Source organism: Crocodylus siamensis, chromosome 7 (genome assembly GCF_052110815.1).
Source record: "Crocodylus siamensis isolate JL-2025a chromosome 7, ASM5211081v1, whole genome shotgun sequence".
Taxonomy (NCBI): Eukaryota; Metazoa; Chordata; order Crocodylia; family Crocodylidae; genus Crocodylus; species Crocodylus siamensis.
Genome location: NC_143401.1, coordinates 94136744 through 94208832, shown reverse-complemented (window position 1 = coordinate 94208832; position 72089 = coordinate 94136744).

Below are 72089 nucleotides of genomic sequence, written 5' to 3'. Positions count from 1 at the left end.
AAATTATAGTGAACCACCTTCATCAAAAAGCATCCATGAAAGAGTCAATCCTAGCTCTCAGAACAGAGCAACACCAGCTGAGGATGATAGTTAGAGCCTAGCGGACTCCAAATCACATAATGAAAGGTGATTTTAATGCAGGAGACAAATGCCAGTGCTGTGGAAAGGAAAGAAGCAGACGATAGCCCTCCAGCAACTTGCTCCGAAGAGGAAGGATTAGAGAGAAAACACAGGATAGTGGGAACAAGATATTGAGTGCCTGCTTGCCCCTAGAACTGGAGATCTGTATCAACAAGGATTTAAATGCTGTAATAAAGAACAAGGGGGAAATAGTCTATTGAGAAGAAATCTAATTATAAAATGAAATAGTTCTGCTTATAAAGAAAATCAGCTAAAGAAATGCTGACTGTGGGTTGTTGCAGTAAATGGAGTAATGTGATGGAGTAATCTTGTTAGGTTAATCAAAGATGGGCCTGATTCTGCTGGCACTGAAGGCTGCATCCTGCACATCTCGGGCATGTCTACACATGGAGTCATTATTGATGCCAAAATAAACATGGGCTGGCAGTGTGGGGACGCGGTCAGGAAGGCCAACCGTACCTTGTCCTGCATCCACAGATGCATCTCGAGCAGGTCCAGGGAGATGATCCTCCCATTCTATGCGGCACCGGTCAGGCCGCAGCTGGAGGACTGCGTCCAGTTCTGGGCGCCGCACTTCAGGAGGGATGTGGACAGCATGGAGAGGGTCCAGAGGAGGCCACTTGCATGGTCGGGGGCAGCAGGGCAGGCCCTATGAGGAGAGGCGACGGGACCTGAACCTGTTCAGCCTCCACAAGAGAAGGCTGAGGGGGATTTAGTGGCCTGTTACAAGCTAGTCAGGGGGGACCAGCAGGCATTGGGGGAGTCACTGTTCCCCCGAGCACCGCCAGGAGTGACCAGGAATAACGGTCACAAGCTGGCAGAGGGTAGGTTTAGGTTAGATACCAGGAGGTGCGACTTCACGGTCAGGGCGGCTAGGGTCTGGAACCAACTTCCAAGCTAAGTGGTGCAGGCTTCTAACCTGGGGGTGTTTAAGAGGAGGCTGGATGAACACCTTGCTGGGGTCATTTGATCCCAGCACTCTTTCCTGCCATGACAGGAGGTTGGACTTGATGAACCTATCAACTATGAAACTATGAAATGTGTGCATTTACTGCTCAGTAACTGAAATAACTGCCCATACTGCACAGTAGATATGGTGACTTACACCGACCTGCGTGTAAATTTGCTACTTGCATGATGCAGGTATGGAATTTGCATCCAAATAGCTACTGCACAATAACACACGTGTAGATGTCTTAGTCTCAAGTCAGTCCACACACACAGTGTTACTGTGCACTAACTTTTTGTCCCAAGTCAGTCACCATACACATTAATGCGCTTTAATGCCTGCATGTGTAAATGTCAGCCTATCCCCACTTACTGTGCAGTAAATTTAAGCTTGTGTAAATGCACATGTAGACACACCCACTGAGATCAATGCCAATATTCCACTTTGCTTTCACATAGATGTCCCGGTTGTGCCCTTATAAGCAATGCAATGAGGAGCAACTTCACAGGCTGGACAGACAGAAGTTGGAGAATCAGCCTCAACCTCTCCAAGACAAGGAAAATAGTGTGGAAATGACGTGTTAGCCTACCTCGTTGGACAACTAAGGCAAAATATACGAGTGAAGAGAGAGCAAACATCTTTGGTTTAATAATACTGTTCTGTCAGTATATTTATATACACATATTGGCCAGATTTTCAAGCAGGAATAATTAAACATAGCTCTAACGAGGTTATGGGAACTATGCTAATTCACAGCAAATGAGGAGATATATACATATATATATATATATAAAATGACATACATATATACTCCAAATTCAGCACCTGCTCATTTACTAGTTCCAAATTTAGATGTTTTGATCAAGGATGTGCTACAAAAGCAAGAGTTTACATACATCTATTTCATATTGGACAAAGCTTGCCCCCTACTGGTAGAGAGACGCATCCCTAAATTACCTTAATTAGGCAGAAATTCAGGTCTCCTTATGTTTTTAGAAGGAATGGTTTTGTCCCCCAAACCTCCATTTAAGTTATCACAATACGAAACCAGATGACAGCCAGCAGACCTGTTTGTTCTTCAAAGGAAGATACGACTAGCTTGCTCAACATGACTTTCTTCTAAGACGGTCTTTTCACCCCTGGTTTTCAACTGGATTTACGTTGCTTCTGGTCACCCAGAGAGGTGGTGGAAGGTCCACCCTTGGGGGTTTTCAAAATGCAGCTAGACAAAGCTTTGGCTGGGACGATTTAGTTGGGACTGACCTGCTTTGAGCAAGGGGTTGGACTTGATGACCTCCCTGAGGTCCCTTCCAACCCTCACTTTCTTTGAATCTATGTTCTTCCTTGATCACCATTGGTTACTCTGCGTTCAGTTAGAGCAGCTCATAGCTGCTCTATCTGACAGCTGTCTGCAAGGGTCCTTAAGGAGCCCATGTAACAGATGGGGATTTCTGGGGTGTGGCATACCACCCCACCTCCTGTTTCAGGGCACAAGGTATATCAAAAAGAGATGGTATCAAGGGGAATCCTCTATCAGCCTGTTAGGTCTGCTGTAGGGCTCCTTTGCCCTGACCAGACAGCTTCAAGAAGACGACATGACACAGACTGCCTGCCTGCCAAAATCCTCCCCACTCTGCATGGACTCCCAGGGTACCTCTACAGTGTGTGCCCCCTGTTCTGAGAAGCCACTTCCACTCAACTGCTCTCAAGCCCTCTGTCTCGGGTGTGTTTCACAACCATCCAGACTGGCTTTACCCCTGCATTCCTGGGTTGGGCACGTGTGAACAAGGCAGGTGGAAGGGGCTACATGCAAGTGCGTCCTCCCCACCAACACTAACAGTGTGGTGTAAACACAATGTAAAGGCCCACTGATCTTCCAACAAGCTGATATGCAAGCCACCGGCTAATGTTTCCTTTTTGCCTCCCCGTAGGTGAAAGGTTTTCTCATACCCTCCACCTAAAAGTGGCTGCTTTTCAGTGCTGTGGGTACACTGAATGAAGCACCTTGATTTTGCACAGAATGGGTGTAAACATGGCCCTGCTGAAATCCGAGGAAGCTCTGTGCTCAGTTTTTGCAAAGCCTGGATTCCAGGCACTGTTATGCATTAAACAAAAAGCCACATATAAAACTATGCACGTGCAATTTGCTCCATCTCCCCAGTAAGGGAAGGCTGGGAGGAAACAAATCACATGTGACCAGTGTCAGTGGTGTCACTTAATCATAAAATTATAGAAAAATGAGGGTTGGAAGGGACTTCAGGAGGTCATATCCAGTCCAACCCCCCTGCTCAAAGCAGGACCAGCCCCAACTAGATCACTGCAGCCATCACTTTGTTGAGCCAGGCCTTAAAAAGAAAAGGGTGGAGATTTCGCCACCTCTCTAGGTAACCCATTTAGTGTTTCACCACCCAATTCTTATATTGATTCTTATAATGCCCAGATTTTTTTTATACCCACCTGGCTCCGAGGGCAGCATAAGAATCTGCACAGAGCAGAGCCTTTGGAGAGGAAAGACACAAGCAACAGTGACACCTGCTCCGGTTTGCGTTATTTTTGCATACATAATGCACTACAAAAATGGCCTTGCGTACAGCAGGATTGCTGCCTAGATAACCACCAACACCAACACAGCTTCCCACTGAAATCAATGTCCCCATTTGAAGTAAGGGGCTTAAGTAGAGGTTTGGTACCTAAATGCCCCTATTCTACTCTGGGGAACAAAACCAAGGAGCAAATCCTGCTCTGGGTACACTGAATTAAGCACTTCAGATTTTGTACAGAATGGGTATAACCCTGGCCCTGTTCTACTCTGGAGAATGAAACCCAGGAGCAGATCCTGCACCTCAGGGAGCCAATTATGCATTCAGGACAAGCTTTTTCAGGCACTGCCTCTGGCCCAGGGCCCTAGCTAGACACATCTACAAGTAATACTTTTACCAGGGGCAAGGAGTGGCATTTCCTTTATGTCACTTGACTTGGGGAACAAAAGCTAACTCACTTAACACCAAAAGGTGGATTTTCCATTTTATTTTGTTTATTTTTAAAAATAATTTGTGGTGTCTAGCATTTACGGAAAAGGAAGGAGGCAGGATAGATTTGCACCTTTTTGACTAATTCAGTCAAAGATGCAGAAGCTTTCAACAGCAGCAGCTTGCTTCAGCCAATGATGAGATTGAAGCGCTCTCTCTTTTCCTTAAAAGCCTTTATAATGATACCCAGAGCCTCCTCACCACCTGCCAGCTAAGGACCTCTAGCCACAACCCTCTCCGGGAGATAAGGAGTCTGTGGGTGGGGAAACACGGCACAGACAGCTTCAGCGAGTCAGCCAAGGCTGCAGTGGTTCTCACCTCCCGCACTGCCCTGATCTCGCAGCATCAGTATCTCTACACCCCCCATTTCAGGAAAAGAAATAAATAGCCTAATTCCATGCTTAAACAAGAACAGGGATGTGGAGCAACATCGCCCAGCATTTCCATGCAGGTGCTGGGCTTTCTCTTCAAGCACAATGCCAGACAGACCTTTCATTAGCTCCTGCTTAAAGAAAAAGCTAACTATAATTTGATTGCCAATACAGCTGTGATTAAATTTGGCCTTTTGCTTTCCCGCACGTTGCCCCCCCCTTCCATCTCCCACCTGCCTCTCTCCGGAGTATCGATTCGGTATTGTTAACCTTTCCTTATTACTTGTTTATGTTCCCCCATTACTTTAAAACATCAATAAGGAGCTTTTTAAAAAGGACAGAAGCAACAAACAGAAAGACACTGAGGAAAGGTCAGGGATGTGGAAGGAGGCAGCGCCCGCTCTCCGGCAGGAAGAGTCTGACAGCGCGGAAAGGTTAGGGCTCGTGCCACTGACGGGACAGCAATCGTTTGCTTAGCCTCGCAAAACGAACATCGCCAGCTCCCGAATATGCCTGTGGCCAGAGCCAAAGGCAAAGGCAAAGGCCGTGCTTGCTGCTTAGGCATGTGCAATAAGTCGCAGCACCGCTCTATGCCAAGAGGTGGCTGCACTGCTGCAAAGCCCACGCGCAGTACGCTCTTCGCTGCAGAGGCCTTGAGTGACCTATAGGCATGATTCTTCAGGATGAGGAAGGTTTGGGATGCCTACGAGGGCATGTGGAAGGGCCAGGCATGCACTGAAGCACTGCTTTTGGAAGAGGAGAGCTGAGCAGCAACCGGCACTGAAGCAATACTTCTGGAGGAGAAGAATTATACTTGCTGAGACTTTCTGGGAGAATTTCATAGATTTTGGGAGATTTTATAGATTTCATAGACATTAGGGCAAGGAACCTTGAGAGATGATCAATGGGTCCAGCCTCCTACCCAAAGGGCAGGGAGTCAGCTGGGGTCAGAGGACCCCAGCAAAAATAATCATCCAAATGCTTCTTGAACATGCCTAGAGTAGGTGCTTGGCTCTGGGAACATTAGTTGGGAACTATGAGGCCCCCCCTTGCCCATTTGATGGCTCAACTTTGCATGCTAGCAGCTCAGGGAAATCTGGAAGGAATCTTTTTGGGAAGCTCTGAAAACGTGAACTGCAAGCGGTTATAAGACCCGCACTTCCAGCCTACTGCTAATCGTGATGGAGAGAAGGGAGATTTTCAGGTAATGGGGAAGTTGAAAGAGAAGACATGTTATTAATTTATTTATTTTTGCCTTCCTATAGCATTAAAATTTCCTGCGAGGGCAGTGAACGAGTACCCTTTGGGCTGCAGGGCTCGCTTCTGAGGGCTGGAAAACTGACTCGAAGCTGCCCTATGATTTTTGAAAACTAAATCTCGATAGATCTAGTTAAGTTTTGAAAACTAAATCTTGACAAAGGTCCAGTGCTTGACAGAGACGCTGGCTTGATCACCCAGGGGCATGGCATCCCCTCCGTAGTCACAGCCCGTCTGGAGCTGTCCTTGGTCCTACCAGCTAGAGCCGATCAGCGAAGTACAACACCACGGTCATTTGTCGTTTGATGAATACTTAGAAAATCAGTGGCATTTCCCCCCATCCACTTCCCTGCCCATGTACCTTCTGCAAAGCCTCCTACAATTCACTCTTTCTCCTCTTGCCTTATCCTTGTCACCTCATTTCTGAGCTCCTACACCTTTGACCTTCCCTCTGCCAAAGCAAACGAACATGCAGTTAACTCTACTGTTACTCCCGAGTCCTTATGTCTGCTGATTATGGACGCACACCTCACTGGGGTTATTTGACCCCCGCAGTCTTTCTTGCCGAGAGCAGGGGGACTGGACCCAATGATCTCCCGAGGTCCCGTCCAGCCCTAATCTGTGCCATTCACCGTAGCTCTCCGTATTGACTGGCAGCATCTTCATAGCAGTCTCCCTCTTCCTCTACACACCATCTGATTTCAATCGCATGCACAAACTCTCCCTTTTGCTTCTTGATTTTATTCTATATCTGTCCTTAAGCTGCCCTTTTCACTGTGGAGTGCCTTCCAGTAGGACATTAAGTGCAACACAACTGACAGATGTCACATCCAGCTCATTTTCTCACATGCTGTCTTCACAGAGAAAATCGGGTGTGGGTGTATCATGACCTACAGCACCTAAACCCAACCATTTGCCTCACTGTAGTCATTTCCCCCCGCCCCCATTTAAAATATAAAAGCCCTCTCTGTCGTTGGAAACTGAACTGAAACTACCAAAATGCTTGCATTTCTCCCCATCAATTGAATTCCAGGCTCCTTTCCCAAACAGAGTGGTGCCGACACAGTAATATGTTTAACTAAAGGTCAAAGATACTTTTTCTTATGAAGCAGTTAAACCCTGCAGGCGTGGACTTTGTCTTTCAATGTTTGGGTAATGCCCAGCCCTTTGGGACCTACTCTCCTATATGCAGTTATTCATCATTGTAACCTTCTCACCATGCTAAGTGGGAAGAGCTGGTTTTGAGAGGGAAAAATGACAATCTGTGAATGTTTAGAGCAATGCTTTCTGTCTGGCTGGGCTCCAAGATGGGCAATTAACATCTCTGCATGAGAAAATACATAATGTTACTCAACGCGATTGCATCCTCTTATTGGCAGGTGCACAACAACAAGAATCCAATATCCTGACCCCATCTGTGCCTTTCTCCGGAGTCCAGGATGTTGGTATGTGCTTTGTTGTTTTTTTTTTTTAACCTGTCGATTAATATGATGAAGGTGAAGGATGGCAGCGATCTTGTTAGTTAAGTGACTTTGAGGCCTGGAAGCAAATGCAGGATTGTAGCTGTGTACTTTCAACTACCCAGCTGTCTCTTAAAATTAAAGATGTATTATTCATATAGTTTTGCAGGGTCGAACAGAGATTGCAGCGTCTCTTAAAAGAGTACTAGGAATGTGTGTTTAGTCAGCCAACGTGGCTTTGGCTTGTTACTATTTATAATAATGATGCTTTGGATGGTGGAAACCGATGTTTGTTTTCATGCAGGGTTACATTTTCCTCCATTGCACCTGTACTGACTTGTTATTACATCTTGTCAGGAATTTTGGAAGCAGATTTAGAGCATAAGAAATTCAATTTTCTGCGTTAGACCATAGGTCCATCTAGCCCATGAGTGGGCAATTATTTTGGCTGGAGGACCACTCAACAATTTTTGGTCAGCTGTCAAGGTACCCCCGCCCCTTGACAGGTGCCCCATCCCCTAGTCACCATTTTGGGACCCAAAGTCCCACTCTCTAGCCCTTGTCCTTCGCCATTGTAAGTCCCTTGCCCCCAGAAGCACTCCTTTTGGGTTGGGCAGGGTGGGCATCATTGAACCAGAAAAAAACCAACATCACATACTAAAAGTCAAACCCCTAATATAGCATATTATAACTCTATTTTTGAGCTCTTATGCAATCACCTCTGTATACACAACACAAGCACAAATCATGACAAACATACTTTTTGTAATAGTCTTATTCTTGTATATTGTGTGTGGAGGAGTGTGTGGGATGTGATTGGGGTGGGTATCTGTATATGGTGCGGTGCTGGGGGGTTGGAGAGAGGTTGTGGCTATGTGTGTGAGGCAGTATGGGGTATTTTGTGGGTGTGTGAGTGTTTGGGTGGGTTGTGGGGGCACGGTGTGGGTGTGTAGGGTTTGTGGGGTGTGAGGATACCCCACACACTCTCCCCATGGCACTCAGGCCCTGCCACCAGCAGCAGCAGCAGGAGGTGGAGGACTCTCGGCATAGTGGTGGTCGGTGCAGGCACTGCTGCCCGGTGGCACGTGCCTCTATTGTGCGGGGCTCCCCATGGTGCACATGCAGCACCCAACATTTGTGTGCCACTGGGGGAAGCCCCACATGATGGAGCCAGTGGCTTTTCCCACCCCCTGCTGCCACACAAGCAGAGGGCAGGGCTCCCCTCTACTTCTGGCAGAGTCCCAGCAGCTACATATGACGGGGATGGCCATTGGCTCCATTGTGTGGGGCTTCCCCCTTGTGGCATGTGAGAGCTGGGAGCTGCATGTGGACCGCGGGGAGTCCCATGCAACAGCTGGCTTGGCTGTGCTCCTTGCTGCAATGTGTAGCTCTGGCCAGAGCTGTGTGCTGCCGGATGCAGCACCCATACAAGTCATGAGCACCCAAGTGCCTACCACCTCCTGCTGCCGCTGATAACAGGGGCTGTGCGCCATGGGGGGGGGAAGAGTGTATGGAGGGGTCCCCACCCTCTCCACACCCTGTCCATGCTCCCACTGCCCCCCTGGGTGCAGGCTCCACATTTCTGCCATGCCCCGCCCCATGCTCCCTGCCCCAACCCAGCTGCAGCTCCCTCTCCACCCACCCCCACCACTTCCCTGCCTGCTGCCAAGAGCAAGTGCTGAAGCAAGGAGACAAGGAGGAGCTGCTGCTGGATGCTGGGGAAGCCAAGCACGAGCAGGTCCCTCAGTGGCTGCAGCAGCAGCCCCATCCAGAGCCTATGTGCTGGCTGGGCCAGGTCCTTCCACACACGAGGGTGGGAGCAAGGCACACCAAGTACAATTAATTAGTGGGTGCCCACAGGCCAGATGGAGCAGGGAGGAATGGGGACGCAAACACAATATCTGCATACGCACACACATGCACACAGCGTCGAAACTGGGTTTGTCTTGGGGCAGATTTTGGTCCCATTAACGTCAGTGGAAAGTTTCTTATTGGCTTGAAGTGGATACTGGTCACAGTAATGTCAGGATTGGGCTGTGCAGTGGATCCCAGCATCCGTTTCTTCAAGCACCTACTTTGAACACCTTCAAGAGCAAATTGGATGCTTATCTTGCTGGGATCTTAAGACCCCAGCTGACTTCCTGCCCTTTGGGCAGGGGGCTGGACTCGATGATCTCCCGAGGTCTCTTCTGGCCCTAATGTCTATGAAACCTATGAAAAACCTGGGGAGGGACTTGCCTGGGATCCAGGAATGAGATGGGCAGGAGGGGCCAGGGATACCCCAGGATCTTGGGGAGGTGACAGTGCGGGGCTGGTGCCAGGGCCAAGCCACAATCCATTGCTTGCATGTCCCTGCCTGCAGAACTGGTGTCCATTGCAGGGCTGGGCAGGTGGGCTGCAGATCTGGCCTGGGCTGCAGCCCCATGCTGTCACTGCCCCGTGAACCCGCCCTGTGGCCCCACCCTCGCCAGGCTGTCCCACTCCTGAACAACTTGCCCCATCTGGGGCCCCATCCCACATAGGGAGTTTTGGTGAGCTGTTGCATAGGAGAGAGGGGAGGGATGCTATCCATGGAAGTACCATCACTCTTTATGACCTTGTGCATTCAGCGTGTGGACAAACACCCTCTTGAATGAAGAAGCTGTGCTCACAACTCACTACTGTCTTCTCTGGAAATGAGCTTGTCTTCTCATCAGGGAAATGAAATAAAATCAACACAACAACAGATGATTGGGATATTCTAGGTATCACTACCTTGACAGCTTTGTAGACTCTTCAGTCCTGTATAGCAACGATTTAAGATGTGTTCTATCATCATGTCTAGGCAGTAAATCCTCATTAAAAAAAAATTATGCTGCATTGCTTGATGGCTCTGAAGAACTGCTAGTATGCCTTCGTTTGGAAGAATATTCTCTCAAGCCACAAGAGACAGTTTATTTAAGTGGATAAAACAATTCAAACACATTCAGGAGAATTAATTTCAGTGGCAAATAGAAAGGATGGCCAAGCCCCTCAAATCAATGGTTTGCAATGGCTTGCACAGCCCTAAACATTTTCTATTTACTTTGCCTGATGTAAAGCGTCGCACACACTCATCTTCTGGGATGTCAATATTGTGGGCGATTCTCTCCAAGACTAATATATTACATCAATAGCTAACAATGGAGTGAGTAAGAAAATACCTCCAGTAAAAAACCTCTGTATGAGCATGGTCAGTAGCTGGTATTAATTCAGTCTGCCCTGAATGGTATAAAGAAGGAAAGGTATTTAAATTAAGGGGAAAAAGTACTCTCCAGAGGGGCATGTCACAAGAAAGCTCAGGATTGAGGTTGCATAAATAGAGGGGACAATTCACATAAGCCAAAAAGAGTGGCTGCACTTATTTTCTAAATTCTGCATTGTTTATAGACAGTGTTGGCTAACTCAGATCTGAATTTTTTTTTCAGCAAAGGAACTAGGAAACAACACCAGCTTCATATAGGAAGATGGCTAAAGGATGGGGAATGTACTATTTTAGAGAAGGAGTTTGATGTACAAAGTAGAGCCAACTTCAAGCCTATGAGACAGGCTTCTATCAATGATCAACTAGCCACACCTCACCTCCCCAGAGACCTTGTTATAGAAGTGCATTGGTATCTTCATGTGTAAGATACATGGGGCATTAAAGGGTTCGAGAACCCTGCTGAGATTGGCTTAAGGACCTCCAGCGGCTGGAAACTGAAGCCAGATCTCTCTACATTGGAAACAAGGCAAAAACGTTGATTAACCACTGGGACACAACCAGAGGAAGAAGCAGGTTTAGTATCTATCGCTTGAGGTCTTCCCATTGACACTACATAACTTTGGATTCAATAGAATAGTAAGTGGATGAAATGCAGTTGTATTTGTTATTCAAGCTATTACGCTGAATAGTGAAAAACTATTACTAAGCTATTACTCAATGGTCCCTTTGTGTGCTTCAATACTGTAACAGTGGTTCTCAACCTTTTCAAACTCAAGGCACCTCTCCAGAACTTCGCAGAAGTTAACTGCGCTCCATTAGAAAATGAATAATATAAAATTAATACTATAAGCATTATAATTCTAGTATTAGTATGTTATTAATATGGATACATTGGGCTGTAGGAGGCAGAGTGTGGGATACGTGGCAAGCAGGGACAAGATGCTGGGGTGCACAAGCAGCACGTGGGGAGCACAGGGGGATGGTGGGATGCAAGGGGTGGACAAAAGGACACTCAAGACCCAGGAGAAGGAGGGGGCTGGCCAAGGGTGTGCTGCACTATGGTCACTGCCACCACTGCTGCAGCTGGGTGGATCTCCACCGTGCAGAGCCAGTTCAGGAAGAAGCTGTGGCAGGAGCGTATGCTTTTGCACAGCCCTTCCCAGGTCTGACCCTGAACGGTATCTCCCAGAAACAGAGGGGCGTGGGGCAGGTGGGGCTCTCTCACATGCCTCTGTTTTCAGGAGACACATTGGAGCCAAACTGAGAAACGGCTGCAGGAGAAGGGCCCGCTTGCCTGCATTGCATACTGCAGGCAGGCGCGCCAATCCTGCTGCAATTTTCCCTGGTTCAGCTCCAATGTGACTCCTATAAACAGAGGTGCAGGAGGCAGTTACACCCAGCAGCAGTGGCAACCCGGAGACAAGCTGCTCCACCAGGTACGACGCGACCCCTGGCATTGTAGCACCCTTGGCAGGTTCTTGCAGCAATCACTGCTCTTTAAGTTCATTAAAAAAAAACAAACCACAAGCCAAGGCAGGCGAGCAAAGGATTTAGGATCCAGGACTCGAGGTCTGTTCTTGACTGTATAATGAATTAGTCATTTAAGCTCAAACAAGGGTCATAACAGCTCGGTGACTGCTTTTTCCCCCAAGCGGTACAGCACACTTCATATAGCACAGTCATGTCCCGAGGTTTGGAAAAGACATGTTGTTAAAGAACTGGGAAGCTCTGGATGAAACACGAGTCAAGGTATTAACAAGGAATGAGTCTATTGTTTTAGGTAGAAGGCTGCGCTCCATGTACTCTGCAGCCTGCTCCCTACCTCTAGTATATTTGGTATAATGTCCCTAATGCAAAATGTCCCCAAAGGTCGCAGAACAAGAGCGCCTAATCAACACAGACTGGCTTAGGTGGGGGCGATGCACCAGTTAGATTAAACGCATAGAAATACAAATTTCATCCATGTATCGCTGCATTGATACTTGTATTCACCCCGAGTGCAACTCCACCGCTTCTGTTGCTTATGGCGAGGGGAAACTTTGTTTCTTTTCCCACCCTCCTCTCTCACTTTGGTATCCTGTCTGGGCCGGATATGCCGGTGAAGCTGAGCAACAGATGCTGCTGCTAACCTCTGCTAGAGTCACGGGCAACCTACACCCGTGCTAGAAACAAGTACTACAACTATAATTCCCAGCAAGCCTAACAGAGTTGGGTGTGGGGGCCTTTTTGTAACTATGTCCCTATTAAGACACACAGAGTGACAAAAAAATGATTTTGAGCACCCCCACCCATTTAGCTAAAAGACAAGGGCAGTGTCTGGATCAGCAGAAGCTAGACCCTAATTTATTGGTCTCTCTCTTTTCTTCACTTGATTATTCTCCCCGTTTGCCTTTCTTTTTACCGCTCTCAATAATAAAGCAACTCATTAATTTCAGCCATAAATACAGATGTTCTGGTTTTCTCCCATGGCTATAAATGGTACTTCAAACAAAGGATCAAGATGATAAACCCATTTAGTAATTTCCCATAATTATAGTGATGAACTACTACCCAGAATTAGCCCTGTCAGAAATAAAAAAAAGGATCAAGAAATTTCCATGGAAAGCAGCTAAGTAAAAAGGAATAAGAGAAGATGGGAAATAAGGTATTACCCATTTCAAGAGTTTCTTTTATCTGAACCATCCTGCAGACTGAACAGAGGAGAGAGAACTTGGACCTCCAGATGAGGGGGTATCAGGTCCAGATAGCAAGATAGCTTGTTTTTCTCTCAAAAGCCCACAGAGCACGAAGCTCCGTTAGTCTGAAGACAGTTAATAAGATAGAATAATAAGTATAATATAAGCAATATGATTGTAGTTTTCTTTACACATTTTGTTAGGGGGACTGCTGGGTTGCATATGGTAGGATGCTTCTGGGCTCTGTAGGTCATTTGAACAAGAAGTCAGTGATGTGCATTCAGGACAAACCTTTATTCCAAAAAGTTGAATTACTCTACCCCTAGGAGAAAGGTGGTCTCCGTCATATTGAATGTAATAGTTTGAATGCTTGTAATAAATACCCATTAGCCAGCTTAGAAAAAAGGCAAGGTTCATCTTCTTATCTAGGCCATTGCTTGTTTTGCCTGGCCTTGCAGCGAACACGCTGAATGTCTTGGTTCTGAATTTTCTCTCTAGAGGCCTTTAACAAAGTTAACCTAAAAACGACCCTTAAGCAAACATCCCAAGAAATCAAAACCTAGAGGCTTTGAAAGGGGGAAGAGAGGTCACCGCAGCAGTGTGGAAAATCTCCCAAAGAAACTGAACAGTCAGCAGACAAATTCCGTTGCAGAAGATGAACAGAAAGCCCAGCAGAAATCTGTTAAGCAAGATCCGAGCCCAAATTTGGGAGTAGTGACAGGTTTGGGTAGCAGAGGCCCAAGACAGCAACTCACCCAATAAAAACTGTAACCTACGGTCCCAGTTTGGAGGTAACCTCACTTGCAGAAAACCGAAGGAAGAATCGCAAGCGCAGCCGGTTCAGACTGATCCCCTGAATCACCCTCTCCGTGAACAAGACCTCCCCTTCACGCTGAAGGCACAGGGCACCCGAGTGGGACCAAGGAAGGGGACTTGTTCCTATCACTGCTGAGACCAACCCTAAAACCATGACTAAAGAATGAAAGGATACCTGGGGATTTAGTTTCTCGGCATTCTAGGATTGTATCTGTTTTTGCAATACTAATTCTTATAGCATTGTTTGGGAGGGATTTCTAAAGCTAAGCAGTGTTATATGTGTAGCAGGGAATTTTAAAATAAAATTGTGTTGTATGAACTTAGTGTGCAATCATTGTGAAATCGTGCAATCAACCCAGCCAGGTGCATCAAACGAATCAGTAAGTTCTGTGGGATCTTCCTCTATTCCATAACCCACTAGAGACAGTCTCAAAGGGCATATGGGACCATCCCTTTTTCTCAGCCATCTCGGCACAACCCACGAGCATCCTGTTTCAGGGACAAGTTATGCTTTCTGAACCAAGGCCCAATAGAAATGTAAGGCCAAAAGCCAACTTTTTCTCCTTGAAAAAGCAGCAGTGGCACAAATGTCACATTTATGCTGCACATCTCACTAAAAATGAGCAGACAAAAAGCTCCCGAGACAAGGTATAGCAGCACCAGCTTGTGACGCTCCGCAACACTTGCATCTCAGAAGCACCTGGCATTGTGCGATGCATCAACTGTAGGAGACCGCCCTTGTCTCAAGGAGCGTACAGTCTTAACAAGACGGATAAAAAGATCATCCCTATTTTATAGATGACCCATCCAGGGTCAGCCTAATGGCCAAATCTAGGGTCCAAAGGGAATTCTTCCTTTAGTTTAGACTGGTACAGGCTGTAACAGATTCTTCCTTCCTCTTTAACACTGGGCATGGTCATGCTCTTAGTGCCTTCTGAGCTGGCGTCAACCGTTTTCCTTTCGTGGTATTGGGTAGTGTCTGTCTCCCCTCTATTTGTACCTATGGTCTCCTGTACGATATTCTTGGTGTTTCTTCTTTGGTCCCTTATAATTGTGCGTGAGGATCTGCACTAAGTTGAAGGGGTTCCCAGCAAAAGGATGACATGCAAAGACAGGGGGTGGCACTGATGGTCTAAGAGGCCCCTCCAGTCCCATGTTCTTCCCCCAAATCAAAGTTGCACTGACAAATACTGCCTGTTTTTATGCAGCTCTATCCATAACCACAAGTGCAAGAGTATCCCAACCCAAACCTTCTGCTTTGAAAGCCATTCTTAGAGGGCCCTTGTGCTCTGGCCATAGTGTTGAACTCCAGTTGCCCCTCCTATCCCCCAGCCACGTGTACCCAATGCTATATTTCTTCAAGAGGAACCAACATGAAGTCCCTGGCCTTGAGTCTGTCTTCCCTTAAACCAGCAGGAATCCAGACAACCTCCATTGAATTAATGGGGCTTCACCATCATACGACCAGCACAAGGCCAGAATTAGACCTTCTGCTACCAGCTGTCAGTCAGGCCATATTTCAGCCACTGATTCACACTCGTCAGAGTGAGAGGAGTTGACAGCCTTCACAAATTTGCACTAATGCCAAAACAGCTTCTCAACAGACCCAGGGAATGAAGGGAACAGAGGGTTAGCTTATAGCTACTTCACCCCTCTCCAGTTCTGATTCCCCTAAATAGCTGAACTACGATACAGGTTTGTCTCGTTTTATGCGGGTTCTGTATGTGCGAATTCGCTCTGATGCGATGACCCTGTTTATACCAAAACTTCGTTATATGCGAGTTAAATTCACTCTTATGCAATCAGTGTGGTGGAAGCCCACAGTCAGCTTCGTTTGGTGCATCATGGGAGTGATGCACACCAAAATATAGTCTCCTATGCGGATCTGCGCTCCTCGCTTGTTGTCTGTGACGTGTTTTTGTAGTCGCCATCCCCATGATGATAGTGCCTTGTGCTTGTGTGCACTGTCTGCTGTTGGCGAGTACCAAAATTGTCTTGTAAAAGTGGTAGAAACGGGTCTGGGGGTCAGGACAGTCGAGGTCTTGGAACGTATCCCTATTTCTTACATTGTAAAGTGGGTGCCCTTTATGCGAATCCAAGTGATGCACCATTTTCCAGGAACACATGCACAGCATAAACCAAAGGAAACCTGTATATCCACCTAGACATGAATGCGTACCAAAACATTACCCAGTTACAAAGTTGGATAGTACGCATTTTCTCATGATCACTATTTAGCACAGCAAGATCTAAGCCTTATGAAACCATCTGAAAGTAGATTTATGAAGCAGGTCAGTGGCATGTTCTTGGTTCATTCTTCACATTTTGGAATTTCTCTACAATACCATGGGTGCTTTCTATATCTAGGAGGAGGGGAAAAAAATCTTGTTTGTATTCTGAAGACTTTACAGCCAAAATGATGCACATCTGGAGTTGATGTACTGCCACTAATGGCATAAATGGGACCAGAATCTGGCCTTTGGGTACCGTTTTACCTACTCACAGGGAGCATAGAAGCAAATATCTAAATGAACTTTGTGTAGTGTTTGCTTTGCCTAGCAACAGCCAATCCCTGCCCAGCAAGCTGCAACCACTGAAACCAAAAGCACCATTCAAGCACAGACATGGCCAGGTAACAGCGGCACAGAGTCACACAAACAAACAATTTTTGCGGTGCATCAACGATCCTTGCAAGGATCAACGATTCCTCGATGTCATGTTCTCACACAGAAGGAAAGAGGGCACAACATTTTCATCTCCTCACTCCTTTTACGTCCTCAGAACCTGAGCCAATGCTTCTCTTTAAACGAAGGGCGATGACAATCGTCAGACAAGTCATTCCCAGCTTTCACTGAGCTGTTCTCTGCGGTAGCCCAGTGGGTGAAAGAACGGCACGAGGCATAACTCCTGTCATTGTTCCTAGGTGAAAACCCTCTGCAGCTGTGTGCTCCGATTGCAGGCTTGCTTGTCACCATTTGGTTTGGAGCCCTTGTTTGATACAAATATGTATTTTGCAAATAATGAAAAAAATTACCGAAGCATTTGATTGCTGGAAATGTGACAAATTGTTTGGACTTGGCAAACACGCTCTCAAAAAAAAAGTCGAGTCAGGCCTGACATTATAATCCTTTTTCTAGCGTTCTGGAAAAAAGATGATACAATAAAAATAAGCTTTGTCAAAGGCAAAACCTTCATTCCTTAATACCCCAGGTTTCCAAATGCCTGCATCAAAGGTTTCTGAAATATATATATATTTCCACAGCTTCAGCAAAGCTGGAGTGCTTCAACAGAATTCATGATGTTAACCCCTCAAAGGGGCAGGCCAATGATTTTTGCCCAAGGCTTACTCCAACCAATAAATACCCTAAATATATCACATCTGCAGCTCATGGTAGGAAATTCTCAATGACTCCTAGAAATAAAAGACTGAGAAAAAACAAGCGAGTCATTTAGATCATCCCCTCTGCTAATGCAAGAGCAATCCCTAAATTCACCACTCCCATAATCTGCCCACTTCTTGATAACTGTGATGACTCTGCCAGGTCTCCGGGGTTATCCAAGAACTCTAGGGTAATAAATCCAGTTACTTTGCTTGTTTTTTCCTGCTCTTCCATCTAAACTTCTGAGCAGCCCTTCCCAATTAAGCTTCTTTGTACCTCCTTTGATAGTAAGCTGGGGTGCAATAGCATCGCAGAAGAAAGGCACTTATTTAAGCAAGAAGATGGCCCAAACCCTGCTCCTCTTCCCCTCCTTTTGGTGAAACGTGCCAAATTTGGCTAGAAAATAGGTGAAATCCCGTCCTGCTGACAAAACAACAATGTATGCTAGAAGTAACAAGGCCATCCGTGATGTAGCCACTCTCTGTGCAGACAGGGAAACCGCCATAGACGCCTTTTCTCACTGCGCCCGACTCACAATGGGTGCGTCTACACATTCATTCATGTACCCTAGTTATTGCACATTAAGTTTAACACTTGGTTAACCCAGTACTAACTCAATGCACAGTAACACGCATTACTGCACAGTAGCGCCGGCGCATGGGTTTTGTATGCTTACTGTGCAGTAGCCTAATAACACTGCACAGTTTTTGACCACTGTGCAGTGTTATTACGCTACTGCGCACTAAGCATCTCATGTAGACACACCCAATGAGTAATTACTCAATAACCAACCTTATTGTTGTTTTCAAACTCCTAAAATGTTGACTGTGTCTGACAAATCTCCATTCACACAATTCGACTACTGTTCTTATGATTAAAAAGATAACACTAGGAAATTAAAGTAATCTGCATGCCTTTTTTTTTTTTTTTTTTTTTACAGGATACTGAAAAATATTAGCAACGGTGCTCTCACATTCGGATAAATAGGGATGCTAACCTGGTGGCCAGCACGCAAAGGAAATTGTGCTTAGTTAAAATTAATTTAATTTCAGGTGGAAAATATTCCTCACCAGATGTCTTGAACAGAACTAGTCAAGAATGTAGTTTAACAATTGCCACCATTTTCTAAAAGGTGTGCGTGGGAGGAGAGCGGGAAAAACTTCCCTTTTACAAAATATTTTGATTTTAGCACTTTTTTTTTTTTTTTTTTTTTTTTTTTTTTTTTAAACACAGCTGTTCTGAAAGTTTCTCATTTAGTAAAAACCCGATGTCTGGAAGATGAAAAGGGCTTAATAATTCTTTAGATGAAGGGTTGATAAAATTATCAAGTGCCTTGGGAAACACCTAAAGCAAACCAAGTAAATCCATTTCAAATCCTACGCGTTAAAAGCCTTATTCTTTTTGTCACTCTCATGTAATAGCTTGGAAGCTTCCATCACGGAGTGGGACTGTGCATGGTGCTGTACATAGATCAAAAATAGCTCCCTGCCCCCCCCCCCCGAGTCTTAAAGGGTTTGCGATTTTTTTTTATTTTGATCTTCACTTCTTCATTAGTCCTGATAGGAGCTCCTCTCCATTTTCATTTTAATGAAAATCACCACAGTTGCAAGATGTGCTCTGGCTCCAAATTTGCAAAGTGCTTTGGAAGGACATATTAGGGACTGCAGCTGTCCCTGTATACCACGTGTGGGCAAAACGGGCCGTCAAAGTGACACAGGGCCCTGAAGGAGTGAGCGGGGAACGGAGATCCATTGGCCATTTCAGAAATGCTCCCAGTATTCGTACGATATGGAAAACCTGATGCTCTTTCCTTCTTAAAGCAGTCTGCTGCACTTAATGCAATGCTGCAGCAAACAGTTCCCTGCATAATGAAGCTGAAAAGCAAAGTGCCTCAAACACAGTATCGTTCTGCTAAACTTTAGCAGCTAAATCATTTTAACCCACTTTGCTGGAATGGCTGGCACAGATGGAGCAGGCTTGCTTTCGCTGGGCGATTTCACGAGGCGGCTGGGTTTGGGTGGTTGTAATGGGGAGAGCATTCAGTGAAACGCAATTAAAACCCAGCAGATTGAAGTGTTTGAGGCTTCCAGGCATGCCTGGGTTTTCAGAGTGGCTCAGAGGACTGGATTTAAAATCCACATCCCCAAGGCAAACAAGGCTATAAGCTGCTGAATTACCGCTGGCCCCTTTTCAGAGTACATATAATACGCTGTATCCACAAGCAAATCCTTTCCGTCCTTCCCATTCATGCATGGATCCAGCAGGCGCATTTAACCTGCCAGATGCCCCAGGACCACTTTCTTCAGCACTTAATGATCTACCATTTCATTGGCGAGTTTGATTCCCAATAAGGAGCCCGAATCCTAAAACCTGGGGCTTCTTTCTGCGCTTCTCCCTTCATTATACATCTCTTACACATGCGCCAAACAAGTCCCAGTGGGATCGAATCTACATTGCTTTGATGAGCCTGACAATCACAGCTGCCGTGCTAGACTGCAGTTTATAGTGCGATCTGTGTAATAAATGAGTATTTTTGACAGATTAAAAGATACTTTGTAAAGAGGAAGGAAAAAGCCTGGCTCAGGGAACAATGAGCCTTGGAAACCGGAGAGTGGGCTAATGAGCAGAACGGAGTGAGCGGTGCAAGAAAAATCTCGGCAAACATTTATCCGAAGGGCTAAATGAGTTCACATCCAAGTCTCTCTCTCGTCTAATTTCTGCAAAGTTCCTTTGGCAGGAAAGTTTCCCAGAAAGCAATTCTCACATGTGCAAGTGCTTTTTCGCACCTGAACTGCCTGCCCCCTTCTCCAATCAGGAGGCAGAGCCAAGGCCACGACTCCCATTGTCCCAACAAACGCAGCTCAGACGCAGACAACTCGCTGCCATCGATCCATGGGTGTAAAACCCCCCACTGAGTCTGAGCTTTGCATAATGTATCCGTCTGCGGACATCTCTGCAAACTGGGGAGCGGGGAGGCAAAGTTGGTCAAATCGGCACAAATGGTTTTCAACGCTGGGGCACGAGTGGACAAGGTCTTTTAGCTGCACGTCCCCAGGACCAGGAGTTGGTATAAACAGGACTTTTCCTGCCCCTGCCTCAGAATATCTCCCACCTTAGGACGCTTGGCCAAAATAGGGCCCTGACCCCATTTTCCAAAAGGAAAAACCAGTTCAGCAGCATCCTGACGTGACTCTCACCTTAATTATTCACACACACAGCTGGCACCGCTGGCCAGCTCTGGTTGCCTTTACTCACCCTTTCTTATTCACTAGACCAGTCCAGCAGCTGGTCTCTATCCCCCTTCGCGGTGCAGCCTCCTTTCATCTCTCTCTATTGGCCTTCCCTAGTGGCCCTGTGATTAATTAACCCAGGATCCTTTATGCAAGTAACGTTCACACATGTGAATTTACATCTGCCATTATTGGCACCCCCTGTCCATTTTAAAACCACCACCTGCCTGCCCTGACATGGCACATCATCATCTCAAGGGCCTCCACTTCCATACCTAGAAAGAGTCAGCGGAAGAAGATGAAGTGCCTCTGTCGCTGCATGAACACATCCCTCTGGGGAAATTTGCCCTATTACTTAACCTACATTTGTTTGGGCTCAAAGAAAATAATTTCTGCAGCTCAGAGAAAAAAAAATCTATCGTGGACCAAAACACCCATCAAAAAAAAACAACCACCCAAAAAAAGCAATTTGGAAGGGCCCAACTGGAAGCCAGAGCTCCCCTTTTGCAAAACAGAGCACAATTCCCCACGATTTTGCCCCCGAAACAGTCACTGATGCGCAAGGGCGTAAAACACTACCAAACGGAAGTGTGAGGGAGCGGGGCTAGGGGCGGCCGTGAGCTCCCTAGCGCCCCCTACCGTCCCGTTAGGGTGACGTAGCACCCTCAGAACCTCGCCCGCCACGACTTTGATGGTTAAATATATAATGTGGAGGCTGCCAGTTTCCCTAGTGGATGGTATTGGTGTTCCTGTCCCTATTCCAGACTGGGGTATCTATGTGCATCCCACCTTAAGGGCTACGCGTGCCTCCAAACCTCCCCCTCAGCACGCCCCAAGCCTCGCAGCTGTTCTGGGGGACGTTTGTGTAGTCCCGCGCCCCTCGGGTGCCTTCGCTCCTTCGCTCAGGCCCCGGGGCTCCTCGCCCACCTGGCACCCCTTTTGGGTCGGGCTCCAATCTCTAGCCCGTTCCCCGCGCCCTGGGTCCGTCTTGCTGGCGCCCCCTTGGGCCGGCTCCCTCTCGCCGCCCTAGCCTCGGCGCCCCCTTGGGCCGGCTCCCTCTCGCCGGTTATTCTCTCTCGCTCTGGGTCCTTGCCCCCTTTTGGGGCCTGTACTGCACCCTCTGTGCTTCGCCCCTCTGGGGCCTTGCCCACTCTGGGCTGACTCGCGCGCCTCGCGCTGTGTCTCTGCTCCACTCTGGGGCCTTGCCCTCCCTAGGGCTGACACCGCGCACCTCGCACCCTGCCTCTGCCCCGCTCTGGGCCTTGCCCTCTCTAGGGCTGACACCGCACGCCTCGCGCTAGGGGCACAGGCACTCGCAGCCATGCCTGTCTCCTTGACCCTTCTCTGGGTCTGGTTGCCTCGCTAGGCCTAACACCACCCTGATGGGCCGGGGTCTGTAACCCCACACACCGCGCCTCCCTGGTGCAATACGGTGCCTCCCTGGCACCGACAATAGTGCCCCTGGCACTGTGCCCCTACTGGGCACTGGGAACCCCCAAGCTGTTGGGGAGCTCCCTTGAGGCCTCCTCGCTCCCCTACAGCCTCACCCGGTCCTCCGGAGTAAACTGTAACGTAAACTCCAGCCCTCTGGCTACAACATAAACAGAGGCTCCACACGCCTAACAATAACTCCAAGCCCCGCCAGGGCTCTCAGTCCTACCTCCCGTCAGGGTGATCCTGTTCCCCGCATCATCGCAGCCTGTTAGTGGGGTAAGGCTGCGACCACCAACTCAGGCCACTCAGCTCAGCCGCAGAGCTCCTGCTCCTGCGGCAGCCAGAAGGGAACTGTGAGGCAGGCTCCGGCCTAAGCTATATATAAAGGCCTGGCCCTGCCCCCTTCCGGCCATGTGACCCACTTGGTTGCCCTGGCAACCAGGCACCTGAGCTGCCTGGGTGATTGGCAGCTCTGCCAATCACTCTCACAATCACAGGGCACCTCCATGGCTCCGTGACAGGAAGAACGGAGGAAGACGAAGGAGAGTGCAAGAGGGAGGACGCGGCACGTGAGACACGAGCAAGCAAGGTGACAGATGAAGACCCATGCCGTGAATGAGGACAGGGGAGGATTTAGTTTCAGGTTGGGGTGTGACATGGGATGGGTATAGGACAATGTCGGTGAAATGCTTGGTCACAACGCTGAACTGCACAGCCAACTCGCTGTACGCATAAAGACGTGACCCAATTTTTGATCAAATAAATTTAAAAACAAATGTAACAAGCTACCAAACTGGGTTAGTAGCAGCCACGTGCAACTCAGTGGCTCGAGCCAAGTCTCCATGCGGGACTTAAAAGTAACGGGAGATTTTGGTCAACTCGGTAGGTCTAAAATGAGTTTTGCCTTGCTGAATGGGTAGGCTGCGGCGGTTTGGAGAACTAAGGCCAGAGCTGGAAGCCAGGAAACCTTTACCGATAACATTCACATTTTCATGGTGCTTATAGGCTATGAAATAAAGCTGGTCTCTGCCCAGTGGAAAATATACCTCTGCCTTGGTTTCCTCACACTGGTCCACGGGCTCATTCAAAAGCAACAATCCAGTCCACCAGGCACTTCAGACACAGCTCACTCCCAATGATGCCCTCAAGAGCATTCAGAGCTAAAAACCAGGAGCTTATAAGTACACGTAAACCCACCGGGCTCCCTAGCTGGGGGCATAATACTCTGTGGACCGTACACATGTAACCTGCACGCTCATGAGTGGAAACCCGAGGTCCATTCCCAACTCTGCCTCCGTCTCTTCTTGGACAACTCGCATCACCTCTCTGAAGAAACTGGCTTGTTCCTTCAGCAGCACCAGGCAGAGAATAGCACCGAGCTGCTTTTCACAGCTTCGAGATCACTAGGGATGGAAAGCAGCGCATCACGGACGTCCGGCTAGGCCAAGCTTAGATGAGCTCCTCTTTGCAGCCGCTCCCAGGAGAACATTATATATTGTTGTCGTCAGACTAAATGAAAATACCATATATTTTAAAGGGCAGCTCTGGTCAGATAGGTCTCTGCATAGAAATGTCATATTCTCACTCAATGCCTGCACTGCCTGCGTGTCTGAGACATAAAACAGATGAGTCAGGGAAGGGGAGCTTGGCCAGAGCCAACACAACCCTGGAGACCACTGGGGTCTTCTGCTCTCCACTGCATGCCAGCAACACAACAGCCACCTTGGGGCTAATTGCTGATGCTGCTTTAACTGTAGCAGCTGAGCCCCTCTGGTTCCTTGATGCATTTGCCTCCAAGAAGGCATCCCCACCCCCCCTCCATTTTATACCCAGGGAACCGAGACACAGGCAGGCTACTGGTCAACAAGTCTGAGACGGACCAAGGACTTGAACTCAGATCTTGCAGAATATGCAGCTAGCTCCGTATTCGCTGGACCTGCAATCTGATGCAGCTACAATCTTCTGGATGGAAAGAAAACCTGCCAAGACCCATGACTGCTGATAATATCAAAGCTGACCGATCAAATTGACAGGTAGTTACAGCAACTTCTAAGGGAGAAATGATCGGGAAAACACCGAGGGGCACAAAGTACGGGATATGGGCACCTTCCCTAAAATTATGTATCTTATTAATGCACCTTTCCCTGTCCCATGCCTCCTTCCAGCTACTTTTGAAGTGCAGCCAGAAAGCCGGACAGGAGAGGCCCATGGGAATTCACCCATCACCGGTCATAGGCATCATGTCGGGGACAGGCTGGGGGTAGAAGGGATGTGGCCAGCATGCCTCGAAATGGAGTATTTCCCCATCTGGCGCAGCATCGCTAGGAGACAACTGCAGCTGGAATAATTAAGAGCAACCCCAGGGATGCTCTAACTTGTGCTGCTCGCTAGCTACAGAGCCAGGCGGAGGGGGTAAATCGGTATCTTTTAGGGCCCTTCAGCCCCCTTCCTTTCACTTCCTGCACCAAGTACATTCAGCCACATCCTGACACCTGGTTTGGGGTTCAACTCAGACCGTAGGGCACATTTTGCCCTTGTAAATCCTGAGTGACATCAGTTTGGGACCACGTGCATTGCGTCGACTCTGGCTCAGCAGCAGCCGTGTCCACAGACTGCCCGATCTCAATAGCAGCATTCACAGACTCCTCTCCCCCTTTCCAGAGCTGGCTCCCACTCGCTGCGTAGTTCTCTTTTCCCTTCCTGATCCTTGCAGTTCATGTCTGCCAAGCGATATCCTCGCATGTGCATGTTCTGAGCCTTTATCTGCCCAGCAGAGCCACAGAGACAGCAATTTAGCTGTTGAGGGAGCGGAACTGAAGCTTGTTAAAATTCCCCTGCCTCTCCCGGTATGGTCCCACCGCCCCGCTCTTTGGAGAAACAATTATAAAATGCAAATATTTAGAGAGCGCTGCAGTATCTCACAATCCTCAATATTATTTCCCGGACGCAGGTTACATGTGCGAAACAAAGTCTAATAAGCTCTTTTCTTATAAGCCAGCTCTGGCTGTGCAAATAGGAGGGGGTGGGAGGGAGAGAGGGAGGACTGAAGTGGAAACTGCTTCCCCAGAGCCAAAGTCGGAGTCAAGGCCGATGCGGCGTGCGTGCTTCTCGTTTGCTTTTCTTAATTGACTTGCACGACAGTGGCTCCTTCATGCCACCTCCGCTCAGCCCTGTGCATGGGGGTGGGGGGAAGCTGCATCCGATTGCAGAGCCCGGCTCTTGCTTCCCTGGAAGGAGCTTTGCTCGGTGGGGGGCAAGTCAGGAATCTGGGGTCATAACCCCCATTCTGGTGGCATCAAATGACACGACAAAGTCACGTTTAACCTTTGTTTCCTCCGTCACAAAACTGTGGCACTACCTCACTTCTGTAACCATAGGGCTGGATTAATTAAAGTCTGTGAAGTTCCTTGAGGTCCGTGGACAAAAACGTACCATGCAGAAGGGAAAGCACTACTGCAAACACAAGAAAGCAACCGAGTTTAAATAGGACCTCAGACAGCCTCATGGGCTTCATAAGGTCAGGTCCTTAAGGAGGGGCACATATTTCACACAACAGCACAGTGACCAGGGGATGCTGAAGGAGGGCAAAAGGCAGGAGGGCAAATTCTGATCCAACAGGATGTGCTTACCCAGCCGGGAACCCAACGCCGTGTTACCACCCACTAATATTTGCCATATTTTGTGCATGTTCCACAACCAACCTCTACCAAGTCCATGCTGATGGTGGGAGATGACATTTTAAGCACTGGGGCCTTGGCAATGCTCATCAGAGCCGAGTACAGCTTTGTCAGCCAAGAGTAAAATTTGCTCAGAAATGTCATTTTGATGGAATGAAAAGCCCATGGGTGAAGTACAAGCAACTTTGGCCAAAAAGAGCAGGGAGTCATTTTCAAGTGTTGAGACACTTTTTTTTCCCAGAACAAAACGTTTCAGTGTTTGGAACGATATTTTCTGTTACTTCTGACGTTAGATAGGGGATTAACCAGGGGGATTCACTGCTGCAGGGTTCCAGTAAAAATCAGTATGATGAGCCGTATACGGACAAGATTTTATAGGTCATGGTGGAATGATGTTTACACTGGCTTGCCAAGCACAGGTACCCATGGGATCTCATGATGCAGGAAAATAATCTGTGAAAGGTGATGCAATGGCTGACATGCACCCCCCACTGCCCTGATATCCAAGACAAGGGGCAGGGATGGGAGACGAAGAGGTGTAGCTGAGCCCGAGTCACCAAAACACCAAGTACAACGGAGTCATTCTGGATTTATAGCGCTGCAAAAAAGCTCGAGTATTTCCTTGCGATTTCATTTCATTTATATGTTTCAAGTATTAGCCACTCTAGGGCAAGGGGGATATGCCGGCCATTATTGAGTGGGTCATCTTAAATTCAGGATCATCTTAGATTCAAGTTAATAGGTTGGTTTGGGGGTTTTTTTGTCTTGTAAAGCTGTATTGGCCTAATACTACTACCCTTAGACATCTGCCATTTATGATTTACTACTGATTCTCCTTTATTATTGCTGCTGCTCAGCCTGTAAGAAAACCCATCCAAAAATCTAGATGAAATGCCTAGGAGGACAGTTTGGAAGCCAGACAGACTCAGGAGTTTGGGTTCTGATCCTGCCGTGGGGCTCCTGGGGGAGCTTGGACAGTCACTGCATCCCTGCACGTTGTTTCTAGAGCTGAGCGAGCCTGCTTTGCAGTCTCCAAAAATGCAGCTGTAATTATAGGCAGACCAGAAATATTCATACGCACACAGACTGAATCGGGCAAAGACTTCCTGTTCTCTTGCTGAAATAAAAATTCCACAAAAATTGCTGCTGATGATAGTCAAACACTTTTCAATGTCTCCTGTTATCCCCCTCCCCCCAATTTATTTTTTTGGGCTTAAAACTTTGTTCTGAAGTGAGAGATGAAAATATTTGGAAAATCATAGAAATTTAGAGGCAAAAGGGACATCAGGAGGTCACATCTAGTCCAACCCCCTGCTCAAAGCAGGACCAGGCCCAACTGCATCATCCCAGCCAGGACTTCGCCTAGCTGGGGTCTTCAAAACCTCCAAGATGGAGACTCCACCACCTCTCTGGGTGACCTGTTCCAGTGCTTTACTACCCTCCTCAGCAGAAAGTTTTTTTTAATACCTGACCTCAACTTCCCTTGCTGCAGCCTGAGCCCATTGCTCCTTGTTCCATCACCTACCACCACTGAGAACAGCCCAGCTCCATCCTCTTAGGAATGGCCCTTCAGGGAGTTGAAGGATGCTATTAAATCTCCCCTCCGCCCTCCCTTCTGCAGACTAAATCAGCCCAGTTCCCTCAGCCTCTCCTCACCAGTCATGTCCCCCAGCCCCACAGCCATTTTCACTGCCCTTTGCTGGACTCTCTCCAACTTGTCCACATCCTTTCTGTAGTAGGGGACCCACAACTGCACACAAGACTCCTGGTGTGTCCTCACCAGCGCACAAGAGAGGGGAATAATTACTTCACTCAGTATGCTGGCAATGCTCCTATCGTTGAAGGGCAAATTGAACTTCTTCCCCAGTTTTACAAGTTAATTGTGGCTGAAACTCTTTCATTTTCATTGGACCCAAAATGATGATGGATGATGAGGATGATGCTTTTTGATTTTGGTTTGGTCACTGAACCAAAAAGGAAAGCAAATTAATTCTTTGCACAGCTTCATCTTTGAAATGGGAATGACAACACCTTTTATCTGCCTTGTCTATTATACATGCAGAGATGATTGCAACTCATATGAACACACTCAAAGCGGCCGACTTGGGGACCAACAGTAGGGAGGCCACAGTCTCTCAGACCTCAGCACGTGCCGACTGCCAAGTATTCTCTGCAGGGTCCCCCACCAAATTTTGTAACCCACGGTAAACCCTGTGCTGACGTGGCATACGGTTATTGGTACCCAGGCTGGCTAGTTTGAAGTTAGTGTAGGTACGTCTACACAAGCTACACCCACATCTTTGACTGCCTTGTAGGTTGGCTCCATATAAACGCTTCTTTTAAAGCCAGAGATACTGTGCTGCTGGATGCCAGCACAAAGCCTGAAGTTACATGGAAAGATCCTTCGAGCAGAGGTCCTTGCTCTTAAAAATCTCAGAGAATAATGATATAGGACAATGATATAGCACCACGAATGCGCTTGCTCCAGGAAAATCATCAGAAAGAAGCAGGAACTCAGGAAGCAGCAATGTTAGACCTAAAGCACCTTCAAGGTGACACAGAGGTAGCGTAAGTAAAGTTATATCAGATCAACTTGCTGACACTAACGAGCATACAGCGTGCAGGAGAACATTTCCCACAACGCACGTCAGCCACGACAGTGGGAAGTAAAGTAAGAAGGACAAACGTAATGCACTCTTATGAAAATGATGTTCAGGTATATGGAAAACAGCCCAAATTTCACCCACGCTTGCTGCAGCCTTTTGATTGCAATCTCAAGGTCCTGGCAGCACGTCACATCAAGGAATGGGTTTGGGAAATGCAGTTTGCATTAGCCATCTTTTACTTATCTATCCATCACAGAGGGGCCTCTTGACAAACTGCATTACGTGCAATGCATTATATGTTAATTGACTGGCTGAGGTTTGGACTGTGCCATATGTGGAGTGTGTTATTACCCGATTCAAAAAACATCGAGGCTTGTTTTCATACAGATATTCTAGAGGGTTGCAGCCTCACTGAGGCTGGCTCTGCTGCTGTAGTCCCCATCAGTGTGGCTGGGGCTAGCTGTACCATCTAGATAACCAAGTGGGCATATTTGTGCACTTCACTGCATCATAATCATAGAAAGTGAGGGCTGGAAAGGACCTCAGGAGGTCACATCTAGTCCAACCCCATGTTCAAGGTAGGACCACCCCAACTAAATCATCCCACCCAAGGCTTTGTCTAGCCAGGTCTTAAAAACCTCCAAGGATGGAGATGCCACCACCTCTTTGGGTAATCGTTCCAGTGTTTTACTACTCTCCTTGTAAGAAAAGTATTCCCAATATCTAACCTAAACTTCCCTTGCTGCAACTTGAAACCATTGTTCCTTGTTCTGTCATCTGCCGCCACTGATAATTTTTGGGATCTCCTTCTAGCATTTGTATCTTGTATTGCAGCTCACTTAACCTAGCATTCCTAAAGAGGATTAGCAAAGGGATGCTAGTTCTTTGATCAGACGTTACTGGTAAGTCCACTTAAACTAACTTCAGCCACCATGGGAGAATGCATCTCTCCATATATTTACTGACTGCAACTAAATGCTTAGCACATTACTTTGAGCTGATTCTCAGCAGTTACGGATGGAAAGGGCCCAACAGACAAAGATGCATGAAACTGTCCTGCCAAAGCTTGTAACAATATGAATGAAGAAAAAAAAAGAAAAAAAAGAAAAAGTTGTACCTGGCAGGTTTTAGAGACTGATCTGTGACAACTCCGATCTGGATTTTGATCCTCTCTTCAGGGCTGGGGCTAAGGCTTGTGGAAGCTGGGGGCGATAGTCAGCTAGATCTGAACTTCAGATCGCACCTACCAACACCCAGCTTCCACTGCCCCTCATTCCCCTTAGGACAGCTTTTTTTCCTGAATCAGCTGGGTTTTCAGGAAGCCACGAAGCCTTGGGCAAACACACTGGTTTACTGGCATACACACCCTGCTGCCCAATCTGCACCCTACTTGAGCGATAATTCCCACCTGACAATATCACCTTCTCCCTTTCCATGACAGATGCCCCTATCATCCACCCAAGTGAAAACAAGGGCTTCTTCTCTGCCTGCTCAGAGCACCCCTCAGGTCATCCACAATGGGTAGAAGTCACACCCTGCATGAAGCCCACCACTAGATAACCTTGTAGCACCACGAACACGTAACATCCTCCATCACCCCTTTGAGATTTTGCATTGTAACCTCAAGCTACATGCTATTGCAAGACTGGGGCAATTAGGGGCTGGGGAGAAATCCTACAGCAACCCAGGACCAGATCTTTCAACTCCCTGGAGAAAGGCTCCAAATCCAAGTAGGGCTTGCATGGATACCCAGGTGGGGTGGGGTGGAGAAACTCACCATGGTATTATCACTGGGAGACAAGTGCTTTGCAATATCTCCTGTCCCTTCTACAGTACATCAAGATGCAGCTTAAATGCCAAATATTGCTGGGCGGGGAGGGCAACAACATTCACTAAGGGCTCGTTCTCTACCTTTAATCAACTTTTTTTTTTTTTTTACTTCTTTATTTCGTAAGCCTCTTCTGTCCCTCAACATTGCAAGCTCTATTCTGCCTCTCTGCTGTAATTGCAAAGCTAGGTTGCTACTACAGATGACAGGAGCTTGGTTTTTTCCTGACAAGCACTGTGGATATTGGAAACAAATCAATAACTAAATATTTGGGTTGGAAGCAACACTGGAGTCCCTCACAGGAGCCTTGTGTGCCCTATATTTTCAGCTTCCCCTATACACCAGGCCCCTGGACCATGGGGTACAGCTCCCAAGATGCATCCTGGACTCCACTATAGTAAAAGTGAGGGAGCGGATGATGGGAGTTACACAGCTTGAGTATAAAGTAGGAGATATATCCTGAAGGGAAGCTGGGTAGCTCAAGGAGAATGGGGGCATGAAGCATTCAGCTAAAATTCATAAGGCACCATGAGGTGCAGACAGAAGTGGCAGTTTTTGCATGATCTGGCCCCTGAAAGTCCTCTACAGCTGTGACCAAACAGAAGTGCATGGCTATAGAGTGCTTTAAAGGGCCCCGATCCCATGAAAACCTGAACCCGCATTACATGAGGGTTCAAATGAATTTGCTTGAAAACAGAGTGTGTTCGGTAACTAGCATGTGTGGCACCTCCCAGACCCGGCGCCGCTTGCAGAATGGGAGGCGGGGAAAGGAAGTAGAAGGAGTTTGGTTTGGGGGGTTTTTTGGTTTTTTTTTTCCAACTGGTGCTGAAGGGTGGATCAGAGGCCCCCGGAGGGGGGGAGGCTCCAATCTCCCCATCCCACCCTCCAGTGCCAGCTCAGGAGCTGCTAGAATGAGCTCCCTCTGCTCCCTTTCCCCTCCCATTCTGAAAACAGCACAAGGGCTGGGAGAGGGGAGGGCACTGCTGGGGGAGACAGCTGCAAGCTGGTAGCTAGCAGCTGGATTCCCCCCCCCAGACTCAACAGTGAACCTCTGTCAAGTCCAGGGGATCATTGCAACTCATGGTGCTTCTTGCAAAGCGCCATGAGTTACAACAGGAAGCTGCTTTTTTGCCTGTGCCTACAGTTGCCTTTCAGAATCAAAAGTATTCAACTTTTCAGTTTCTGGATGAAGAAATCCATTTTCCACGGAAAGCAGCACTGTTTATGGAAAAACTCTTTAATATAAAAAACAATTTTTCATTAAAAAATGAATTCTGGTGGAAAGTCCTCTAGTAATCTCAATTGCTAGGTTACACAGCACTCTGTGTGGGTGTGCATAGTACTTTACAGAGAACTAAGTGAGCCTCAGCGCTGAAGGGCCTGCAATTTAAATTGTGCAGCCATTTAAGAAGCTGTTGCCAATTAGTGCTATTAGTGTCTCAACAGCACCACTGAGGCAATGCTGTAGAGGCTGGGGTACAGGGAAGGTACTGAACATATAGAAGTACCCACTGCTTATATTGAGAAAGTTGCAAGAAGAACAATTTTGATGCCAGGGACAGGCCCCTAAAACCTCAACATTAGTTTGCTGGGCAGTTGCATCTTCCCAAGCATACGGAGTGGAAGACCCAGGTCCATCTTCCCACTCTGCCACTCTTTCCAGGTATTTATATTTCATCCACGGTCCAGGCATCTTTTTACCTCCTGTACAAGCTCTGTCTCAGGAAGGTCACCATCTTTCTTCACATGGAATAACCATCCTCTAAGAAGCATAGAGATTTGCGGTGGTGTGATGAGCCCAATACTCTGGGAGTGGCAGATAGTAATGTTGCTTTGCACTGCCATGGCACCACCTAAAGCTTCTGCTAAGAAGGGACCTCAGTCCTTTATCATGCCAGAAGAGTTTAGAAGTAGAAGGAAGTGCTGCTCGCTCTTCAGCCAGAAAACGGCACTCCCTTTCTTGGATCACTGCTCCCCCACCGGCCACATCCAGATGAGCATGGACATCTGGTTCCCCAGGGATAAGTAGCAATGGCATGCCACTGCTACATGTCCCTGGGGAATGCCTGTGCCACCCATGCTCTGACACATGGCAGGTTACCTTGGGTGTGCTGGCCTTGGCAGCCTTACTTGGGGTTCTGGGCACAGGGGAAGCTGCAGCCGTGGTGCTCCTGCAGCTGGGAGCCTGTCCAGCAGCTGGAGTGTGGCTTTGGCTGGCCAGGCTCTGGTTTTGGGTGGTGCGTGCTGTTGCCATGTGCACCGCTCTGCTTATTTTCCACAAGGGTTTTTTTTGACGCTGGAATCTCCTGGGGTCAAGAAACCCATGCTGCAGGGTAGCAGCACAGGGAATGCCAGTGTATGGTGCTACAAATGCATCTGTGGTGCTACCCACCGCACGCCCATGCTTGCCTGGACGCAACCGCTCTGTGCATACTAAACTTGCACTAGACAGTGTCAAGCGGAAGGAGCAGGAAATGTTAGTGCCTAGTGAAGAAGTGTTGGCAGCTCCTGGCCTTTCTACTAATTCATTATAGGTACCACTTGAATGGAAAAGAAGCAAGTCCAAGGCTACATCCTATTCCCTTCATCTCTTCTACAGCAAGGTGCACGTCCCCTCCACAGGAAAAAGGACACATTTTCACCATTTCTCCATCCATATGGGCCTTTCCTTTTCCAACTGCTGTTGCATCCAATGCTGACATCAAGGAGTGTCACGATGCCCCAAAAAACTGGTGAGCCTCCAAACTGGTTTTCCGGTTCAGCACTGAAAACTAGTCATCAGCCCTTTGGGTCTGCTGGCTGGGGGTACTTTAATCTTTTGCCGGGTCCAGAATCTTTTGTATGCAAGGATATGCAAAGCTACAATTACTTACGTCACCGCTAATTGTTGCTCTGTGTTGCAAACAATTCTAGGCAAGGTATGGTGAACAAGTGAGACAGGGCTGGGGTCTGAGCTGTGTGGAAGTCGCTTCCTTCAAAAGAACCTCTTCTGTTCAAATCTGCTCGGATACATCAGACCAAGACCTTAATATCAGCAGGCCCGCTGGGAAATGTCACAGGCTGGGAAGATAGCATTGGGTTCTTTTTCCTTTAGTGATATCTGGGAACTAGAAGAATACTACATAGTTTTTTGTTGCTTCACTAGCCATTTAAGAAATGGGAGAATGATTATGCATGAATAAGTCCCCAAACCCACTTGTTGCACCTTCTGCAAAAAGGTCCTCTCCTGTTCACCTTATTCTTACTGCCAGCAGCAATGAATTTTGATGCAGACAGCAAGTATGCAGTCAGCTCCTTGTCATGTCTTGGGAGGAAAATGACATTGATGACTACAGGTTAAATGCAAAGAAGGACTTTCCCCTTGTGAATGCCAGCTAATTGATGTCAAGTCAAATAACTCTAAAGAGTCATGATGGCTATGAAGCAGATCATAGAGGGCAATGCAGGGTCATTCCGCTTCATGCCAGGACTGCGCTTTGCAATTTAAATGGTGATCGTTTGGCATCCAGAGGTTCTTCTAAACCCAAATAAATCAAATGTCAAAATCTCTTTGATCCTGGTGTCTGACAAAGCTGATGATTAAAAACACCACTTTGGAGCCTGGGAGTGGATAATCATTATACATGGCAAGGTTGTTTCTGTCACCCTCACCTCTTCTCTTCTCTGGGTCTTGGCAACTTGAGACTTAAAAAAAAAATTGGGAGGACAAAGGACTCTACAAGGGAGAGCAAGGATAAGGAGGCATTTTTTTTACACCAATTTCTTCAGAAGGATTATAAGTGGTTTTGTCATCTCTGTCTCAGCACTGTGGTGGCTTGGATCTAAAACTAAAAGGGAAGAAAGGAGGGAGGGCTTTCACCACCAGACTTTAGCCACAGTGCTTTGAATCAGAACCGATGGGAAGGCACTAGGAATAAGGGAATAAAGCAGGTGCTGGAGATTTCATAGACATTAGGGCTGGAAGGGACCTCGGGAGATCATCGAGTCCAGCCCCCTGCCCCGGGGCAGGAAGTCAGCTGGGGTCATAGGATCCCAGCAAGTTAAGCATCCAAATGTGTTTTGAAGGCATTCAAAGTGGGTGCTTGAACCGCCTCAGGCGGCAGGCTGTTCCAGACCTTCGGGGCTCGGACAGTAAAGAAATTCTTCCTTATGTCCAGCCTGAAGCGGTCACAGCAGAGTTTGTGACCGTTCACTAGTCATCCCTTGGGGCGCTCTGGTGAACGGTCTCCCAGATCCTGATGAACACCCCTGATAAACTTGTAGGTGGCCATCAGATCACCCCTGAGCCTGCACTTTTCCAGGCTGAATAGCCCCATTGCTGTCAGCCTCTCATCATAAGGTTTGTTTTCCTGACCTCTGATCATGCGCGTGGCTCTCCTCTGGACTCTCTCAAGCTTCTCCACATCCTTTTCGAATTGCAGAGTCCAAAACTGGACGCAGTACTCCAGCTGCGGCCTCACCAAGGCCGAGTACAAGGGGAGAATGACGTCCCGGGATCTGCTCGAGAAGCATCTATGGATGCAAGCCAGTGTTTTGGTCGCTTTACTAGCCGCAGCATCGCATTGCAGGCTCATGTTCATCTTGTGGTCAATGATGACCCCCAAGTCTCTTTCATCTGTAGTGCTAACCAGTGTAGCACTGCCGAGCCTATAAGGATGCTGCAGGTTTTTCCTCCCAAGGTGGAGAACCTTGCATTTTTCAGTGTTGAACACCATCAGGTTCTTGTCCGCCCATTTCACGAGTCTGTCCAGATCCGCCTGGATCACCCTCCTGTCCTCAGGTGTGGACGCTTTATCCCAGAGTTTGGTGTCGTCGGTGAACTTGGCCAGTCTGCTTCTGACACCAATGTCCACATCATTGATGAAGATGTTAAACAGTGTAGGCCCTAGGACAGAGCCTTGAGGGACCCCACTGGCCACAGTGCACCAAGACGATCGGCTCCCGTCAACCACCACCCTCTGGGTCCTACCGCAGAGCCAGTTCCCCAACCAGCGGATCGTGGTGAGGTCGAGGCCACAGTTAGCCAGTTTAGCTAAGAGGTGATCATGGGATACCAGACCAAAGGCTTTTTTAAAGTCGAGGTATATGATGTCGATCTCTTTCCCTTTGTCCAGGTGATAGGTCACCTGGTCATAAAAGGAAATGAGATTGGTCAAGCAAGACCTACCCGCAACAAACCCATGCTGGATATCCCTCAGGATACTGCCTTCAGCTAGTCTGTTAAGGATGGCCTCCTTGATAATCTTTTCCAAGACTTTCCCCAGGATAGAGGGCAGGCTGATGGGCCTGTAGTTTGCCAGATCTACTTTCCTCCCTTTCCTGAAGATAGGCATGACATTGGCCCTCTTCCAATCATTGGGCACTTCACCAGAGTGCCAAGAGCTCTCGAAGATCCATGCCAGCGGCTGAGCTATGATGCTTGCCAGCTCCCCGAGTACCCTCGGGTGTAACCCATCAGGGCCGGCTGACCTGAAGGTGTCCAGCCTGTGGAGGTGTTCCTTCATGAGGTCAGCTTCGAGGGAGAGCAAGGAATCTCCCTCACCTGGGCCTCCGTGACCCATAGTGGGCAGGGCCGTCCCATGGGACTGGTGAAAAACTGATGCGAAGTACCCATTTAGCAAGTTCGCTTTTTCCTGGGTGTCAGTTGCCCCATCTGGTTTAGCAAGGGTCCGATGTTGCCTTTGCTTTTCTTTTGGCTCCCCACATAGCTGAAAAAGGACTTTTTATTGTCCTTGATATTTGTAGCTAGCTGGAGTTCCAGCGCAAGCTTGGCTTTCCTGATCTGCTCTCTGCAAATGGCTGATGGCTCAGGAGAAGTAGGTTGGGGATGAGAACTCTCCTCATCCTTGGACTACAATGATTTACACTTGCTGAAGACCTGGGCCAGTGGCTTGAGGGACAGTAGATCAGTCTCCTGCAGCAGCTTCCCCTTATACTCATCCACCTCCACTGCTGCTCTTCATGCTCACTTTGACCTCAAAGAAAGACCTTCCTTCCTTCTTGTGCCTTTGTCCTTGTGACTAGGTATTTAGCCAAATTTGCAGATTTGCTGGAATCTGACATGGCTGCACCATGAGCGCTTCTGCTACAGCCTCAAAGCTTCCAACCTTGTCACCCATGCACCTTAGCATTCACCCCACCCAAAGCAGGACCAGATGTTTGAGAGCAAGAACTTCATTTGGTTGTTAGCTGGCACAGCGATACCGTCTTCTGCGGTGTTGCACTCCTTTATGCCAGCTGAGAAACCAGCTCTCATTCTGACCCTCATTCTCATTCTGGGGTCCAAACAAGCCTGATGATTTAGGGACAACAGAAAAATGTCACTTGCTCCTGAAGCACTTGGCCAAAACAATTCAGGATCTGAAAACAGGCTTGTTTTTTCCAGTTTCCATTTGCAACAACAACAAAAAAGTACGCCGGGTGAGAAACCTTACCCAGGAAAGCCTGTCACTGGCATACAGACCATAGACCAGATTATAAACAGAATAAATATGCACCTTGGTACAATCCTCCCGTCATACCAAATCACAAAGTGCTTTGAGAACAGTAATGGCTTAATCCTCAAAGCCCTGCAATTTAGCCGTCGCTTTCATTTTGCAGATGGAGAAATTAGGTAAGAGAGAACCAAGGGGTTTTTTTTGGTTTTTTTAAATAGGCTTTTGATTTTGGGTACCTAAAATGAGATAACTTATGCCTGAAAGGCAGAAGCACTGAACACTGGTAGCTTTCACAGACTGCCCCCATAGCAGTGGGAGATCAGCATCACTGAAAAAGGCTCAGATGGTCCCTGCCTGAGGTCAGGCATGCAAACGCAGACCTCGAGACAAATTTAGGCCAAGTGACTGGGCTTGGAGCTGATCATCAACGGATCAGCCCAGACTTACATCATTCGGGGCACATCTACACAAGACATTTACTGCGGAGTTTCCTAATTAGCTCCGCAGTAAAGTCTCAGTGTCTACACCTGTGCCCCTATTAGGCCACAGTAAACTAATGAACTCCACTGTAGGTTAGTACTTGTAAAAATATAAGTACCATCCTGGCGGGATTCTTTAGCACGTGTAGACGCTGATGGGGTTTGCTGAGGCAGGAGCAGAGGTGACCCGAGCAGGGTGCAGGGCCCAGGGCAAATCAGCCTGTGCAGGGCGCCGCCCCTGGACACGAGGAAGCTGGCGGTGGATTCGGCGGCAGGGAGGGGGGTGCCAAGAAGCCAGATGCAAAGCTGGCAGCAGTGCAGAGTCGCTGTGGCCACTCTGCTCAGCTCCATGGGGCCCCCGAAAGCGCAGGGCCCAGGGCGGTCCCCCTGATTCGCCCCCCCTCCCCTCCAGAGACAGCCCTGGGCAGGAGGGTGCTTCAGTGCAGGGGTTGCCTGCCTGCTAGCTCCACACTGGAGCACCCCCATTCGCCAGCTAGCCCCTCCATAGCACACTGAGCCAGGCTGGAGCATCCCCGGGCTGGCATGCTGATCCCTTGGGCCCTCAGCCAGCCAGGGCTGCACCTGGCTCAACGTGCTTCAGTCCCGGGCACCCATGTAAACACAGTGCGGGAGCACTAAACGCTGGCATGATATGTGCAGGAGTTCGTTGTGTTGTATTAGTTTCATGTATAGATGCACCTGTGGAGACCTAACAGGGAGATTAACCTATAGCTCCTTACAGATGACCTCCGAATGGCACGCTAGGACTCCATAATGCACACTACTGAATCTGTGTGGCCTTATCTGATCCAAGTCTCTAAACCATTTTAGGCTGGCATGTCATTCTGCACAGACCGATGTGGGGGCAGAGGGTGGGAGTGCAAGACAGCAGGGTTTGAAGAATGACCCGTATCGCTCCCTCTTTTTTGTATGACAAAGTTCCCCCATCTTCAACTCTTTGACACCCATACATCCCACCAAGCTGCCCCGCCCTACCATGGCCAAGGTAATTCCCCCGATACCAGTCATATCTGCTGTAGCAAAACCCCTGGTTTTCCTTTTATCTTAAAATGCATTCCCTTCCCCAGCCATTTCTGACTTTTGTCTCCCTCTCTATTCCCTACAGATAAATATAAGTGAGCTCAAAATTAGGATAAGCTTTAAGCATTTTTATTTTTGGTGGCAAGTGTTTGGTTTTAGATATCCATTGTTTTATAATTATTAGGTTTGTATTAATTTTTACTGTTGTATACTGTATTGTTGCCATTTTTGTATTTATTGCTGTTGTTTCATATGCATATTGTATGGTTTAGGCCTGTGTTTGTAAGTGGACCAAAGTCATGTCAAGTTTCCATTTTGTATGTCAAGCCTCCAGCTTCTGTCCTCTGCCTGGGCATCCCATGTTGCAACAATATGATTCACTGTACCCCTCCAATGTAAATTAGTTCCTGGATGAATGAGAATGATTGGCTATGATTGAGATACAACGGTAGCAGGTGTCTACTGAATGGCCTGTAATGACCGGGCCATCACCTCACATCGATTCATCCAGGAACTATGGCCTTCACCCAGGAAAATAGACATGAACCCAGCATTTGAAAGACAAAAGACTCTGCAGAACCAGCAATTCTATTATTGTACCCCACCAGAACCAGTGGGAATGCCATTTCCATCAGGACCAGACCAGCTTCATGTCACCTATCCACACCAGAGGCCCTGCCAGCAACCCCCTCTGGACAACACCGAGCTGAAGGAGACCCCAACTGGCCATCGAGGATCAACTTCCAGCCTGGGATAGGTAGATATTACCTGCATACCTCCTCCTACAATTTGGATTCTCTGTGCCTCTCTCTCCCTGGACTTCAGTGGACTTCACCCCTGCACCAAGCCTCTTTAACCCCTGCTGCCATTGTGTGCGCGTGCGTGCGCAAGCAAACCAATTTGTCATTGTGCCACCATCTCCCCTGTTCAATAAAACCACTGTCATTTGCAACCCCGAGTTGGGTCATGTTTTACTGAATCCCAGTCCCTTCCCGATCTTAAATTCCAGCCTCATTCTCTCTCTCAGCTCCAGTTCCCACCTTCTCTACTAGTTTCCCCATCTCTTCCCAATTCCATCTCCCCTTTTCTGCCACCTCTCAGCCTCTCCTTGCCTTCCTGCTGTCCCTGCTACTCTTCCTGCAATTTTCTGCTACCCTCTCTCTGTTTTCAGGCTCCTCCCCTCCCCCCAGCTTCCTAGCTCCTATTAGCTGTCCTGCAGTTCTCTCCAGCTTCCAGCACCTACTGCTGCTCTCTGCAACTTCTCTAGCTGCCCCAGAGCCATCCTCTAGCTCCCCACACCCAGAGCCCCCCTTTACCTCCCACACTTTCCTTTAGTCCTATTTTCCCCTCCTCTCCCCATCTACCTTTTCAGCTCCCCCGTAGCTCTGGCTCCAGTCCCAGACTCTGTGCCGGCATGCTTCCCTGTTCTGCAGGCTTTGAGTGTTGTCTTTTAATCAATTAAGATCAATTAACCTAAAGTTACCCCCGAGCCTCAGTTCTTCAGCCCAGGCCCCTGTAGTCTACTGGTTCTAATCCCAGTCCTGGTAACGTTAACCCCCTATACTTCTACTTTCTTACCTTTACCTTTCTCCAGGTATCCCAAGTACACCAAGCACATACTTACATACGTATCACAATACCCAACTTAAGAACTCACTTATGTGTATGTGTATGTGTAGATGGGTGGTATGTGTGTAAATCAGTGAATACACACACATAATATATATGATGTATGAATTAGTAATCCATGTGTGTATTGAATGTGCAGGTGTTGGCAACTGGTAACTGATTCTGTCTAAATTTGGTGTGTGTAGTATGTGAACCCAGACTAGTTATTTTGAATATGTGTGTATCTGAGTTGCTAGTGTGAGAGCATGCATGTGTGGCATAAATATGAATTAATGATCTGTGTCTAACTTTTGGGGTGTATAGTGTATGTACCCGAGCTGGTAGTATGTGTTGTGTATGCACCTAGTGAGTGTGTGCTTAATTGATTTTTATGTGTGCATGTGCAATTGTACACCACACCCTCCTGTCTAACAGCACAATATTGAGATCCTGAGCATTGGCCTGACCCCTCAGGGCAACACTGTGTCAAGTCAAAAGATAGCTTCCTTGGGATACAAGGGGAATCACTTAAAGATCTGAATTTCTGCTGCCCTCTGTTATCCCTACTGAGAAATAATCTCATGGCCCTGGTGGGCAGGTCAGAGGTATACAAATGGTGCAAACATCCTAAAAGAAGAAAGAGGGGCCTGCGCATAGATTTCATAGACATTAGGGGCCAGAAGGGACCTTGCGAGATCAAGTCCAGCCCCACCCCACCCTAGGCAGGAAGTCAGCTGGGATCAAGTGATCCCAGCACAAAAAATATCGAGACTTTTTTGAAATCTTTATAGCTCTACAATAAGCCTGATTCCACAAGTTTTGTGGGCTAAAAAGGAAGGAAAAAAAATAAATACGGGGTGGTGTGTTAGCAACTTGAAGCTACAACAGGGAGGAAATCTGTTGCTTTTCAAGTCAGTAGGCTAGCTGGCATGAGTCAGCAGAGGCCAGGCAACAGTGATGTAGCTACGAAAGCTAGTTGGGAAAGTTTCTTTTCCTCCCTGTATCTATGAAAAAAATAATAATCTCACCAAAATTATTATTTTTCTCTTAAAGGTATATCCTGGTCCCCCCCATTTTAAAATCAGGAAAAGGCAGTTGTCCAATACCAAAATACTTTTGATGAAATGCTAACCCACTCAAAATTTTATTTCTGGAAAAAAAAAAAAAGTAATAATAAATGATGAGCACACTTCGACCATGTAGAGATTACCTCAATTCACACTAGGTGGTATGAAGAGCACTCACTTTTGTGCACTGTAATAGAATGTGTCAGCCTTTAAAGTTTTAATTAGTTTGCTGCTATTTTAAAGAAAACAAAAGCACAATGCAAATGGGAATAAAGGTAAGCCTGGCATGCTTTTAGTGTGAATTATACCATTCCTTATCCTGAAAAATAAATGTGTTAAAAGCTTGGAAGCAGCTGAGCAGTAGATCAGTTGTCTTTCCCGACCGTATAAAGTTATTAATACAAATAGGATGGCTTAAAAGCTGACACTTACTTGGAATTTGTCATCTTATAAATTTCAGAAGGGTAACACCGTCCAAGCCAAGCCGGAGGAGTTAGCCATCTGACTCTAATTGATATTAAATCTTGATGTACAGCTGGGAGCATTAATCCCTTCTGTCCAAGCTGAGCCCCTCTTCTAAATATAAGCTGGTTTTAGTGGTGGTGAATATAGCCAGGCTGACAGCCACAGAATATATTTACATTTGGTGCAGTTCACGACACTAAAAGCGAACCCTCCCCACAACGTGACCTGGAGGAAGCCTTGCTGGGAAGTCGTTTCTATAGCTTTCTGTCCAGTCCGTTTTCAGGCACAAGTTGCAGTCCACGCTACCCTTGGTTTCTCTACCAAATTATCGGCAGGTGGTACCAACAGTTTTGGGGAGCTCTCCAATGTGAACATCTCTCCACTGACATGGACCGCAGCCACCAAGCCATCAAACGCAGAGGATCAATAATAGGTCTTTGCCTTGCCAAGGACTGTCATCTACCATTCAGAAAAGGAAATACCACCCAGTGAACCCACAATACTAGGGTATGGTAACTGTTAGTAAGTGCAGACTTGGTAAAAGCTGTAGTTTGTTCATGGATTGCCCAATGGCAATTATAGTCATAAATCTAGGAATTTCCCTGCTCTGCCAGACCCAATTTAAAGGGGGCAGGAAGAGGCAGCTCTGCATAGATTTTTTTTTGCATAAGTTAATTATGCTTTAACTTTTCAGATCTGCTCCTTGAGGCCTCAACATGGCATATAGCACCCTGAACTGGATGTTGGTAAAGAAGGTACGCTATGACCCCAGCTAATTAGGAACTGCTGATTGATATTTATTCTGTTGATGGTCTAGCCTAAAGGGTTAAGTCTCAGAAGAAAAGATCGACCCCGCTAACTACTTGTGTGCTTTGTCCTCAGCCAGGCGGGCAATGAAGCACATGATCAGCATTAAACACAGGGGTATTGACTTCAGCAGGATTCTTGATGTGCCTGAAACGAAGCATGCGATTAAGCACTTTGCTGGGTCAGAAAGCACCTTCTAAGAAAAAGCCTTTCATTTGTTAATGAATAGCCCTTAGCCGCTAGGCAAATCCTCACTGAAGTTTAGTGTTTTGCATAACCACCCCTATGTGATATATGGTAAAACGACAACGAGATTTGAGGGTAAGACCACTACTTCATGGACCAGCTACATATTTTATATTCAGCTACCCTTGGAGGCTGCATCCCTAGACAGACCGCTTCCAGTGCCCAAAGCACCAGGCTGAGGCACCTCCTCCTCCTCGCCTGTCTTTGACCCAATGAATCCCGAGCTATTTCCTGCACCACTTACACCTCCCACCACCAACAACCTCAGCGGGGAGGCTGGCTATCTGCCTCTCCAAACAGCCCATCTCCATAGCATGTAAGCATTTCAGGAGGCCTGCCAGAGAGAAGTCAATCAATCAGTTTTCTGCCCAGTTCTCCACGGCTTCTAGACAAAATAGGGGAGAGGAGGTGGAATTGTAATCTGGGCCACTGCAAGCTCATCATGGATATATATATTTTAAGTATTTGTCATACCAGAGATCCTTGAAAGCTAAACCATAGACAAGGAGCACATTGCAACTTGTTAGTGTGCATATATATAGAGAACTGAAAAATAGTTCCCAATTAGACATGGACACACACATGTCCCTACCACTGGATGCAATACCCCTGTTTTGGCTGCCTGCCCTATGATGGCCATCTGCCACTGGAAAAGGAGGTGGCTAAGATTACACACTGTAAATCCTGCTTCTAAAAGAAAACTAAACACATTCTTAACCAATAGCAGCAAAAGCATGAGGCTATAAAGCAGATTACGGGAGGGAAATAGTGTTCGAAGACTTTAAAATGCTGCTTTCATGCATGAGTTTACTTATTGCAAAGCATCTTATAAGGATCCATATAATTTAACGGGAAGCAGTAAAGTATTTATGCATGGCATGGTAATACGGTGCGGCCTGACTGCAGAACCTGCAGCCACGATCCCTTGAGCATGCTCGAGAGAGGAATTCGAAATCAGGGCTCGGTCGCAAAGGCAAGTCAAAGCGACAGATGCTCAATGAGTGGAAGCCAGTGCAGCTCCACCGATCTTCTGGAAGTGACTCTGGTTTAGGCCAGCTGAGGGTCCGATTCGGGAGACAGCGCTCTTCCCTCCAAGTTACTGCCGACTCGATGCCAACCAAAGCACTCAGTGGGATTCTTCTATTTGAACTGTGAAACCACGGTTTCCCCCTGACCATGAGCTGCCTAAAGGCCCGTAGGTGCTTTAGGGAAGAGTCAAGGTGCATATCTCGGTATCCAGTCCCATCTCAGACCAGCTCAATTGCCCTTTCACCTCGCCCACAATTCATTTTCGCAGCAATTTATCTGTGTCGCAGTCACAGATTTCTATTCCCAAGCACATAGGGGTATTATGGGCTTTCCAACTCCACTGTTTGCTTACCAGTGACGGAGACTGCATCGACATCTCACGGAGGTTGTTTTAAGCACGAAATAACTAGTTAAGACGGGATGCCATGGTCTCTGGTACTGCCCATAGACCCACGTGACCTTTTTAGAGCCAAGGATTCACTTCATCTTATGGACCAAGTTTTCCCTTAGGAACAAAAAAATCAATGGAGCAGTTTGGTAACTGTGTCTGAAGCAGCGGGTGCATCTACGTGTTCATTAATGCGCCACAGTTACTGTGTATTAAGTTTAGTACTTGGTTAACCAAAATACTAAATCAATGCACAGTAGTCTTAGGCTACCACACAATAGTGCTGGGGCACGGCTTTTTACTGCACAGTAGCCCAATACTGCTGCATAGTAGCACAATAGCACGGTTTTTGCTGGCAAGCTACTGCGAAGTGTTATTAGGCTACTGCACAGTTAGCGTCTCATGGAGACGCACCCAGTTAGTCAAATCCAAGCACTTCTTATTGCAAGCTTAGCCCCCTCCTTTATTTTCCACTGCTTCCCAGATACTAAAAATGCCCTTACACCCTTGGCTGCCAAGTGCTCCCCAAATATAAAATGGGCAATAGCTGGCTGGATGGCAACGCTATGGAGAAGCATCCAGGAGTCTTGGTGGGTCATAGACTCAATAGGAGTTTGCAGTAAGACACTGGTGCAAAAAAGGCACCTGTGGTTTTTGCACGCATCAACAGAAACTGTAGGTGCAAGACAGGGGAGATGACAGTGCCCTGCTTTACCTGTGGCAGGTTAGGGTGTTATGCCTTGTGACTGTAGTTGTGCTAATAGGGATTTTCATGGGAGGGTTTGGATAGAGATGATCCTGCTTCAGGCAGGGAATTGGACTAGATGACCTCTGAAGGTCTCTTCCATCCCTACGTCTCTGCTCATTTGATGGTTTCATAGTTGGTCAGGTCGGAAGGGACCTGAGCAGATCATCAAGTCCGACCCCCTGCCACGGGCAGGAAAGGATGCTGGGATCAAATGACCCCGTGTAGGTGGCTGTCTAGCCTCCTTTTGAAGACCCCCAGGGTAGGAGCCAGCACCACTTTGCTTGGAAGTTGATTCCAGACCCTAGCCGCCCTGACCGTGAAGTCACGCCTCCTGATGTCTAGTCTGAATCTCCCCTCTGCCAGCTTGTGACCGTTGTTCCTGGTCACTCCTGGCGGTGCTCGGGGGAGCAGGGACTTCCCCCAATGCCTGCTGGTCCCCCCGACTAGCTTGTAACAGGCCACTAGATCCCCCTCAGCCTTCTCTGGTGGAGGCTGAACAGGTTCAGGTCCCGTCGCCTCTCCTCGTAGGGCCTGCCCTGCTGCCCCCTGACCATGCGAGTGGCCTCCTCTGGACCCTCTCCGTGCTGTCCACATCCCTCCTGAAGCGCGGTGCCCAGAACTGGACGCAGTCCTCCAGCTGTAGCCTGACCAGTGCCGCATAGAGGGGGAGGATCAGCCCCCGGACCTGCTCGAGATGCATCTCTGGATGCAGGACAAGGTGCGGTCGGCCTTCCTGACCACGTCCCCACACTGCCGGCCCGTGTTCATCTTGGCATCAATGACGACTCCAAGATCCTTTTCTGCCCCTGCACTGCCGAGAAGGGAGTTCCCAGCCTGTAGGTGTGGTGCCGGTTCTTCCTCCCCGGGTGCAGCACCCTGCACTTGTCAGTGTTGAAACCCATCCTATTCTCATCCTTGTAACCCGTCTAGGTCTGATTGCAGCCTCTTCCTCCCTTCTAGCATGCCCACATCCCCCCACATCTTAGTGTCATCAGTAAATCTGAACAAGTGCTTTTTACCCCCTCATCCAAGTCGCTGATGAAGATGTTGAACAGTGCGGGCCCGAGGGAGCCCTGGGGGACCCCGCTGCCCACGTCCCTCCGGGTCGAACATGACCCGTCCACCACCGCTCTCTGGGCGCGGCCCTCCGGCCCGTTGGCGACACATCTGACTGTGTGGGTGTTGACACCACAGCTCCCAGTTTCTTAATGAGAACAGGGTGAGAGACGGTGCCGAAGGCCTCCCGAAAGTCCAGGAAGACGATGTCCACTGCTGCCCCTGCGTCTAAGGATTGGGTGACCTGGTCGTAGGAGGCCACTAGGTTGGTCTGACAGGACCTGCCACTAATGAACCCGTGTTGGTTGCCCCTAAGCATAACCTCCCCCCAGCCCCTCGCAGACATGTGCTCCTGGAGAGTTCTCTCAAAGAACGTGCCCAGGACCAAGGTAAGACTGACGGGCCTATAGTTCCCGGGTCCTCCTTCCTCCCCTTTTTGAAGATGGGAACCACGTTGGCCTCTTCCAGTCCTCTGGCTCCACACCAGAGCCCCACGAGTGCTCGTACAGCCGTGCCGGAGGTCCCGCAATGACCGCAGCCAGTTCCCTCAGCACTTGGGGGTGGAGATCGTCCGGACCCGCTGATTTAAACACGTCCAGTCCCGCCAGACCTTCCCTGACCCTTGGCCTGGGTGCACCTCCCCTGGGGCCCGAGGGGGACTAGTGGGGGGGGGGCCTGATCCGGTTCCTGGTCAGGAAAATGGAGGCCAAGAAGTCGTTAAATATGTTAGCTTTGTCATCTGGTGCGATGACCAAATTTCCTAGCGTGTCTTGCAGGGGCCCCACATTACCCGGTACCTTCTTTTTGCCCCCTATGCATTTAAAAAAAAGGACTTCTCATTGTCCTTGATCCGGGAAGCTAGTCCCAGTCCCATCTCCGCCTCGGCCTTCCTGACCCCCCCTGCAGCCCCAAGCAACTGCAGTGTAGCCCTCCCTGCCATTGGGTGTGCGCCTCCCTTTTACCTAGAAGACATTCCCGGATGCTTTTGGTGAGCCACGGGGGCTTTTATGCCCTCCTGCTCCCTTTGATCCGCGTTGGGATTACCTCCCTTTGGGCTTGGAGGATCGTCTCCTTGAGGAGCGACCACTCTCCTTGGACACCCGACTCCCCTCCCCTCCGGGACCTCAGTGCTTCCCTGACTAGTCTCCTTAGCTGATTGAAGTCATAACAAGGAAGAGACTTTTACAGAGTTAGGCATCTGCTCAAGACTGGGGTTTGCGTAACTGCAACTAAAACCCTGGCTCTCGTTACTGCTGCTACTCGTTTCCTCCCCACTGGCTCTCCTCAGCCTCACTGCAGTGGTGACAACTGCTCTCCCCAAGAGCTGTGCCAGGGGCCATAGTGGCACAGCAATTCCCTGGACTCCCAGCTACAGCAAGGGCCAAAATGACATCTATAAACAATTGGGAATGCGATAGGAGAAAGAATGAGGAAAAGAGGATGGCACTTGGCCACAAACAGCGGTTGGCGACTGGTGTCCGAGATGACTGGACCACGTGGCGCTTTGCAGGCTCGAGCAAAGCTCTGCACTTGAAAACAATATCCCTTATGTAACGACCTGGCTTTAGGACTGTTCTCCTATTTGTTTTCATCTGGGAGGCTTGGCACTTTATTAATCCGAAGTAAAACCTTACTCCCATTTTCTGGTCCTCTGGTGCCAAAGGGTAGAAGGAAGGGGAGGAGAATCCTTACGGCTGCCATATTCCTGCCGCTGGACTTGCCTATTTGCAAGTGTCTGTGTAATGGGCTCAGTGGCCAATGCAGAATGCAGCTGGGAGGGAAACAGTGTTAAAAATGTGGCACTGTCCCCATTTTGTGGGGAGTTTTTTGTACTTAGTAGCTGCTTTTTCTTAGCTGCTCTGCCCAGCACAGGAAAACTAAACTGTGTGCACAGTAGGGTTTGAAGAAGGGCTTCTGCATTTGCAATCGTTAATCAAGAGGCTCTGAGATCTCTCATGGGATCTCACTAATAAAAAAAAAGGATGGTACAAAGTATGTTCATTAAAAATGCTGGAACATTTTAAATTGTCCTAGTGCAAGCCAGGATGCGTTGCATTCAGCATGTCACCGCCCAGAAACAAGAGCTGCACGACAGCACATCTTAACGCTGCAGCTCCCAAGAGCTAGACCGTATCTTCTGCATGGCTCCCACGTGAGGATTGGCTAAAACCCTTTACCTTTGCTCAGAGCTGCTCGATCCCGGACACTGTCTCAGCACACCGTCTATCACACCGACCCACTTTGTGCTTTCCATCCCATTGGCAACTCCCTGCTATCTCCTGTCCTATACAGCGTTTGGTTCTGTACTCCTACAGCCCTGCCTACAATGATTTCACAGCACACAATTAGGACTCCCTGCCATCAATATGAATTATTAGTAGCAAAATGATTGTTCAGAGGTCGCTTTACTATGGAGTGATTCCAGACAGTGAGGGGGTTTTGCTATCAGAGGCGTCACAGGTTGAAACGCCACAGCTCCTTACCGTATAGTACTTGCAAAACAACGTGAATATAGAAAAGAGGAAACAGCAGCAAAATGTTTCTAAACCTCCAGAAAGACTCTGTTCAAAGCTGTTTTAAAGCAGGGTAGGATGTGGGGATGATGGGTGCCCCCAGCTGCACACTTTTATCCAAAAACATATCATTTCTTTAAGCTCAGAGCAGAAAGCCAGAGAGAAAGAGGACAGAGGCCAAGAACAAAAGACAGACAGAAGGGCGATGCTGCTCTCTCTCATTCCCCTAAAAGCTCCTTGTCCAGTATGAAGCAGAAAGCAGCTCTTTAGTCATATGATACACCCATCTCTAACGAGCATAGGACGGCACTGGGACACGGGGAGGAGCCGCCAAAAGTATTTTTGAGGAGCAGACTAATAAGTCAGCTCTCACACAAGGGTGTAAATCAATAGGCAAAAAGTAAAATGAGTGGGTAACCTCATCCCACCCCACAGCCACCTTGGCACAGCTCCCAGCGCACTAGGAACTACCAGAGATAAAAGCATCGAGCTCAGAGGCAAGATGCTCGAACAGGGCTGTACACACTCATGTGGACCGGGCAACGGGGAGAACCTGTAGCACCCATCAGTGTCTTTGTCGCAGGGCTATGAACTGCTTACCTGAATGAATCAACTGGTATAAAATGGGCACGAGCGCCGGAAAACCAACGGGGATGTTGCCATTGACCTACTGCCAGGATCTGGCCCAACACAGCTGCTTTGTCCCCCCTCTCTCTTCTCTGCAACCCACCCGATTTCATTATCCCCACCGCCCCTCCTTCCTCCTAGGCACCGACATCCTCCTTGTTCTTGGACAACATGCTGCAAGACAGGCCAGCATGCAGCAAAATCAGTTCAAAAGCAAAAAGGATAGGATTCATGTAGTGGGGGAAAAAATTGCCTGCCTGCATCTGGAATGAAAGAGGAAGGAAAAAAAAAAAAAAGTGAAGGGCAGGGGGGTGGGGAAAAAAAAATAATCAGAAACCAGGTCTTGTCCTGCAAGACGCCTTGCAGGGATTTCAAGAGCAGTGGAATTACCCGTTACTTATTGGTAATCGCATGTTTAACAGGGTGCTTGGTATCTGCCGACAAGAGCTAGTGAAAAGGAAGAAGGGTTATTTCTCTTATCAATATTTTAAAAACTTGCATAAAATCCCTGCTAAATGGATTATCACCATGCTAAAGCTGTCTCGGTGGAGGTCTAGCTGCCAGACTAGTCTTAATAACAAAAGCATCTTCTCTCTCTCCCCTCCTTTTTAAAAGATCTGGGGCATTTCAACCATTTCCAGGAAAAGGAGATGTATTTTACAGCTACCTGCTGTCAGACGGAAACGTTCAGATGGCTTCTTGGCAGTGGGAGCGGGTGGTGTAAGCACATCATATCGCCAGCCTCAGACATTCTGGAGTCTGAAGGAAAAACCCTAAAATGACCCAAACTGACTTAAAATTAAAAAAAATTAAGGATTTTTTTTAAAGTGGCTTAATATTCTTTTTATTTGCCCTTTGCTACATCCACAAAGATTAAGATTTTCAAGCCGTCAGGGAGAGTAGAAGCTTATTTAATTAATAAGGAGAGAGAAAAAAAAAAAAAAGATTCTCATCTAAAGCACGGCCACCTAAGGTAGAAAAGCACGGCACCACCAAATGCACTCAATTTAACAAGAAAATAGCAGAAGGATTAGCAATACTATGAACGTGTGACCAACCTTACAACTTTTAGGAGGAAACAAACACGCTCGACTTCCCCGAAGCAACAGCAACTGGCTCCAAGTGAAATTAAACTAAGGAACCAAGTCTGGCTCCTTCCACTGGAGTCCATGAGCAAAAAAGCGTTGGGGAAAGGAAGAAGAAAATAAATGTCAACGCAAAAGAAATGTGGCAGAAGGGGGGACCGAACAGCAGATACGGCGGGACTGCTGCTCCTAGTTGCATGAATACTTCTCCCGCTAAACGGTCACACGTGTGGACACGCTCCAACCGACTCAAGAAGTCTGTGGACCGACAAGAGGCAAAGCGCCGCGCGACCCGGTACGGGCAAAGGGGGGGACCTAGTCAGCGACATAATGACCGAAGGGAAGCTGGGAGACGGCGACCACGAGCTGATCACTTTTACTATCCATTGCAAAGCCAGCAAGTCGCTCAGCAACACGCAAGTCCTCGACTTTAGGAAAGCCGACTTCGATAAGCTCAGGAGGCTCGTTGTCGAGGCCCTAAGGGACCACGACTCGACAGGGGAGGGAGGCCAAGAGGAATGGTTGCTCCTCAAGGGAGCAATCCTGGAAGCACAAGGGATGTCCATCCCATCTCAGAGGAAAGGCAGCAAAAAGGTGTAGAAACCCCCTTGGCTCTGCAGGGAACTCGTGGACCTCCCACACCAAAAAAAGAGGCTTATAAAGGATGGCAGATAGGAATTGCCACAAAGGAGGAGTATTCTGCATGGGCCCGTACCTGTAGGGAGCGAACCAAGGAGTTTGGTTGCAGCCTTGACTTCCAACTGGCTACACGTATCAAGGACGATAAAAAGTCCTTTTTCAGATATGTGGGGAGCTGGAAGAAAAGGCAGGGTAACACTGGACCCCTGCTAAACCAACTGGGACAACTGACAACCAACTCCCAGGAAAAAGCCCACCTGCTCAATGGGTATTTTCAGCCAAGCTCTTGGATTTCCTATACCGATTTACACCAGCCAAGACTGCAATAACAACCCTCCCGGTTGACCTCAGGCCACTCGTCCACATTTTCTAGTAACGCTGAAGCAAGGTCCGGTCCCTAGGAGCTAACGTGCACATTTCCTGCAGCCAAACCTACGTGTCCAGTACTTTCGGTACCTTGAGGACCTCGATGCCGGGAGATGTTCTTCTCACTTTAACCCAACTTTATCCAATCACTTTCCCCTGTCTCCTACATCTCGCTTATATTAATTTCCTTCAAACACACTCACAGAAAGTAATAGCGTCATATTTTAATGGCTCTTAAATCTCTTCTGCCCTTATCAGCGAGCTTTCAGTTTCTGCACTGCAACGTTTTAGGTTATCCTCAAAAGGAGGTGGTGGTAGGGGGAACAAAAGACAGAGCCTAGATGTTGATCCAAGAAGGTGTTTTTTGGACAGTAATCTATTAAATGGGCCTTTCTACCTCACCAAATTTGGATGTTTCATTGTTGAATGCGTTTCTTGCCTTCAACCTCCCGTACCCCGGTGCCCCGGGAAAGTCTGGAGGATCGTTGCGTGTAAATATGTCATGAACTCGACTGTAGGGGAGAGGGAAAGCAACAGGCTTTTTTGGCTCAGCTGCCTTTGTTGTTGGCGGCCAACCCTCGAACAGGGCTGGGGACGGGAAGGCGGAGGAAGATTACAGCTCCTAGCTCAAAACGGACATTATTAAACAGGTCTTCTGTTTCGTCTCCTCCTTGCCAGCTGTCTGCTTTGTCCCGCTGTCTTGCTCCCTTGCACAAACCATGCTCTTGTGCTTTCAGATATTATTAGACTAGAAGTGCAGTGCCGAGAAATACTAGACTATCGAAGCCCTCAGGAAAAAAAGAAGGTTTGGGGAACAGGAAATACAAACTCCCACCTCTCCAATATTATCTTACTGCAGTACTTCGACTGCAACAATGCCGCACTGTCTTTGCAAAAGGGAAATCCAGAGTAAGTGGTCCCAGCATGATGCTGGTTTCCTTGTTTACAAGTCATTGCAGGATGCTGGGCAGCTGATTTCGGGGCCATCTCCCCTAGACATGCTGTGAAGCCTCTAATAACCACAAGTCAGTACACACACACACACACAAATAAATATAAATAATAGTTCAATAGCTCAGGTGGGCCTCTACATCCTGCCCAGCAACAGGGCTCTTCATCGGTGGTAAAAGAAATCTGAATTTATGGTGGGAATCTCAGCACCCCAAGGGAAGTAGTACCGGGAAGCACTATTTATTCAAGTTGCAGCAAGGTAAGGGGGTGGTTTTCTTTGCTACTGCTGGACAAGGGAAGGCTCTATGGTCTCCTCACCCTACTTTTTAGGCTCCCCAACCAGCTAAAAGCTAAATTGGGAACAGCAGTGAAATAAAAAGCACGACAAGCCTTTACGGAAGGTGACCAGAGGGGATGCTTGATGGCACGCGCCAACTCCGCAGAGCCCGCAACAAGTCGACTCCATTCCAGCGGGGGTTAGTCACCACCGCTCTGCAACTCCCCTCCCTAGCCAAAGCAGCTCCTCACTGCACAAAAAAACCTTCCAGTCCCTAACCCATCAGCAGACATGGCGAGGAAGGTGCAAGTCTCCTCTCTTGTGACGGTTTGGCAAACTAGCACGCAGGTTGCAATGCATCCCTGTGGCAGCAGTGGCCTTAGGGTTGTTGGAGCCCTGAGCAAGAGAGTCATTTGGCGTCTCTTAGAGGTATGTACTCAGGTAAATATTAACCCACCACAGTGGTATTGTGGGTCTTTTTAATATTCTTTGGGGGAAATCAGATAAATAGTAGAGGGTTAAAATATAAATAGAGCCACTTCCTTGCAAAAACTTCATGCCCTGCAAAAAATCTGGGCCTCCTAAAGTGTGGGGCACTGGGTGGTTGCCCGGTACGCCCTCCTCCAAGGTTGCTCCTGCCTGTGGCTGTACAAAGTGCAAGAGGACTCAGGTCTCAAAGCTGCCAGCTGCATTTGGCAGAGGAGGGGAATTAGCTTTGGGAGGGTGGGGAAAACATGCAATCGGCTCACACAGACCGCATTAGCGGTGCAGATGTAGCTGGCGGATGATCCTAGCCAGAGAGGGACTAAGCAAATCCTAAGTGGCTCTTGTCAAGGAAAGAAGAACGAGTCAATGTGGTTTGAGTCCAATGGCTACTACCAACTCCTCCAAAGATGATGATGAGAGACCCTCACCCCAAATTCACTTCTATAATGAGGGCAGCAGCACTTTCTGGACCCCATAGGGGCACTGTGGGGCTAGGACACATTAAAAGGTGGTTCATGCTTTTGGCGAGACAGGCATCACAACAACTGAAGTTATGCCTTTGTTTCCAAAGGCTTAAAATTCATACAGAGGCTTCTCTTTTGAAGTGTCCAAAAGCATCTCAGGAACTCAGCGAGACTAGATGTCTAAAGTGGAGCCTTGGCTCATCAGAATAATAGCCTCTGCTAGATGGCTGGTTATCACAGCCATCATCTCCCCATGGTTACATAATAGGGCTTTTAGGAGAAGTGAAAAATAAAACTTGGAGCCGCCTGGAAAACTGACAGATAAATCACCTTTCAGGCAGCCCTCCTTGCAATTCAGGCGAGTGGGAGGCAGCTCAGTGTCACTCGGTGTGCAACCAGGGGAATGGGCAAGAGACGCACCAAGGCTAACATGAATATCCAAGCAGCTGCCGATTTTGGGTACCCACTTTGAGACCCCTGGGCTCCAAATCTGCAAAATACCAAGCGTGCACTACTCCAAACCCATGCGAGTTAGGAGTTGGGGGGTCCTCAGGGTCTCCGATTCAGCCATCTGGCATCAACCCCTGTCAAGTAGCTTGGTCTTCAAAACGTTACACGATGCTTCCCCTCCGGAGGGAACAAGCAGGCGCAAGACCTTCCCAGTGTGAACTCAGCTCCCCCACCTCGCACAGCAACTCGCTGCATCCCTACCCGCCCGCAAGACCCGGCTCCATCATTTCATGTGATTCAGTTGCTGTAATTGGACCGGGAAGACAGTCGGCAGAGGAGACGCTGTGAATTCACAGCAAAAGAAACAGCCCAATTAAATGCTTGTAGCTTCTGCAAAAAAACGGGCCTGGAGCGCGAACTGGCTGTCTCCTTTCTCAGCAAAACTTAACAACAACTAAATGAGCCTAACATTTTCCGACTCAACCGTTGCACAGCGCGCCACGTGGATAAAAGGGTTTCTTCGCTGAACCAGAAAAGTATGCACGGTGCCCCATAAACCGCTTGTGTACATCAGGCTGTTTGTCGGCAAAAAAAAGGCAGTTTGCAATGGAGAGTTCAGGAGTCTCCGAGTGGCAAGAGGAGCTTTTCAATACCAGCTCCCCAGTGAGCAAAGCCATGACCGTCTACTGACCACCAGCATCCTACGGAGGGGAAGATACAGTCCCCACAACTGCACTTCCCCACGGACAACAGGATGAAGTTTAAGACTTGACTGAAACTCTGCTTAAGCCAGCGATGTCTCCATTGACATCAACACGGGGGGCAGCCCCAACCCCTAGTTCTGGTTACCAAGAAATCCCTCTTAATGACTTTACCCAACAGTTTAATAGCATCTTTAACTCAGACCGATTCTTGTCTACGTATCTTACATCTCCTGAGCATAACAGCAGCAACCTGAGCCGCACGCTGCCACCCTGCCCTGTGGTTACAAGCACCGATTTGATTTCCTTCCAGATGCATTGCAATTGCGTTACATTTAATATCTCCTCTTCAGCCACAAAGTGAACTTCATTTAACTTCATTTTTATGCATTATAAATGCACATATATTTGAAAGAATAAAATTCCCTACATCCAGCATCATAAAAAAAATCCTTTTCAACGAAGCAGAGGTGAATTCTCCCTTCCCCGAGGCAGCCTGCCATTTGGAAAGCCTTTTAACACTCTTGCTTTTTATTCATACCTTGCCCTTTATAGCACCGTGCCTCCAAAGATCTCAAAGCATGGTAGAAGCCAGGCACCAATTAACCATGACGAGGACAGGCAAGAGAAATAAGTAAGTATTATTTGGAGAAGGAAACAAATAGGGAATCCATGCAATTTACCCAAGGTCATAGAGTAAATCAGTGGCAGAGATGGGACACAACCTAGAAGAGACTCATTACCAGTTCCCTGACCAACTCTACCAAGCGTGCTTACTCTAGGAAGGGACAACGTCCGAGTAAGAAAGGTGAAAGCACCAGTTCGAGTGTGAAGGGGAAACAGGAATATGCATTCAACTACAGTTCTTACTACTTGGAGCATCGTTGTTTTACACCAGCGTTTGTCTTCATCTCCAACACAGTGAAGTAAATGAAGCAACACAGATTTATTTTTTAAACCAACCATTCCTACTGCATGTTCCAGGGGATGCCATTGGCGCCGAATGCCATTGCAAACTAGATTCATCCATAATCCCCCAGCTGTGCCTCATGCCAACTCATAAGACTGTGAAAAGCTTCACGTAGCATCAAGAGCACGAGCGGCGCCGATAGATCAGGTGGCGACGGCTGCCGTTTCCAAACGCCCTTCTCATTTGCTGTACTAAAGGCAGCAGAGATGCGTCGGCAAGACAGAGTTGCTCTGGACGGACCCTTTGAGATCAAGTAATACCAGTCACCGGCCTACACACAAAATTTCTAATGCTGGTTGAAATTTAAAAAAAAAAAAAGGAGTAATAATAGTTAAAAATAATAAATTAAAAAAAAGTCAAAAGAACTTTCCCGCATAGATCCCAAATTATGCTGTTAATAAAACGACAGGCTCCCCTATCACACCCCAAATTTATTTATTTTATTAAGAAGTAAAAGCCCCCAAATTTTCTTATTGGTTTTCTAAGTTTCTGACAAATATTTCCACTCCTGGACGCCATCCCTTATGGGAAGGTCTCCTGCCCTGGGGGAAAGGATAAGCGTCTTTGTGCATTAAATACAGGACACCAGCGATGCATCTAAGAGAATATAGCAACCCTCCTAACACTTGGGGAGGGCCAGTTGCTGATCCCAACCCTCCTCAAAATCTGATCGTGCATCTTCTAAGCAAGCAGCAAAACAAGTCTCAGCTGAGACAGCCACGCTTCCAATCACAGTTTGCACTAGGGAGAAAGCGTCTGGCCACCGTTCAAGGTTAGGGCCACGTAAATAACTCACTTCTTGGCTTCCCTCCCCAAACCAAATGGGAGGAAAGAGGCTCAGTCTGAACAGGATTTAAAAAAAAAAAAAAAAAAAAAAAAAAGCTCTTGAAGTGAAATATTTTTGGGTGCTTTATTTTTCTTTGGGGTTTTTTTTTGTTTGGTGTAAGTGGTACGGGAGCAGCATCCCTCTTCTACCAAGTAGCGCCTGGGTGACACTGCTCACCCAGGATGTGCTGTTCCTTCTGCCCAATGGCTCTCACTAACCTCATCAAGGACTGAGAGAGGTGAAAAGGTGGTTAGGACACCCCTGGGACGTATGACACTTGCTTCCAGGCCCTGGTCCATTAAGCATTTCTTTATCTAAAGCAGAACAGTGTCAGGAGAAGATCTGGAGACCCTCGACCCCATGAGAGTCCAGCGGTGTGGACAATCTCCCCAAAAATGGAAACCCAGGATTGATTTCTCAGATGGAAGTGGTGACTGAAGCTCAGGTCTTCCCTATCCTGGGGAATGCTTTGAACACCGAGCGTGCTCATAGCGAGCTGCAGTCACGTCGTGAATCGCCACTCCCTTCATGTGGGTGGGAGTTTTTCACACCCACCCAATACGTGTGCACGACTGCATTAGACACAATCGTAGCATAACAAAAACAGCCCCAAAAAGGCATGTCTCCAAGGGGTGTCCCTGGCACATCCTTGCTCCTACACGCCAAATCCAAAAGCAAGGATGTGAAACTGCTCCAGGGACATCGCGCATGTCCACACGAGCCCTGCCCTTTGCACGCTTCAGCGCGGCTGCTGGGGACACCCCTTGGAGTAGCTTTCCCATCACACTGGCATGTGAGCAGGTGGCAGTGGGCAGGATATGCCCACAAGCACCTCTGCAGAGCAGCCCAAGAGCCATTTCTCAGTTTCATAGCTGATATGTATTGGGAGCGGCTTCACTAAAGTCAGTGGAGTTATAAAAATTCATTTCTTCATTCAATTTACATATGGGAGGCTAAGAATAATAATAAGCAGCTGTGTAAGGATAATCAAACCTCACAACCACTATCAGACCTCGGCTACCAGTGCAAGATAAGGCAGAAGAATCAGCGACCGGCTCTTCTGCTTTCTGGGCAAGATAGTGCCGCTCCTAACGGCTGCGGCTGCCTCCACCTACCTACAAGCTCACCCTCTGGTTCATAATAGCGTATCGCCTATTTTGAATAGTAGTATCATGCATTTTAGCTCAGAGGTGGCAGAAAAGCAGGAGATAACTGCTGTGCGCTCCGAAAGACACACTCCCCAGCACCAATATCAATCCTCTGCAGTCACCGAAACGCTCTCAAGCCCGGCACAAAGCTCCTTTCGTCTCCATGCTGCTGAGGCAGGGCTAATTTATCAAGATTTATCCTGCTACAAAACACTTGATGAAAACAAGGGTAGAAGTTTCTAAGGCAAAGCAGATTTCATTAGGCTTTGTAATCCATGTATTTATAGGAAAAAGCAAACAAACCAAAAAACAACCGTTTCCCAATTGACTTTGCAATTCTCACTTGCCATTCACAATACTTAGCGAATGACTGCAATTACCGTCCGCTTAATGAGGCAATGATGCTTTTCTTAAAAAAATAAGTCAGTCCATAAAGGGACTGTGTGCAGGAGAGTCGATGGAGTCACGTGCAACGCGGAGAGCCGCGCGTCTCTCCCGAAGGGATCCCACAAGGACTCGGCCAAAGCTGAGAAATAAAGATATTCATTGCACATCATTTTGTAGGTAGCACTGTTTTGTGTAGGGAGCCTGTTGGGTCTCAAGGAAATGAGACGGGGACTTCAGCAGGACATCCACTTGCAAAGCTGAGAGAAGCAACGCCGGGCATTAGATACAAACCCTTCTTCCCTGCACGCCGGTTCCTTAGCTAACGCGGTTATTTTGGAGGAGAGGCGAATACCTACATCTGGAAGGCGATTCTGATAACAGACCTCGTCAATCCAGCAGGCAGATTCAGACCACTTAGAAAATGAAACACGAAAACTTGGCGGGGGCATGCATCAATCCATGAAGGTAATTAAACACTGGACCAGTTCAGTCACTTGGAGTCCTATAATCAACACTTAAAGCTATAGTCCAGCCAGGAGTCACACACTTGAGGGAGGAATCACCTGGTAAAATTGTGTGCCCTTTACATGCAGGATCTTCCCTTACCAAGGGGAGCAGGGGTGGGATCTGCAAATAAAATTGTCCTAAATGCACACAGCTAATTAAATACCCAAGGGGATCTACATTAGGCATGGTTTCCCCAACTCAAGTTTGGCCTAGTAAAGTTCCTCTTTGGTTCCACCTGCATCCCATGCTCTTCCTTCCTCCGTATCCTGCATCGCATCGTGCTCCCGTGAGCACTGCTGCACTCCAGCTTAAAAGCAGCTGCTCCGGGAGAGGGGATTTCAACTACGTTTTGCATGAAGGGATTTCGACATGCATTTTACACGAAGTTCCAAAATCTTTCTGGTTGGAGTAACCGTCCTCGAGAAGCACGCTGCAGCATTGCCCAAAGGATCTCAACTGTGCTTTCTGCAAACAAAAGTGAAAACGGGTCCAGGACAGAACAGCCGTGGCTTACTGTTGCCGTTTCACAGACGAGGAAACGGAGGCCGAATGTGGATTTACGAGCAAGTCTGAGGTTATTCAGAGGCCAGGAATTGAACTCGGCTTCCGAATTGCCAGGTCATGCTTTGCAGTGAAGCTTCTAGTTCCATATTTATTTCTGAGCTATATCTGATAGATAAAAAGGAGAGACGCGCACAAGTCATTGGAAAAATATCCAGACTTGTTCACACTCCAGGTGGAGAAGATCCTGGTGAATACACTGTAGTTCAGACAGGGTAGACGTGCACCTTATACACCAAGCAAAGTAGATGCAGATACAGCACAAGCGGTCGTGGGCCGAGGCTCTCGCAGCTTTGTGCGCATCCTTCCCACAGGATCTGATGGAGTGAATTTCAACTCGCAAAAGCTTGCGCTGTGTATCTATACCTGCTTTCATTCAACTGTAAGTGTGCAAATCTATAACTTCAGATATGCAGATTGACTTCAGGTGAATACAGCTAACAGATGAATACAGATAACTGCATCTCTCTAATTTGACATCCATCAGGAGAAACAGCAGGGGGTGATGGGGTCATTTTAAGGAGATGCTGGGGTTATTCATCTATCCCACCTTTCCTAAATTTCCTTTCTAGATGGCACCCAAAGCCATTGGAGGTGTGAATGCCAGTGAAGCACTCCTCTGAGAAAGAAGAGGGGGGAAAAAAAGAGCCCAATCCTCACTGAACCCAGTGATTCATCTCATGGCGACCAAAATTTGGGGCAGGAAGCACGCCATGAGAAGCAAGTCTATGCATAGGGCAGGATTTGCCACCTCCTGCTCTTCCCCATCTTTCTTTCAGCCTGAAATCAGAACCACTGCTGTCCCCCAATTCAGCAGCTTGAAATGAAGCTCCAGCTCCCTACGCGCTCAAGGAGTTAGCCAAACTTCGATGCTGCAGCAAGAAATAAGCTCAGCTCCAAAAAGAGTTTCTCTGGGAGGTGTGGTTGTGTTCACAGGCAGGACGATAACTTGTAGAAGTTGCAGGTTAGGAAAAATAAAATGCAAAAACTCTAAAACCCTTTAATAAATTGGAGGGAGACAGAGAGGAAAGCAATGCTCCTCTGAACACATTAAAAGAAAAGGGTACAGGGGCGGTGGGGGGGAGAAGCACACATGGCTGAGAGTTTCTCTTATCTTAAGTATAATTTCAGTGCAATAGCAGCACGAGGAGAAATTGAAAATAATCCTATTACATTAACAAGTGCTGGCAAGGCCTGTGTTAAAGCAGGGACATTTCCTGCAGCGTGGATACATTTCCATCTTTGATAAAATAAAAAGATTACTAATACAAGGTGACAGCACATTTGCGGTGGTCTCCGATTCGTCCTGCACGGTGGATTATGCTCACTGAAATTCAGCAGATGAATAGATATTTGGACCTTCCTTCTGAGGCTGACTGGAGCCAGTTGGAAGATTGCCGATTTGGCGGGGGGTGTCCTATCAATTTTGACCGAGTTTCTCAGATCCAGAATGGAAATGTGGTGAAAAGTAAAGAAAATAAGAGAAAGACAGAATAACTGCATGCCCAAATACAGACAAGGAGCAACTGGTGAGGCTGCAGTGCTGCAAAGGCGGCGCTGGGGGCTACAGGGGACCATAAGCTGAATACAAAGCAACAAAAGCCAACAGCATACTGCAGAGGTGGGCAAAATGCAGCCCACAGGCCATCCTATCTGGCCCGCAGTAGCTGTGCAGTAGTACCAGTGCATGGCTATTTAGTAATACTATTGTGTATTAGCCTAATAACACTGCATAGTAGGCTATTAGCATGGTTTTTAACCACCACGCCACTGTGCAATGCAATTAGGCTAACGCGCAGTAAGCGTCCCACAGAGAACGCACCCCTGCCCAGCACGGTCCTGCTTATGGACTGGACAAAATCCTTGCGAGAGGGTGGGTAAGAGCATGGCGAGGCTGGGCAGGAGGGAGCTATCACCGCCTTCCTACTCTGCGAAACACAGCGGCGCTCACAGCTCCTCCTGTAGTGACAAGTGCAAGAGTGAGCCCCTGTGCTTTACATCAGTAAGCAATGAACTGGTGTCAGGGCACTGGTCAAGGAGGCCAAGATTTTGCTCAAGAGGCATAAAAAGAGGCTCCTTTTAATTCACACTGTCATTGTAGTTACTATTTCCATCTCTCTCTACAATATGGCCCAGACTTTCCCACCTGCGAGTTCCCTGCTACAAATTCTTGCCTGCATGCTCCTAGAGCTGTGTGTCTAGGTTGACTTCATCATCCATGCTTTTCACCTCCTTCCTCTCATTTCTTCCCGTTTGACTCCTCCCTTTTACATCTTGTTTTCAAGACGCATACCCCAGCTTTGATTTCATTTTCACTGTTAGATTCAATTTCCTTAGGCTGGTACACTGCCAATTAATTCTTTTTAGCTGCGATTTAGGCAACAGTGATTCAAAGTTAAGATGCCTCAGCTAATTGTAATGCAACTAAATAGGCCGCAATGCTTTTTGGAAGCAAAATTATTTCATAACCGGGGGTTTGGGCTGTTCTGCAATGATAACAATAAAGGTATAATACAGTTTTTAAGCCTTAAAGCTGTTTCCTGTATCCTTCTAAAAAAGCAGACCAGGAGGAGCTTAAATGGAGCTTGTAAAGCAGCTTGAATCTTCTGTTTGCCAGTTGACGCAGCACTTGGAAATGGCGAGTGAAAGCCCATCACTGGGAGCATCTACACAAGATGCTTCCTGCAAATTAGCCTGATAACATTGCACAGCAGCATGATGGTTAAAGATGTGCTAATAGCCTACTGCACAGTAAGCATCACAAAATAACCATGCACTGGCACTACTGCACAGTAACTCTGCTTGTTCATTAAACAAGTACCAAACTAAATACACAGTAATTAAGGTGCATTCATGAGTGTGTAGATAGATGCGCCCGGAGGTGAATCAGACTCCCACCGTGTTGATTTCCAAATAAAAGCTCAGCGTTGAGGATCGAGGACATCTTGCGTGCATATGGGGACACGCACATTCCCAAAGCAGCGATGGGATTCTTGGGAAAGCCATAGATTTATTCCTGAGAAAGTGAACCAGGCTTTGCATTCGTCTGAACTTCACTTACGATCTGAACCTGGAATGAAGGCTGGAGGGGCTTTTGTAGAGGAGCTTCAGCTGTCCACTGGGACAAAAAAAAAAAAGGAAAGGATCCAAACATCCGTCTTGTGTAACAAAATGGCAGGATTTACTGCCTCACTAGTGCAGCGGGTAGGCGTGCCACAAGATAACTTCCAAGGTAAGACCCCCTAAGTGCTAATCCGATCCCTTTCCCAGTCTGCTGCTCTGCTTTCTGCTCCATACGCAATACTCCCTGCCCAACGTGTTGCTCTGCTTTCTTCTCCTTGCCGTCTGGTCCCTGCCCGATCTGCTCAATGCTCCCTGCCCCATCTGTTGCTGTGTTTCCTGGTGCCTCCCTGATATGCCACAACCTGTGGCATGGGCAGCCTCTGTGTGGCTCACCCTCAGAGCTTCACAACGGTGCTCCAGGGATAGGGTTGCCAGCTCTGTTTGAATCTATTTTGGGAGCTTTCCAGAACGCCAATGTGCCCATGACACACAACACAAACGTGCCCATGTGCTTGTGTATATCAGTTATGGATTACAGTGTGTAGACTTTACATCAGAAAGGCAAATGCACATTACCATTACATTTTAAAGATCCACCGGACTACTGTCTAGATTGGATTCAACGTTTAGTATTTATTTTAAATGCATGCCCTATCATTTATCTCCTGGCTGACTCTCAGCAGCCTCCTGGAGATTTATATCTAAGCCCTGGAAACTCAAGGGCAATCCTGGAGGGTTGGCAACCCTAATTAGATAAAAAGGGTTCCAGGAGCCTAGGGCCCAGTCTCACTGGGCACGTCTATATGTTCATTAACGCGCAGCGAGTGTCTACTGTGCATTAAAATTTAGTACTTGTATAAGCAAGTAATAAATAAAGTGTGCAGTAGGCTGTTGTATTGTGCAGTAGCATGACTGCACGCTGTCTGCGCGATGCTTAATAAGCAGTACATGAATACTACCACACATTAGTGTATTAGCATGGTTTTTGCCACGCACACTAATGCGCAGTAGAATTAGTCTGCTGCGCATTAAGCGTCTCATGTAGACATGCCCACTATCACAAATGCCCATCTGATTTATATGCAGGCAAAAGGTAATCAGGGCCCAATCCTTCCTTTATTGAAACCAAAGGGAGGTTCACAGTTGGGAGCAGAGAGCCCCTCCTGATCCATCGCTGTTGGCAAGGCGGGGTTCAACAGAAGGTGGCAACGGAGAGAGTATCCGACCAGCTCAGCCATATCGGCTTAATAACGTTCTCCTCTGACAGGAACGATGCCGTCTCAGCAGCAGCTGAAGGAGGCCTGCAGCCAAAACTCTGCCCCAGAAGTTTCGGCCTAATACGTGCCTTTTTTTCTGCCCGGCGCTCCCGGCTGGGCAGTACAATAAGCCTGTGGCAATGGTGCTGGGCTGGGCTCAGCTCGAACACCAGCAGTCCTTTGCATCTGCAGCAAATGTCTTCCACCGAGACAGGCTTAATTGCCTGGAAGAGGCTTTTATGGTATTTGATGCTCAGCCTTTGAGCGAGTCGATTGTTCCAGCTACCCTACTGGTTATACAAGAAAGATTTCAACTCTGTCAGCTCCGACCACCTGTGGGTTGCAGCCTCCTCATTAAATAACGGGAGAGTAATTAAAAAAAAAAAAAGTCTTGACAATATTAATTTAAATAAAAATGGAACCATTTGTAGCAGAAAAGAAGATATATTTCTTTTTTATCCCATATCTGTCAAGACACAACCACATACCTGCAGTTTCTTATTCAAAAGAAAGTCTTCCTCAAAATAAAATGAGGAAGTCCATTTAACTGCTACACATCAGTGTCTGCTGCTCAGTGTTCAGGGGGTGTACTCCAACCTAGTTTTCATAGCCAGCTGCTCATGAATAGATGACTTGAATCATGTGCTCTGCTGCCTTGTATACACATTTGACCTCTCTGGTGATGTTCATCACCTCCCATTCCAGTGTCACAGGAGCATATTGTTCTTGTTTAAGCTTTATAGAAAAGGGTGGATGAAAGCCTGATGAAGAAGATGAAGGCAACAGGACCTGGGCAAGTGTTCAAACCACAAAGCCATTAGCTTAAAAAAGCAGATATACCTGCAGGTGCATGTTAAGAATGAAGTGGTATTTCTTTTTGCGAGAGGCCCCGAGCATGTCGAGGGCATCAAGGTGGCTGGACTGGACCTCTCATTGGGAGCACTCCATCCAATATGGCCAAGCTTGGCTGCTCTGCAAACACCAGGACCGCTCTATAAAAGCCTAGGAGGCAAAACTGCAGGCACGTAGGGAGTTTTCAGGTCCCAAAGATTGGCACCTCGGTGGCCACTGAGGTAGGGGCAGGTGACAGCTTGGGCTAGGATTTTTATTTTTTAGGTCAAGTCAAAGAGACATTGATGCCTAAAACAGGACGTTTACGGCTTTATATCGGTCATAAATTGCTAGAGGACCACTTTAGATTAGACATAAGGAAAAAAACTTCTTTACAACTCAAGTGTCTGGAATAGACTCCCTCTGGAAATGGTACAATCACCCACTCTGGATATCTTCCAAAGACGTCTGGATGCACACCTTGCCGGGGTCATGTGACCCCAGCGGTCTTTCCTGCCCAAGAATGGTGGGGCTGAGCATGATAATCTCGAAAGGTCCCTTCCAGCCCTTAACATCTATACATTTGATTTTTTCATAGTAAAGATGTGGGCAACCTGTGCCTTTGAAAGACAGCATAAAGAGGGAATTTGGGGCTCTGGACATTTTCAACCCCACCTCATTCTGAGTCACTTGAACCAGATCTTGCTTGAGGCCTCAAAGCAAGAGATCAGCTACTGAGCATCAGAGACTGGAGCACGATGGGCAGTGATGTTACACTCAATAGTGTACAGGCCTTGCGCTGATTCTCTATCGGGAGGGTGGAGGGAGAGGGGGAAGTGCCCACCCTAAAATAAATACGAGTGGATGCCACCAAGGCTGGCCCGCTTCTAAGAACTGGGTGAGTGAAAACCATTTTCGAGACTTGGGTGGCCCAATTTAGGCCACGGCCCCTTAACGAGACCTGTAGTTTCAGAGCTCAATTAAAAACACCTGGAGATGCACCATGGAAGGATGCCTCTATGGCTGATCAGGAGTCTACCGTGTGTAGATCCAAACTTGCTCGAGTACCACTTCGAACCCTTCTGTGGGATTCTGGGAAGAGGAACAATGCAAGTCCTCCCAACTGAAAAAGGCAGCCTGGGGCATTTGCTATTGCAACAGGGACGCCTCCTTTCTACACTGACAGCTTCGCCTGATTGCCGCATGAAGAAATTTAAATTGAGTTCAATCTAATTAACTGCAGCAAAATCAAATGAGTAGCCTGTTAGTGCCAGGTTTTCTTCTCTTGCCCTCCATCCCCCTACCTTTTCCAAAGCTGTGCCATTTTATCACAAAACGCTGAATTGGTTTCTGGGTGACGTTTTGTTATTAAGGTTCACCAACTGAAAACTGCTTTAAGTGATAAGCACCAAGAAAAGAGAAATTAGATGGTTTCTTCCTTCACCCTGGCTTGTTTTGCTCCTCTCATCTCTCTGCACTCAAAGCTGCAGCCCAATCAGTCAATAAAATAGGACTTGGGTAGGTTTTCTTTCCCTTTTCCAAGTGACATTTGTCATGGTTCTTGGGCTCCAAAATGACAACAGCAGGTTGGAGCCAGCCCTTTCATCTCTATAGGATGTCAAGTGCGAACGGATGGCTGGCCGACGGTCTAAAACTGGCAGATCTGTGTCTGCCGAGAAGCATTTCCCAACGACCGGTCTTATGTGCTCATGGAACAAAACCAGTCTGCATAACCGAAGTAGGGAATCGCGGCCGTCCTCCCCGCACCTCTGCATCAGGAGTGGGGAAATGCAAGCAACTTCTGCTCTACTGGACCACAGCAACTTGCGGCCAGACTTCACCAAAACACCTACCTCTGGAAGTGGGGCTCGTGGGCCAGCGTGGCTATCCACTTCCAGAGACAGACATCCAAGTGTTTTAACATACCTGAGCATTTGGGGTTAGAGGGGACCCTGATCTTGGGGGGGCAGAAATAGAGCTTAAATTTTTTCTCCATTTACCTAAAATGAGACAAAGGTCACAGAGTTAGCAGTCACAGTGCAAGAGCCAACTTCTCTACAGGCAGACATAGCAATGCCCAGTTATTTATCAGGTGGCTCCCTGACCCAAGAGGCGAGACCTGGCTCTTACATACCAGACCGATAGATGCCACCAACCCATGACTAAATACAAAAAAGCCTGTGGGGTTAAGCCATTACTGTGCTCTGTGGCACATGCAAGAAGCCAAAGATATACCATTACCCGCTTGCAATGGGAAGTGAAGAGTTGGACGGATAAGAAAGCAACCATAGAGGAAATCTGACTGCACCGCTAGGTGAGAAGAGCTAGATGAAGTATTTAATGGCCTATTATCAACTCTAAAAGACAGCACCTCTGATCTTAGTCCAGCTGGACCAATACCAGAGGTCCTCTCCACAAACCAAAACCAGCCCAGTTCTTGCTTAGCTTATAAGCTCCAGAGGGTTGTAAGCTATTAGTTTCTTTTTGGGTCAGTCTAGAAACATCCATTTGCTCTCAAAAAATATGCTGGTGGTTTTAAAGAACAACCAAGCGGGCAGCAGCAAAATACACTGAGCCAAGTAAAAGAGAGAGCACTAGTCTCTCCCGTCCTTCCCCTCACCTCCACGGTAGCTCTAATGGAAGGTAGTCCTAACCCACCGCTGCCGGCACCAAAGGCTCTCGGGAAGGGAGATGGACAGTCCCTCGTCAGAGGTAGCAGTTGAACTTACATATACATGGGAAGTGATAATACTGCACTGGCTAGGGTACTAGTATACAAATTTAATTATCAGTTAATGGAAGCAGGGAAGTTGCCCTTCATTAAGGGATAACTGTTCTTCCCCATCACTGAAATTCTGCAAGGTAATGGCATGCCAATCACTGAGATGCATCCGGTTACTCCGGGGTCAGAAACGTCTACTACAGGGGAAAAAAAAAAAAAAGCAGAACCACGTAGAAAAGGAGAGACAGCCAAAAATCAAGGTCACCCTCTTCCCCTACAATATACTCAGGTATAGTACTGTCATTTGAATGCCAGAGACCGGGCTGCAGTACGTAACAGCTGCTCAGTGCTTCGCGGCCTCGTTGGCAACACCATATTGCAACCATATTGGTGCTTCTAGTGACTACACCTCACCTTGTGTTATTAAAGAGATTTAATTACACTAACAGCAAATTAGCCAACAATGCACTGTGGGAGTTCATAGATTTCATAGACATCAGGGCTGGAAGGGACCTCGGGAGATCATCGAGTCCAGCCCCCAGCCCAAAGGGCAGGAAGTCAGCTGGGGTCATAGGATTCACAGTGAATTAAATGTTGCACTCTTCAGAGGTAGGGTAAAGGTTCATTACAGGTGGGAAAAGAAAACCCGGAGAGAGGTTACAACTTGGTTGGAGGGGGGTTAACAGGTGTGGACAGAGGTGGTCAGGTTTCAGGGGGGACCCAACTGGTTATAACACCTGGGGTTGAGGAGAGCAAGCCAGGGTCACCTTGATACCGAACTCTAGGACCTCGGCATGTCGCACTGACCTCCGTTTGCATAGAAAACATCTTTCCTAAGAGCCTGCTTTCCTGCCATAATCACACAGTGCTAGTGAAAGGTTAGCCACAGGCAGAGTCAGGAAAAAGAGAGCCCACTTCATAAGCCTGTCAACTGGCTGGGAAAGGAAATCTGAACATCCTTCAAAACTCCTCAAACAGTTCTCACTGCACGAGCCAGACATTCATTAAAGCTACAACTCTGACATTCAGGATCAAGGCTGAGATACAGGATCAAGACAGCTATTGCCTGTTGCACTGGTTATTTTCTGGAAGCACAAGCAACCCTTGGACCCATCACCTGTTGTTTTTAGTTTGAACTTGGGGAGAGCAATTCTTCTCCCACTCCCGTGGCACTACTTTTCACAGGGCAGCAATAAATACAAGGAAATAATTTGTCAGACACTTTAGGCACAAAGCCCCGGAGCCTGATCCTGATCCTGCCACATGGGACCAGCAGAGGCAGTTCAAGGCCCCATAACCTGATCCTGGCACACAGGGTCTTATCCAGCCTGTGGACCGGCCCCAGGCCACTTACCCAGCCTGCAGGGTGAAAAGGTTGAGTGCCACCGATTTAAAGCAATTTTTGAACACTCATGCATGTGGCATAGAGGAGTCCTTTACTTGTTCATGCAAGCCCAAATCCCTAAGAGAAACAAAGACTTTGCAAGAGCAGGAAATGGTTGGGGCAACTTTAGCAAAGATAAGGTCTTTCCTTTTGCCATGTAGTCAACCCAACTGAAGTAATCCTTAGCTGAAGGGAGTTCTGGTGCTGGGGGCCATCTGCCTATGCCTAGTAGTCTCAGTAAAAGCACATCTTTTTTAAGGACCACTATTTCCACATCAGCTCCCGGTTATGGTGGGAGAGAAAGCCTTGCCAATGTTCACGATCCATCCCACTGAAACCTTTGAAGAACTAGATCCAACACAATAAGCTTTCCCAGTATTTGTTTCCAGGATTGGACTGTGTTAGTTTTACTGACTACACAGAAGTGTCCTATTATAAAACACATTGGGTACGCCTACATGAAACCCCTTTGAGACGCTGCAAGATGCAGGCGCGGGAACAAAAAAAAACCAAAACAAAACTGTTCCCCACGTTGCATATTTGCCCCAGCCTCTAGTTCCCCCTGGCTGCAGATCTGGGAGGAGCAAGGCAGGGTTATTTGCCCCAAATGGCACAATTTGCCCATGCCAAAGTACATGTCAGGGCACACGCACCAAGGCAAAAAGCCCCAGCTCAAATTTGAGCTGCTGCAAGTGCACATGCCTGTATGTGTAGACTCACCCACTGTGTTAGCAGATTGACTGTAGCATGTTTACCAGTTGGAGGACGTCCAGGTTGGTTATCTAATCCAGTGGGTTGCAGCAACAAAGCCCAAAAGTGACAAAAGCATGAGTCACCACGGCCAGTTCTGCATCTGTCAAAAGGGGGCATTGGCCTCCAGTCAGCTAGAGGGCAGCCCCATTACTTTTCCCCAGATACTCAATTCATTTGAAGTCTGCATACTCTATGCAATGCCAACACTGGATTTGCTACTCGATCTGCAAACTAGGATCTTCCTTCTGCCCCTAAACATACCTGTTCTGTGGTGGGAGATCAGGGACAGCATCCTAAAACCGAAGAGACCAATTTTATCAAATATGTACCTTTGAATACAGCAATGCAGAAATTGCCATGTAGCGTATTTTTTCCCTAAGCACCTTATTTTCCCAGGTACCTAGTAAGCAGCAACACTTCCAAGACACTCTTCCCCTCCTCTCAAAAATCTTTCTGCATCAATTGGCAATTAAGGCTTTTGTTGCAGGCTGAAATAGCAGAGGATACCCTTTTCTACACAAGCTGCCAATTATCCCTCTTCTGCTTCTTGACCAAGGTGAACATAAGGATCATTAATTGTTAGACAAGGTCCAAAAAAAGGAGAACAAACCTCTCAATTGACCTGAGGTGACATGCAGCCTCATTACTCATGTTGTTCTGCCAGCATAGCAGCAACAGGCTGCCGAGAGCCACGTCACGACAGCCTGAGCAGCCCTCCATAAAAGCACCAGTTGTCATGGGCATCCACGTGTCTGGGGCTCGATTCTCACACTGGTGCAGACTGGGTGCAACTGTAGCTCCACTGAGGTCAATGGAGTTACATTGGCCTGTAAAGGAAAGAAAGAGGAGGCTGGTCCAGCCACCCACCGACGTCTTGGGGGACGTGCTCCCTGGCCTACCACGGACAACTCTGCATGACCCTAGGAAGGCCCAAGGGTTGTCAGCACTGGAGTCCAAAACTGCAGGCCTCAAAATCCCTACACAGAAAAGACATGTTCTTCATATTAAACAATTTCCTAGGTCCCCAGTGACTTGTCTCTACTCACACACCAAAAGCATCTCAGCGTGGACAAGACTGAGCGGCTCAGAGCTGGCCTCACACGTCAGCTCCACCAAGGCCCACAAGCTAGGCACTCCTCCAGCTTTCTCCCAAACCTAAAGTGCTAGATTTGGAAGGTGTGCTCTGAACACGGCTGCCACTTGGACTCCCCCAAATGCAGAAGCTGCTGCCATTGCTCTTCACAATGCAACGTGATCTCCTTCTGTAAGAGCTCCCTCCATGTGGGAAAGAGTCTGCTGACTATCACTTAGTCTGTGTTCCTTTGCAGACCAGGGCCTTAGTGCCTATGTCTCCCTGAGGAGCATACTTTGAAGACAAAAGTTGCTCAGATGCTAGCCACGGAAGTATTTTAGGAAACCAAGCTATCAAGGAAGAGCAGTGCTAGGCCTCGGGGATTCCTCCGATCAGGTATATGCAACCCCAACCCCCCCACTACAGATGCAGCATGTAATCCCCTGAGAAAGGCTGTATTGTACATTTTCAAAAAAGCAATAGTTATAATCAGTTCCCCTACCCTATACACACACATGCACTGAAATACCCGAATGCCAGTCCCAGCAATTATCTGGACAGGAAAGCGTAATAAGAAAAAGCGTTCATTAGAAAAAGAAAAAATGCCATCGTATCAGCCAAGCTCATCGCAACCTTCAAAGCAATGAGTTTAGTAGAGCAAAAAGTTGAAGAGGATTATCCAATGAGATCCCAGATCAACATGCCATGAATACCAAAGCTTGCGACAATGCTTGTCCATCATTTCCACGGAAGAACCTGCTCCGAATAAGTCCGTGAACAATTTTCAGACGAGTAAACCCAAGTTGTTCACGACTGCCTCTTTGCATGCGTGCAGGCTTCACAAACAAAAGTTTATTCCTTGTGAAGGATTTGAGATTTACTCAGCTCTAATTATCGCCAGTAATTTGGAAAATTCATCTTGTTTTCACCTCCCCCCATTGAAGTTTTAATTAAAAAATTAATAAAAGCAAACAAGCTCTACAAAAAAAAAAATTCCAATTATTGCAGAGAGAGAACTGAAGCCACAGATACCAATTTCTGCAGACTTTTGGCAGTCGTGACAAAAAAAAAGCAGCAGTATTTCCAATGCTTGCAATTTTATTGATAGCTGTCTGATATTTAATGTTCTACTTAAAGCCCTTGCTGTTAGATATGGGGAGGCAATAATCCCAGCTGTCAATTTAAGGAAAAAAAAGGCAGGCAGGCTGCAGCTGTAAGGATGGGCTCAAGAATTTGAAAGTGCGACTGAACAGACCCCAGAGGTTCAAACGCCAAGCAATAAATGAAATAAAGAACTAAAAGCAGCTTCTTTAAAAAGAAAGACAATTAAGCCAATAGCATGATTGCAGGGGCTTGTCTCAATTTGAACATTTGGGGCTTAACGACCGAAGTCAGCCAGCTCGGAAAGCTCTCCAAAGGATGCGACAAAAATCGGGCTGCCACCCTGACCCTGAACGCAGAGCAGCAACGCTCCTCCCCTCTTCAGCACTGCTCAGCTGTCGGACGCGGCATCCGTCTCACGACGTCTCTTTTTCATTTTCCGGCTACTAGTCTGCAGGCGTCCATCAGCAAATTAGCCTCTTACAGGGAGAGAGCTCCCCTTTCTGACAGACAAGTGGACATTCATTGCCACGTGGCTTCCCCTTCACCACCGAACACCTGCAGCCTACCTCCTGTCCCGGGCTCATTGCTGCTCTGGGGCTGTTCGTGTATCGCCTTATTAGAGAGCACTTGCTCACGCTGAAGGCAACCAGCTCTCTCCCAGATCCACCAGGGAAGGGGACTGAGCGGGTTCGTTTCTGTTCGGTGCCACAAAGCAAATAAGGAGAAGAAACACGTATAGCAAAAGCTACAGGTCGAACAGTGCGCCCATGGGCGGGTAACTCGGCTCCCAGGAGCGCCCTAATGACATCAGTTCTGGGATCATTCATATGGACAGCGTTGCACGCATGTCAGAGCTTTGCTACGGACTCATACTGCGGCCTACATTTTAACAGATGGCCTCCGATTTTGAGGGGCTTAACTTGAAACAACTTGAGAGGCCCCAGGGAGTCGCAGCATCCTAGAAAATGAGGGCTGGAAAGGACCTCAGGAGGTCACATATAGCGCAACCCTACCAGCGCTAACACTGCCCGGGGCCTGGGTCGAGAGCCGCAGCGCTAGAGGTTAATTTGGAAGATTACTTACAAGCTCACGTGGTCAGTCAGTGCAGGGGTCTCTCCCAGCTTTGCCCAGTGGGACAACTTGTATAATCGCTCTCTGGAGCAAAAAAAATTTTAAAAAAGGACGCTTGCAGTTTGGCCCTACTGGAAGAAGCAATAGTCAGAAAGCAAATGGAGCCACCCCATAGGGCATAGCACAGTTCTCTGACCCCAATCATTTCCTCCAACAACCGGTCCCAGAGCCACACCAGTTTGCACTAGTGCAGAGAGATGGAGATTGCTTGGCTATTCCTGAGCCCTTTTCATCAGGGAATGTAAAAGCAGCCCCCAAAGGAAGAGTAAAAGCCACCCCCACCTTAAGTCACTGGAGGCAACGGCACAAAAGGCAGCTCTGTAGGTTAGGTGTTCAGGGGGCCCTGCAAGCCCAAATCGCTCTTTCAC